The following is a 72,089-nucleotide window of genomic DNA, read 5'->3' on the forward strand; positions in this document are numbered from 1 at the left end:
TCCACGAATCATTCCAATTTACATTTGACTCTTCATTATTATTAGGTGAGTCAATGGGACTAGTTCTAGAGGTAGACATCTATCACATAATATCAAACGCGTTAAGAGATTAATATATCACATAATATTCACATGTTAAAAATATATAGTTTCCAACAAAATTTGTTAAGCAATCATTTTTCAAGTAAACACGATCGAAGTCCAGACTCACTAATGCATCCTAACAAACTCGATAAGACACACTAATGCAAAATTCTGGTTCTCTAAGACCAACGCTCTGATACTAACTGAAATGTCCCGTTCTTATTGATTAAAAACGTTCCATATTAATTGATTTCGTTGCGAGATTTTGACCTCTATATGAGACGTTTTTCAAAGACTTCATTCATTTTAAAACAAACCATAACCTTTATTTCATCAATAAAGGTTTAAAAAGCTTTACGTAGATTATCAAATAATGATAATCTAAAATATCCTGTTTACACACGACCATTACATAATGGTTTACAATACAAATATGTTACAACAAAATAAGTTTCTTGAATGCAGTTTTTACACAATATCATACAAGCATGGACTCCAAATCTCGTCCTTATTTAAGTATGCGACAGCGGAAGCTCTTAATAATCACCTGAGAATAAACATGCTTAAAACGTCAACAAAAATGTTGGTGAGTTATAGGTTTAACCTATATATATCAAATCATAATAATAGACCACAAGATTTCATATTTCAATACACATCCCATACATAGAGATAAAAATCATTCATATGGTGAACACCTGGTAACCGACATTAACAAGATGCATATATAAGAATATCCCCATCATTCCGGGACACCCTTCGGATATGATATAAATTTCGAAGTACTAAAGCATCCGGTACTTTGGATGGGGTTTGTTAGGCCCAATAGATCTATCTTTAGGATTCACGTCAATTAGGGTGTCTGTTCCCTAATTCTTAGATTACCAGACTTAATAAAAAGGGGCATATTCGATTTCGATAATTCAACCATAGAATGTAGTTTCACATACTTGTGTCTATTTTGTAAATCATTTATAAAACCTGCATGTATTCTCATCCCAAAAATATTAGATTTTAAAAGTGGGACTATAACTCACTTTCACAGATTTTTACTTCGTCGGGAAGTAAGACTTGGCCACTGGTTGATTCACGAACCTATAACAATATATACATATATATCAAAGTATGTCCAAAATATATTTGCAACACTTTTAATATATTTTGATGTTTTAAGTTTATTAAGTCAGCTGTCCTCGTTAGTAACCTACAACTAGTTGTCCACAGTTAGATATACAGAAATAAATCGATAAATATTATCTTGAATCAATCCACGACCCAGTGTATACGTATCTCAGTATTGATCACAACTCAAACTATATATATTTTGGAATCAACCTCAACCCTGTATAGCTAACTCCAACATTCACATATAGAGTGTCTATGGTTGTTCCGAAATATATATATATGTGTCGACATGATAGGTCGAAACATTGTATACGTGTCTATGGTATCTCAAGATTACATAATATACAATACAAGTTGATTAAGTTATGGTTGGAATAGATTTGTTACCAATTTTCACGTAGCTAAAATGAGAAAAATTATCCAATCTTGTTTTACCCATAACTTCTTCATTTTAAATCCGTTTTGAGTGAATCAAATTGCTATGGTTTCATATTGAACTCTATATTATGAATCTAAACAGAAAAAGTAAAGGTTTATGGTCGTAAAAATAAGTTACAAGTCGTTTTTGTAAAGGTAGTCATTTCAGTCGAAAGAACGACGTCTAGATGACCATTTTAGAAAACATACTTCCACTTTGAGTTTAACTATAATTTTTGGATATAGTTTCATGTTCATAATAAAAATCATTTTCTCAGAATAACAACTTTTAAATCAAAGTTTATCATAGTTTTTAATTAACTAACCCAAAACAGCCCGCGGTGTTACTACGACGGCGTAAATCCGGTTTTACGGTGTTTTTCGTGTTTCCAGGTTTTAAATCATTAAGTTAGCATATCATATAGATATAGAACATGTGTTTAGTTGATTTTAAAAGTCAAGTTAGAAGGATTAACTTTTGTTTGCGAACAAGTTTAGAATTAACTAAACTATATTCTAGTGATTACAAGTTTAAACCTTCGAATAAGATAGCTTTATATGTATGAATCGAATGATGTTATGAACATCATTACTACCTTAAGTTCCTTGGATAAACCTACTGGAAAAGAGAAAAATGGATCTAGCTTCAACGGATCCTTGGATGGCTCGAAGTTCTTGAAGCAGAATCATGACACGAAAACAAGTTCAAGTAAGATCATCACTTGAAATAAGATTGTTATAGTTATAGAAATTGAACCAAAGTTTGAATATGATTATTACCTTGTATTAGAATGATAACCTACTGTAAGAAACAAAGATTTCTTGAGGTTGGATGATCACCTTACAAGATTGGAAGTGAGCTAGCAAACTTGAAAGTATTCTTGATTTAATGTAACTAGAACTTGTAGAATATATGAAGAATACTTAGAACTTGAAGATAGAACTTAAGAGAGATCAATTAGATGAAGAAAATTGAAGAATGAAAGTGTTTGTAGGTGTTTTTGGTCGTTGGTGTATGGATTAGATATAAAGGATATGTAATTTTGTTTTCATGTAAATAAGTCATGAATGATTACTCATATTTTTGTAATTTTATGAGATATTTCATGCTAGTTGCCAAATGATGGTTTCCACATGTGTTAGGTGACTCACATGGACTGCTAAGAGCTGATCATTGGAGTGTATATACCAATAGTACATACATCTAAAAGCTGTGTATTGTACGAGTACGAATACGGGTGCATACGAGTAGAATTGTTGATGAAACTGAACGAGGATGTAATTGTAAGCATTTTTGTTAAGTAGAAGTATTTTGATAAGTGTATTGAAGTCTTTCAAAATTGTATAAATACATATTAAAACACTACATGTATATACATTTTAACTGAGTCGTTAAGTCATCGTTAGTCGTTACATGTAAGTGTTGTTTTGAAACCTTTAGGTTAACGATCTTGTTAAATGTTGTTAACCCAATGTTTATAATATCAAATGAGATTTTAAATTATTATATTATCATGATATTATCATGTATGAATATCTCTTAATATGATATATATACATTAAATGTCTTTACAACGATAATCGTTACATATATGTCTCGTTTAAAAATCATTAAGTTAGTAGTCTTGTTTTTACATATGTAGTTCATTATTAATATACTTAATGATATGTTTACTTATCATAGTATCATGTTAACTATATATATATATATATCCATATCTATGTCATCATATAGTTTTTACAAGTTTTAACGTTCGTGAATCACCGGTCAACTTGGGTGGTCAATTGTCTATATGAAACATATTTCAATTAATCAAGTCTTAACAAGTTTGATTGCTTAACATGTTGGAAACATTTAATCATGTAAATATCAATCTCAATTAATATATATAAACATGGAAAAGTTCGGGTCACTACATGCCTCTCGGCTACTGCCAACCTTCGTCAGGGATCGCAAGGAGTAAGAGCCAATGCTTCGTCACAGGTAACACTGTGAGAACCTCCTTTACGACTAACCCGCCACACATGGACGACGTTATACCAGCTCTGATGCCACATGTCATTACAATTTCCTTTTCAAACAATAAGAAAACCCCAACAGATGCCTTTGTAGATCATTCATCAAAGTACCCTAGTGAGAACGCAAACACCACCTTGGAATCTACCACCTTTTCAACTTTCTATTTTCTCGTTGGTACACTAACCTTCTCATAGCGCTATGAATTTCACAAACCCCATCTTCTCTCCAAGCACGCTCCCACTATACGAGTAAGAAATAAACCACAGATTCTTGAGAAGAAACTTGGTTCGTACCATCGGTTAGTAGCAAATTACGTTGTCATTGGAGAGTGAAACAAGTATTCGAAGCCCTAGTGCCACCAGTAATCATCACACTTGTTTGCAGAACAACGTCGCATAATCATCTCCACAATTCCACTAGTCCACTAACTCCCACTAGCTCGATAACTTCTGTCAGTTACCAAACTCACTCTGAGTTCCTGACACCCTCAACAATACTAGAAATCTCAAGTACCGGGACTTACAAGATTATCCACCCCTTCCATCACCTAATGATTCCTAATTTAACACCCTCGAAGAAAAAACCGCTCAATTTGTTGAACCCTCAACCAAACCCAAGCAACCATCGGATGAGTTCTATCCGACACCCTTCAAAAATAAATTTCTTAGTGATAAGGAACTCTAACCTGACCGAATATTCCATAAACCCTGGAATATCCGACCAATAACTTTGTTCATCCCGTTTCAAGACACGCAAGCACCAAACTTTCAAAATAACTCCCACTGTCGACTTTCAAACCGATGCACCCCATTCATTACAACACCTCCTAAGTCTGAGTTAAACTACCCTACTGAGCTCCTGTAACATACCAACATCCTCGAAAACACGGCTCGTATCACTCGAAGTATCACGAGAAAAAATCGTCTCGAACTTACGTCATCAAACCCGAAAATTTCATCCTTAAACTGACCAAATACTAAAATTCGTATCTAAAAATCCAACGGTCTAACCAGCCTCGAATTTTTACCACATGTAAATCTATATGTCTGCTACCTACAGCCCAAAATTAAGCCAATACAATGGTTAATGAACCCGCTATGAATTTTCTCCTGCAACTGTGCAAGAACATCCGAATTTTACTCGATTGTTCCTTCGCATGGGATAGTGAGGAACAAGAACTTAGACTCATCACCCGGATCTTACATAAAATCTCTCTGCAAAGAAACCATCGATCGGGCCCCTGACTCCGTAACCTTTCGCGAACCAGTTACCATCATAATGTAATCGCGCGCACTGTTACATCATAACTTGCGAAGATCGTCACCCAAATCTTGGTGTGATCAACTTCCCCAGATTCATAGACATATCCTAAGTATACCGTGACCAACTGAATCACTTTCTTTCAATAGATATTGCAAGATAAATCCTTAAGCCCATCGTTTTATAACCCGATGATATATCCCTAATTATCAACTTTATCAAAACCTTGCTCTTAAATCGCCATCGACTATCGTGCTCGATCCTCAAACCTTGATGCTCTGATGCCACTTATGAGGAATTATAGGATCTCAAACAAGACATGTGATTTTGGTATCGGTCAATCACATAACCCACATATTACAAACAAAATAACTAAAGCATACGAACTATAAATAAATGCATAAACGACGCAGGGATTTAACGTGGTTATATCTCAACTCCAAAATGTGAAGAAGGGTTTACTCCACGGGCGCAATCCAGGGTTATTACTTTATAATATTCGTCACACAATTACAGGTTACATGGGGATGCATTTATAGTGCTAAACTAAGACTAATTAAACACAAACAAGGACTCCAAATCCAAATCCAATTCCTGGCCGCCTGACTGATTTTTGTGCCCGCAATGTAGACCTCGTGGTCGCTAGGTGCTTAAAGTCATAATCCTTCTTGACTTTTGATCGCATCTTCGTTTCCTTGTTTAATTCGAACTTCACACTCAACACATTTTGTGACAGTTTGGATCATATCAGTGTAGCATAAATAGTCGATTTAGAACAACACACATCTCAATATTAACACGTTGTATATGATGCACATTCATGAATTGATTGACATCGTCTTAGTAAATTCGTCAGGGAGTACTAACATTCATGTTTGGCTGAAGGAGGTTAACAACCCGATTTGTATTAAAAACTACATGGTAATGGGTATTTGGTGGAATGGCTTGTAGAGTTTAACCGGGATGTTTAGAGGGTTATTGATATGGAGCATATGGATGTAGAAGATGATGTTACAGGTGTAGTAGAAGGAGTTGAAGATGTTGTTGGTGGTGATGTTTCTTCCGCTCCTGTATCGTCGAATGGGGGAGTAGCAATTTAAACCATTTCCAACTACTCGAACCTTTATGATACAGTTCAGAAGCGGTTGAATGGGCAAGGTTTTAAGGCTATGTGCGGGTTGGAGAATGGTGATGTTGTGCTTTCTAGTTCCATTATCAATGATGTGCTAAATGATCTGGAAGTTCCTAGTGTTTTGAATTTAGTCATTAGTCCTGCATCACATATACGGTTGTTGTTTGGTTCAATAGATGAATCTGTTTTGGGAGATTATGCTTCGGTCCATGTTGATGGCCTTACAGGTGATTTGATGGAGCATGGAAGTACCCAAAATGAAGGTTTTGTTCCTAAACCAAATTCTGTTCGTGACTTTAAGACTATTAAGAACTGCTTGCTTAAGAATAGTTGTGAGGTTATTTTGGATAAAATGGAGATGGCAGCAGTGGTTGTGGCAGTTAGGGTAAGTTTTAATATGTGAAGTTTGTGACGGTGACAAAGGTAGTACCATTGCTAATAATGTTCCTTTAATCCCTTCAAATTATGGACGCGGTGGTAGATTATTTTGCGATTGTAAAAAAGGATCGTGCAATGGATTTTGTTGGGAGTGGATATGTTTTAATAAAAGGACATTAAAGGGCGCGGGTTACAAAGAGTTCGTGGCTAAAGAGGGTAATACACGGGCGAGCAAAAGGAAGGCTAGAGAAGTCACAAGTTCTTTTAGTTTGGTTGACAATGACGATGATGAGTATATAGGAGATTCGATCCAACAATCAATCAAAGATGCTTGTGTGAACGAGCGTGGGGTTAGTTCTTCGGACCCGGGTCAACACATCATCGAAAAATGTTTTTTTCACGATCTTGAAGATCGCGGTATCATCGCTCCTTCTATGGCGGTTTTGGTAAACGTTTTGACCTATAAAATTGTTAATCGTAACGGTAAAAGAATCGATCGGGAGACCATTGACGCGATTACGAAGAAGGTTCCCCAATAGGTTGGTGGTGCGCCTTGTGTTTTGGTTTCATTGGTGTTTGGTGTTGGTTAGTGTTAGTTTTGATTTGCATTTCGTAGTATAGCGCGGGGTTTGTTTGGTCTCGATGTATACTTTTGCTTTTATAGTTTGATTTTGCTCGACCTTAGATAGTGGGAGGGTTGCGTTTTTTAGTTTCGAGCCTTGTCTTTTGTGTTGTATGTATTTTGTTCAGTTTTCTTATTTTTTAATGAGGTAACCTCTTAATAGTAATCGCTTTTTTAGTAAGAAAAAATTTTAGCCAAAAAAAAAAAAATTTTAAATCCATTAATCCATCATGTTGTTGAAAAGTTTTTTATTATATGTCATTGCAAACAGAGGCTAAGCGAATTAATTAATGGGAGCTTAAAAGTAATTTATGAATAATGAACTATTGTAAATACAATTTCAAGCATACCTTATAATTTAAGATACTTATTTTCTTTGATATGGAAACTCACACACATTTTACGAAAATATATACAATAATCCACGAAATATATTTACAACGAGACTTAACCCTTAACCTCTTGATTAAAAGGGTCACCATGACAACACTAGTCCAATGACCTTTTGATTTATAACTTAAAATAGTAATATTTCATTTATAGTATTTACAATTTTTGTATATCAGTTTAGTTTATACCATATTTTTATGTTAAACAAGTCGTTTTTTCATCTTGTAATCGGGTTCAAGGTGTGAAAATCATGTTGCATCTAGGGATGACAATAGATCGGATATGGATCAGGTGAGGCCGTATTCATATCCATATCCATTTATTTATTGAATCTATATTCATATCCATATCCATTTATAAAAATTTCATCCATCCATATCCATATCCGTCGAGTGAAGCGAGTTAATGGATAATCATCTATATCCATTTAAATTTATTTTATTTTTAGCAATTATAAGCGGTGATTAACTGTATACGATCAAAAGTAATTCTTAATAGTTTATGCGACCGAAGTTACATTTTTACTAATCTATATAACAAATAGTCAACAAATAGCCTATTAAACGTGTAAAGATATCGATTACCTGTAAGTTGCTTACTTTTTAGTTGCATGTAATAAAATTTAAACCACCAAAGTATGATAAATACATGTAATGATTTAAACAAAATAAAATATAAGAAAAATTTTGTATTTTTAAAGAGAATATTAAGAAAGATAAATATAATTAATGAAATATCACTACATAAATGATATTAATTCGAGTGATAAATTTATATATTTAGTTATTTCGGGTAAAAACGGGTTCATCTACGGATAAAACTTTTCATTCATATCTATATTCATTTTCATTTCGGTTCATCCATATCCGTATCCATATCCATTTAGATTGTCTATATCCACGAATAATCAGGTGAATCGGGTGAATATCCGGTGAATCGGTATCCATTATCTCATTCCAATTTACTTTCAAACAAGTTCATCTCTCGAAACACCATCACATGTAGGGTCGATAGACGGGGCCCAACCCTCCCAAGCTCCACTGCTGTCCATCAACTACTTTTTTTTGTTTATTTATACGAGTAGTTTTTTTTTTTAATTTTACACTTTCTAAAACACAAAATAACACCATCTTATTGTATCATCAATCTATAAACAAAACCATGCAAGCTAAAACCTTTATCCAAACCCAAATTTGGTTCTCCCCAAGTGACCCGTTCCGACTGGGACCCAATTCATCATCACCCATCAATGTTAAACCCCACCGCAGACTCACCGTAACAATGTCGGCAGTGGCAGCCCCGAAACGAGAAACGGACCCTAAAAAACGGGTTGTGATTACGGGTATGGGATTAGTTTCTGTATTTGGAAACGATGTTGAGACGTACTATGAGAAACTGTTAGCAGGGGAAAATGGGATTGGGTTGATTGATAGATTTGATACTTCAAAGTTTCCGACCCGAATTGGTGGACAGATTCATGGGTTTGAATCAGAAGGGTATATTGATAGAAAAAATGATAAAAGACTTGATGATAATATACGATATGGTATTGTTGCTGGTAAAAAAGCTCTTGAAAATGCTGATCTTGGTGGTGGTAAACACTCAAAGGTTGAAACTTTATATATTTTTGTTGATGTTTTAAAATTATAAAATAAATTGGTTTACTTAGACTACACGTTAAAGTGACTATGACGTAGAGACAAATTTGAAATTTTTGAGAGCTTTTGTGTGTTTTGACGGTGATGTGACAATGTCATCTTCTGATGGGTTATAATGGTGAATATCAAAATTTGAGTGTTAAATTTCTGTAAGAAGATTTGTCAAATTGTGATTGGGTGTCTAATATTAATTTCACCCCTCATTCTTGACTAATGCCCATGTACCGTCAATTTTGACGCCTCATTATAGGTGTTAAAATGGCCATGTAGGCCTTTGAAATTTCTACGTATTCGTAAAAAAAATACGCCCCGTAACTAAGTCTTATATAATTGTTGTACTGTGGATTCTATATTTTGTTGGAGTGTAAACCAAAGTCCCACTCGGTTTGAGGGATTTAGGTTCTAGGACTTATATTACAGGACATTTTGTTTGGGATATATCGATCCTAACATGCTTTTGGGGTTTCATCTTGCAACCATAGTAATGTGAAAGTTTTGGCCTTTTTTATATACATGTACATTATGATGACTAGTAAACATGGAAGCATAGTACAGAGAAATATAGTGGGTGTGAAATTTAGAGATAGTTTTTTTATATGTATTGTTTACAGATGAGATTGGAGACTGTTACTATTGACTATGTTGTGTGATAACTTATATACTCATATATGCATATATGATATGGGATTTTTGTTATTTATTTTGCAACTAGATTGTTGTTCTTATTGTTGAATGAACAGGACAGTTTGAAAAGTTTTCTAATTAAATCAATTATATATATATAATATATATAATTTTTACATGCAGATTAACAAATTGCGTGCTGGTGATTTTTACATGCAGATTAACAAATTGCGTGCTGGTGTGCTGCTCGGATCGGGTATCGGAGGTACTACTGTATTTTCTGATGGAGTCAAGAACCTAATCCAAAAGGGTTATAAACAAGTGACTCCTTTTTTCATTCCTTATTCGATAACAAACGCGCCTTCCGGCTTGCTAGCTATGGATCTTGGATTTATGGGACCAAATTACTCTATTTCAACCGCATGTGCAACTTCCAATTTTTGCTTTTTTGCTGCCGCTGAACATATTCGAACAGGGAAAGCTGATTTGATAGTTGCTGGTGGCACTGAAGCTCCCATTAATCCAGCTCTGTTGGCAGGTTTTATAGCGTGCAGAGCCCTCTCTACGAGAAACGATGATCCAAAAACGGCTTCTAGGCCTTGGGACCTAGATAGAGATGGTTTTGTCATAGGTGAAGGTGCTGGTGTTTTGGTATGTTCCATTTTTGTGAATTTACATCACCTTCCGGTTTTGACTTTTTCGGATGTAAAGAAATGTGTATTATTTGAAGGTGATGGAGAGCTTAGAACATGCAATAAAAAGGGATGCACCTATATTCGCCGAATATTTAGGAGGGGCTATAACCTGTGATGCTTATCATATGACAGACCCACGAACTGATGGGCTTGGTGTTTCTTCATGTATTTTAAGCACTTTTGAGGATGCTGGTGTATCTATGGAGGAGGTATATATATGATATAATTATGTGACATTCAAATTTGGTTACATAATTTATACATGATCATAAATTTAACCGGCGGAGACCGGAATGCATGTGGATGCTTCGTCACCACAAACTTCTCAAATAGGCCAATTATACTTTATTAAAGAAAGTGAATTAGTTGCCAACATCTCCTAATTATGTATGCTAGCATCCTTTAAATATGTGTGATGATTTGTACACTACCACTTTTTAGTCATAAACCATTAAACGAGTTTTAAAGTGTTGTGTTTTACAACATTTTAATGCACGTCTAATAGTGCACGGCTAAAAAAAAAATATCGTGTATGGATCACCTGCCTTTAAATATGAATAATAATTTGTATATGGAGTATATGAAATTTTTTATACTGATTTATTTTCTGTGAATTGTCTCCCTCATAAATTCTGGTTTCGCCTACCATATATATTTTCTAGGTTAATTACATAAACGCACATGGAACCTCAACACCGGCAGGTGATGTGGCCGAGATAAGAGCTATAAAGAAGGTAATTAAAAGTACACCAGAGATCAAAATGAACTCAACCAAGGTAAATCATCTTTATTGTCCTTCACTTTCTTATCAATTCCATATTTTCAGCATGATGAGTCACACGGTAATTTTACATTTCAGTCTATGATCGGACACTCCTTAGGTGCTGGTGGAGGTTTGGAAGCCATAGCTATTATCAAAGCTATTCAAACAGGATGGCTGCATCCAACCATAAATCAATTTGTATGTGCTACATTTTCAATAAATAACTTGTATATTTTTTTAAGGTGACAATTTGACATTTTGAATTATTTTTTGAGGTGACAATTTTCAATTTGTATGTGGTACATTTTCAATATATATTTTTGTGACCAATTTATGTGGATCATGGCTTGTTATGTTTTGTGTTTTTAGAACATAGATCCATCTGTTGACTTTGACACAGTTGCAAATCAAAAGCAGCAACACGAAATTAACGTTGGTGAGTTTCTTGTGATTTTACTACATCCATATCTATATAGTTTTCTTATTGCACTCACTTAATTTAATTTTATGTGCAGCCATATCTAATTCATTTGGTTTTGGTGGACACAATTCAGTGGTAGCATTCTCTGCGTTCAAACCTTGACCAATCTGTTAAAGCACTAGTTCTTGTTCTTCTTTATATGTTATGTTATCAAAATAACATTCGTTCTTCTTGTTTGATGTCATCACTTATTGAATTATCGTCGAAATTGACCGAGGAATATGCCGATGTACCGTTTCATGTATAAAAATATTTGGAAATTGGAATCTACCATTGTTTAATGATTTCTAAAAACTTGTAGCTTTGGATAAGTATAGTATTCTCTATTCATAATATTATACATTATACATAATGAACCCCTCATTTGAATGTAACAACATATTTCTTTATGTGTTCTTAGGTGCATATCATTACTTTCATAATTTTTCCTACTATTGTTGTATTAATGATGACAATAAGGCATCTAATGTATAAACCTTTTAGTTAAGGTAAAATGGGTTAAGTTATTTTGACCCACTTTTGGTTAATGTTTTATAAATTGCACACTTATATTTAAAAATATAATTAAATTGTTATGATTCAACTGTACCACTGATTCGGCCATTGTATCTTGAAAATGACGACGAATCTATTTAGAAGGAATTATATTAAATACGGGCCTCAGCTCAGTATGTGTTGATGATTACGTTTTTATTAAACTGGAACCATTTCCTATGATGAAGTCTTGTGTAGTTGTAAAGAGTGAATTTGTGCTAACGTTACAGTGTTGACGTGTGGATTTCAATGGTTGTATTGTGGAAGAGTGTCGTGGGATGCGGTAAAATGTGTGATTGGTAGTTGAGTGAAAAAAAAATTAAATTAAAACTCAACCAATAAAAAAAATTGCATACTACCACCCTCAAGTTTTTTTTAGGGTTTACACGCCCCATAAGGTGTAGTGACCCGAACTTTTCCATGTTTATATATATATTAAATGAAATTGTTATTTACATGATTAAGTGTTTCTAACATGTTAAGCAATCAAACTTGTTAAGACTTGATTAATTGAAATATGTTTCATATAGACAATTGACCACCCAAGTTGACCGGTGATTCACGAACGTTAAAACTTGTAAAAACTATATGATGACATATATATGGATATATATATAGTTAACATGATACTATAATAAGTAAACATATCATTAAGTATATTAACAATGAACTATACATGTAAAAACAAGACTACTAACTTAATGATTTTTAAACGAGACGTATATGTAACGATTATCGTTGTAAAGACATTTAATGTATATATATCATATTAAGAGATGTTCATACATGATAATATCATGATAATATAATAATTTAAAATCTCATTTGATATTATAAACATTGGGTTAACAACATTTAACAAGATCGTTAACCTAAAGGTTTCAAAACAACACTTACATGTAACGACTAACGATGACTTAACGACTCAGTTAAAATGTATATACATGTAGTGTTTTAATATGTATTTATAAACTTTTGTAAGACTTCAATACACTTATCAAAATACTTCTACTTAACAAAAATGCTTACAATTACATCCTCGTTCAGTTTCATCAACAATTCTACTCGTATGCACCCGTATTCGTACTCGTACAATACACAGCTTTTAGATGTATGTACTATTGGTATATACACTCTAATGATCAGCTCTTAGCAGCCCATGTGAGTCACCTAACACATGTGGGAACCATCATTTGGCAACTAGCATGAAATATCTTATAAAATTACAAAAATATGAGTAATCATTCATGACTTATTTACATGAAAACAAAATTACATATCCTTTATATCTAATCCATACACCAACGACCAAAAACACCTACAAACACTTTCATTCTTCAATTTTCTTCATCTAATTGATCTCTCTCAAGTTCTATCTTCAAGTTCTAAGTGTTCTTCATATATTCTACAAGTTCTAGTTACATAAAATCAAGAATACTTTCAAGTTTGCTAGCTCACTTCCAATCTTGTCAGGTGATCATCCAACCTCAAGAAATCTTTGTTTCTTACAGTAGGTTATCATTCTAATACAAGGTAATAATCATATTCAAACTTTGGTTCAATTTCTATAACTATAACAATCTTATTTCAAGTGATGATCTTACTTGAACTTGTTTTCGTGTCATGATTCTGCTTCAAGAACTTCGAGCCATCCAAGGATCCGTTGAAGCTAGATCCATTTTTCTATTTTCCAGTAGGTTTATCCAAGGAACTTAAGGTAGTAATGATGTTCATAACATCATTCGATTCATACATATAAAGCTATCTTATTCGAAGGTTTAAACTTGTAATCACTAGAACATAGTTTAGTTAATTCTAAACTTGTTCGCAAACAAAAGTTAATCCTTCTAACTTGACTTTTAAAATCAACTAAACACATGTTCTATATCTATATGATATGCTAACTTAATGATTTAAAACCTGGAAACACGAAAAACACCGTAAAACCGGATTTACGCCGTCGTAGTAACACCGCGGGCTGTTTTGGGTTAGTTAATTAAAAACTATGATAAACTTTGATTTAAAAGTTTTTATTCTGAGAAAATGATTTTTATTATGAACATGAAACTATATCCAAAAATTATGGTTAAACTCAAAGTGGAAGTATGTTTTCTAAAATGGTCATCTAGACGTCGTTCTTTCGACTGAAATGACTACCTTTACAAAAACGACTTGTAACTTATTGTTCCGACTATAAACCTATACTTTTTCTGTTTAGATTCATAAAATAGAGTTCAATATGAAACCATAGCAATTTGATTCACTCAAAACGGATTTAAAATGAAGAAGTTATGGATAAAACAAGATTGGATAATTTTTCTCATTTTAGCTACGTGAAAATTGGTAACAAATCTATTCCAACCATAACTTAATCAACTTGTATTGTATATTATGTAATCTTGAGATACCATAGATACGTATACAATGTTTCAGCCTATCATGTCGACACATCTATATATATTTCGGAACAACCATAGACACTCTATATGTGAATGTTGGAGTTAGCTATACAGGGTTGAGGTTGATTCCAAAATATATATAGTTTGAGTTGTGATCAATACTGAGATACGTATACACTGGGTCGTGGATTGATTCAAGATAATATTTATCGATTTATTTCTGTACATCTAACTGTGGACAACTAGTTGTAGGTTACTAACGAGGACAGCTGACTTAATAAACTTAAACCATCAAAATATATTAAAAGTGTTGTAAATATATTTTGAACATACTTTGATATATATGTATATATTGTTATAGGTTCGTGAATCAACCAGTGGCCAAGTCTTACTTCCTGACGAAGTAAAAATCTGTGAAAGTGAGTTATAGTCCCACTTTTAAAATCTAATATTTTTGAGATGAGAATACATGCAGGTTTTATAAATGATTTACAAAATAGACACAAGTACGTGAAACTACATTCTATGGTTGAATTATCGAAATCGAATATGCCCCTTTTTATTAAGTCTGGTAATCTAAGAATTAGGGAACAGACACCCTAATTGACGCGAATCCTAAAGATAGATCTATTGGGCCTAACAAACCCCATCCAAAGTACCGGATGCTTTAGTACTTCGAAATTTATATCATATCCGAAGGGTGTCCCAGAATGATGGGGATATTCTTATATATGCATCTTGTTAATGTCGGTTACCAGGTGTTCACCATATGAATGATTTTTATCTCTATGTATGGGATGTGTATTGAAATATGAAATCTTGTGGTCTATTATTATGATTTGATATATATAGGTTAAACCTATAACTCACCAACATTTTTGTTGACGTTTTAAGCATGTTTATTCTCAGTTGATTATTAAGAGCTTCCGCTGTCGCATACTTAAATAAGGACGAGATTTGGAGTCCATGCTTGTATGATATTGTGTAAAAACTGCATTCAAGAAACTTATTTTGTTGTAACATATTTGTATTTTAAACCATTATGTAATGGTCGTGTGTAAACAGGATATTTTAGATTATCATTATTTGATAATCTACGTAAAGCTTTTTAAACCTTTATTGATGAAATAAAGGTTATGGTTTGTTTTAAAATGAATGCAGTCTTTGAAAAACGTCTCATATAGAGGTCAAAACCTCGCAACGAAATCAATTAATATGGAACGTTTTTAATCAATAAGAACGGGACATTTCAGTTGGTATCCGAGCGTTGGTCTTAGAGAACCAGAATTTTGCATTAGTGTGTCTTATCGAGTTTGTTAGGATGCATTAGTGAGTCTGGACTTCGACCGTGTTTACTTGAAAAATGATTGCTTAACAAATTTTGTTGGAAACTATATATTTTTAACATGTGAATATTATGTGATATATTAATCTCTTAACGTGTTTGATATTATGTGATAGATTTCTACCTCTAGAACAAGTCCCATTGACTCACCTAATAATAATGAAGAGTCGAATGTAAATTGGAATGATTCGTGGACTGATTCACAAGTTCCCGAAGAGGAACCGGAAGAAGAGTCGGAACCGGAAGAAGAATCGGAACCGGAAGAAGAATCGGAACCGGAAGAAGAACCAGTGGAGGAAATAATAAAAGGGTTAAGTAGAAGAAAATCCTCAACCAACCGACCAAAGTTAATTATGGTCAACGGTGTTTCCGCCAAGGAAGCAAAATATTGGGAGGATTACCAATTCTCCGATGAATCGGATCCCGACGAGGATTCCGATGATGTTATAGAAATTACCCCAACTGAATTTAAAAAGGCAAAAGAGAACAATAAGGGAAAGGGCATAAAAATAGAGAAATCTAATTTCAACCCCGATGAACTTTATATGTATCGTCAACCCCCGAAGTCCTTAAGTTGTAACAATGACCCGGGAACCTCTAAACCACCAGGTTTTTCTAAACCAATGTGGAAAACGACGGCTCGTATTAGGGGAACATCATATATCCCTAGAAACTTGGCAAAACGAATCAAAACCGAAGAAGAAGAAACAAACGAGTCGGAATAAGATAGTTGTATTCGTGTGGTGTAATATATGTAATATAGTGTGCTTATGCTTTATGATATATTTAAAAATTGCTTGTATTAATAAGTATTTTTTTTTATGAATCTAACTCTTGTCAATTTTACAGTATAAAAACACAAAATGGATAGACAACCCAATATTTTAAGAGACCTACCCGGAGACATGATTGATGAAATCTTGTCTAGAGTCGGTCAGAATTCTTCGGCACAACTATTTAAGGCGAGATCAGTTTGTAAGACATTCGAAGAACGTTCCAAGAATGCCTTGGTTTATAAAAGGCTTTCGTTCGAAAGATGGGGGATATCACATTGGGAAATCCATAAGTTACGATGTGTTTACTTTGACGCATATATTGCGGGGAACCCAAATGCTATTTTACGCAATGGGTTAAGAAATTATTTTGACTTAATATATCCGAATATTGGACTTCGTGATTTAGAAAAAGCGGCTAACATGCAACATAAAGAAGCATGTTATGCTTACGGATTAGTAATATTCGCTTCTCACCAAAGTGAGAACAAGAACATCGGGCTACAACTATTAAACAAAACATTCCCACAAGTGACGGAGTCGGTAATTGGGGTAAGAAATGAGGTTTTTAGATTGTTACGGGACTGTTGGACATTACGTAACCCTCGTCCCTTTGACGACATTACAACACGCTGTCTTATCAACGGCCATAACGGTTATGTTCCACAAGACCAAGGATGGGAAGTAGTCCTAGTAAAACCAGAATGCATGACTTGTTTCTGGACGTATGAATTACGTGTCTTTATTGCCTTTGCTGAACGACTTGTGTACTAGCTAGAATTATCTTCACAACCATCTTGTATCAAATTTATTGTGTGCTATATTTCATGCTATATGTAAAATAAGCGGTATTGTAAGTTTGTAAAATATTGTGTAAAAGTTTGAACGCGAAATATTATTATAATCAGTTTTTCATATAGAATTGTAGTAGTTGAATTGTATATTAGCTACTAAGTATGAACTTAACGGGTAGGTACTACCCAAATTTAAACTTATAAAACGCTAATATGAAGAAAAAGCTTTTATAAATGAGTTCATATTATGCTACGAAATACTATTAACTACTCTTAATATTCTGTATGATTAACTTGTTCCATTTGACTATTTTGAAGGAAATGGCACCGACTACTCGACACACCGTGAATATGAATGAAGAGGAATTCCGTACTTTTCTAGCTTCAAACATAGCCGCAGTACAGGCTGCGCTACATACCAACAATAACCTTGGATCTAGCAGTACAGGAAATCGTGTAGGATGCACCTACAAAGAATTCACTGCCTGCAAACCTTTGGAATTTGATGGAACCGAAGGACCGATCGGATTGAAACGGTGGACCGAGAAGGTCGAATCGGTGTTTGCCATAAGTAAGTGTACTGAAGAGGACAAAGTGAAGTACGCTACGCATACCTTCACAGGTTCTGCTAACGCATGGTGGAATACCTATCTAGAGCAAATGGGACAAGACGATGCGTACGCACTACCGTGGTCAGCATTCAAGCACTTGATGAACGAGAAGTACCGTCCCAGAACCGAGGTCAATAAGCTCAAGACAGAACTTAGAGGGTTACGAACCCAAAGATTTGATATTACCACGTACGAAAGACGATTCACAGAATTGTGCCTATTGTGTCCGGGAGCATTCGAAGATGAGGAAGAGAAGATCGACGCGTTTGTGAAAGGATTACCGGAAAGAATCCAAGAAGATATAAGTTCACACGAGCCCGCCTCCATACAACAAGCATGTAGAATGGCTCACAAACTAGTGAACCAGATTGAAGAAAGAATTAAAGAACAGACTGCTGAAGAGGCCAATGTGAAGCAAGTCAAAAGAAAGTAGGAGGAAAACGGTGATAAGAATCACCAATACAACAACAACAGCAATTACAACAATAATCGCAACAATTATCCCAATAATCGCAACATCAATCGCAACTACAACAAATGGCCCAACAACAACAACAACAACAACAACAACAACAGCAACTACAACAATCATCCCAACAATAATAATAACCGCAACAACAACAACAATCAGAAGCAGCTATGCCAAAGGTGTGAAAAGTATCACTCGGGGTTCTGCACTAAATTTTGCAACAAGTGTAAAAGAAATGGTCATAGCGCGGCGAAGTGTGAGGTCTACGGACCAGGGGTTAATAGAACGAAAGGAACAAATGGTGTCGGAACGAGTAATGGCGGAGCAAGTAGTGTCGGAGCAAGTTATGCCAATGTAGTTTGTTATAAATGTGGAAAACCAGGCCACATTATTAGAAATTGCCCGAACCAGGAGAACACGAATGGACAAGGCCGCGGAAGAGTTTTCAATATTAATGCGGCAGAGGCACAGGAAGACCCGGAGCTTGTTACGGGTACGTTTCTTATTGACAATAAATCTGCTTACATTTTATTTGATTCGGGTGCAGATAGAAGCTATATGAGTAGAGATTTTTGTGCTAAATTAAGTTGTCCATTGACGCCTTTGGATAGTAAATTTTTACTCGAATTAGAAAATGGTAAATTAATTTCAGCAGATAATATATGTCGGAATCGAGAAATTAAACTGGTTAGCGAAACATTTAAGATTGATTTGATACCAGTAGAGTTAGGGAGTTTTGATGTGATAATCGGTATGGACTAGTTGAAAGAAGTGAAAGCAGAGATCGTTTGTTACGAAAATGCAATTCGCATTATACGAGAAAAAGGAAAACCCTTAATGGTGTACGGAGAAAAGGGCAACACGAAGCTACATCTTATTAGTAATTTGAAGGCACAAAAACTAATAAGAAAAGGTTGCTATGTTGTTCTAGCACACGTCGAGAAAGTACAAACTGAAGAAAAGAGCATCAATGATGTTCCCATTGCAAAAGAATTTCCCGATGTATTTCCGAAAGAATTACTGGGATTACCCCCACATCGATCCGTTGAATTTCAAATAGATCTTGTACCAGGAGCTGCACCAATAGCTCGTGCTCCCTACAGACTCGCACCCAGCGAGATGAAACAACTGCAAAGCCAATTACAAGAACTTTTAGAGCGTGGTTTCATTCGACCAAGCACATCACCGTGGGGAGCTCCTGTTTTGTTTGTCAAGAAGAAAGATGGTACATTCAGGTTGTGTATCGACTACCGAGAGTTGAACAAACTTACCATCAAGAACCGCTACCCACTACCGAGAATCGACGACTTATTTGATCAACTACAAGGCTCGTCTGTTTATTCAAAGATTGACTTACATTCCGGGCATCATCAAATGCGGGTGAAAGAAGATGATATTCCAAAGACTGCTTTTAGAACACGTTACGGTCATTACGAGTTTATGGTCATGCCGTTTGGTTTAACTAATGCACCAGCTGTGTTCATGGACCTTATGAACCGAGTGTGTGGACCATACCTTGACAAGTTTGTCATTGTTTTCATTGATGACATACTTATTTACTCAAAGAATGACCAAGAACACGGTGAACATTTGAGAAAGGTGTTAGAAGTATTGAGGAAGGAAGAATTGTACGCTAAGTTTTCAAAGTGTGCATTTTGGTTGGAAGAATTTCAATTCCTCGGTCACATAGTGAACAAAGAAGGTATTAAGGTGGATCCGGCAAAGATAGAAACTGTTGAAAAGTGGGAAACCCCGAAAACTCCGAAACACATACGCCAGTTTTTAGGACTAGCTGGTTACTACAGAAGGTTCATCCAAGACTTTTCCAGAATAGCAAAACCCTTGACTGCATTAACGCATAAAGGGAAGAAATTTGAATGGAATGATGAACACGAGAAAGCGTTTCAGTTATTGAAGAAAAAGCTAACTACGGCACCTATATTGTCATTGCCTGAAGGGAATGATGATTTTGTGATTTATTGTGACGCATCAAAGCAAGGTCTCGGTTGTGTATTAATGCAACGAACGAAGGTGATTGCTTATGCGTCTAGACAATTGAAGATTCACGAACAAAATTATATGACGCATGATTTGGAATTAGGCGCGGTTGTTTTTGCATTAAAGACTTTGAGGCACTACTTATATGGGGTCAAAAGTATTATATATACCGACCACAAAAGTCTTCAACACATATTTAATCAGAAACAACTGAATATGAGGCAGCGTAGGTGGATTGAATTATTGAATGATTACGGCTTTGAGATTCGTTATCACCCGGGGAAGGCAAATGTGGTAGCCGATGCCTTGAGCAGGAAGGATAGAGAACCCATTCGAGTAAAATCTATGAATATAATGATTCATAATAACCTTACTACTCAAATAAAGGAGGCGCAACAAGGAGTTTTAAAAGAGGGAAATTTAAAGGATGAAATACCTAAAGGATCGGAGAAGCATCTTAATATTCGGGAAGACGGAACCCGGTATAGGGCTGAAAGGATTTGGGTACCAAAATTTGGAGATATGAGAGAAATGGTACTTAGAGAAGCTCATAAAACCAGATACTCAATACATCCTGGAACGGGGAAGATGTACAAGGATCTCAAGAAACATTTTTGGTGGCCGGGTATGAAAGCCGATGTTGCTAAATACGTAGGAGAATGTTTGACGTGTTCTAAGGTCAAAGCTGAGCATCAGAAACCATCAGGTCTACTTCAACAACCCGAAATCCCGGAATGGAAATGGGAAAACATTACCATAGATTTCATCACTAAATTGCCAAGGACTGCAAGTGGTTTTGATACTATTTGGGTAATAGTTGATCGTCTCACCAAATCAGCACACTTCCTGCCAATAAGAGAAGATGACAAGATGGAGAAGTTAGCACGACTGTATTTGAAGGAAGTCGTCTCCAGACATGGAATACCAATCTCTATTATCTCTGATAGGGATGGCAGATTTATTTCAAGATTCTGGCAGACATTACAGCAAGCATTAGGAACTCGTCTAGACATGAGTACTGCCTATCATCCACAAACTGATGGGCAGAGCGAAAGGACGATACAAATGCTTGAAGACATGCTACGAGCATGTGTTATTGATTTCGGAAACAGTTGGGATCGACATCTACCATTAACAGAATTTTCCTACAACAACAGCTACCATTCAAGCATTGAGATGGCGCCGTTTGAAGCACTTTATGGTAGAAAGTGCAGGTCTCCAATTTGTTGGAGTGAAGTGGGGGATAGACAGATTACGGGTTCGGAGATAATACAAGAAACTACCGAGAAGATCATCCAAATTCAACAACGGTTGAAAACCGCCCAAAGTCGACAAAAGAGCTACGCTGACATTAAAAGAAAAGATATAGAATTTGAAATTGGAGAGATGGTCATGCTTAAAGTTGCACCTTGGAAAGGCGTTGTTCGATTTGGTAAACGAGGGAAATTAAATCCAAGGTATATTGGACCATTCAAGATTATTGATCGTGTCGGACCAGTAGCTTACCGACTTGAGTTACCTCAAAAACTCGCGGCTGTACATAACACTTTCCACGTCTCGAATTTGAAGAAATGTTTTGCTAAAGAAGATCTCACTATTCCGTTAGATGAAATCCAAATCAACAAAAAACTTCAATTTATCGAAGAACCCGTCGAAATAATGGATCGTGAGGTTAAAAGACTTAAGCAAAACAAGATACCAATTGTTAAGGTTCGATGGAATGCTCGTAGAGGACCCGAGTTCACCTGGGAACGAGAAGATCAGATGAAGAAGAAATACCCGCATTTATTTCCAGAAGATACGTCAACACCTCCAACTGCTTAAAATTTCGGGACGAAATTTATTTAACGGGTAGGTACTGTAATGACCCGAACTTTTCCATGTTTATATATATATATTAAATGAAATTGTTATTTACATGATTAAGTGTTTCCAATATTTTAAGCAATCAAACTTGTTAAGAGTTGATTAATTGAAATATGTTTCATATAGACAATTGACCACCCAAGTTGACCGGTGATTCACGAACGTTAAAACTTGTAAAAACTATATGATGACATATATATGGATATATATATATAGTTAACATGATACTATAATAAGTAAACATATCATTAAGTATATTAACAATGAACTATACATGTAAAAACAAGACTACTAACTTAATGATTTTTAAACGAGACGTATATGTAACGATTATCGTTGTAAAGACATTTAATGTATATATATCATATTAAGAGATGTTCATACATGATAATATCATGATAATATAATAATTTAAAATCTCATTTGATATTATAAACATTGGGTTAACAACATTTAACAAGATCGTTAACCTAAAGGTTTCAAAACAACACTTACATGTAACGACTAACGATGACTTAACGACTCAGTTAAAATGTATATACATGTAGTGTTTTAATATGTATTTATACACTTTTGTAAGACTTCAATACACTTATCAAAATACTTCTACTTAACAAAAATGCTTACAATTACATCCTCGTTCAGTTTCATCAACAATTCTACTCGTATGCACCCGTATTCGTACTCGTACAATACACAGCTTTTAGATGTATGTACCATTGGTATATACACTCCAATGATCAGCTCTTAGCAGCCCATGTGAGTCACCTAACACATGTGGGAACCATCATTTGGCAACTAGCATGAAATATCTCATAAAATTACAAAAATATGAGTAATCATTCATGACTTATTTACATGAAAACAAAATTACATATCCTTTATATCTAATCCATACACCAACGACCAAAAATACCTACAAACACTTTCATTCTTCAATTTTCTTCATATAATTGATCTCTCTCAAGTTCTATCTTCAAGTTCTAAGTGTTCTTCATATATTCTACAAGTTCTAGTTACATAAAATCAAGAATACTTTCAAGTTTGCTAGCTCACTTCCAATCTTGTAAGGTGATCATCCAACCTCAAGAAATCTTTGTTTATTACAGTAGGTTATCATTCTAATACAAGGTAATAATCATATTCAAACTTTGGTTCAATTTCTATAACTATAACAATCTTATTTCAAGTGATGATCTTACTTGAACTTGTTTTCGTGTCATGATTCTGCTTCAAGAACTTCGAGCCATCCAAGGATCCGTTGAAGCTAGATCCATTTTTCTCTTTTCCAGGAGGTTTATCTAAGAAACTTAAGGTAGTAATGATGTTCATAACATCATTCGATTCATACATATAAAGCTATCTTATTCGAAGGTTTAAACTTGTAATCACTAGAACATAGTTTAGTTAATTCTAAACTTGTTAGCAAACAAAAGTTAATCCTTCTAACTTGACTTTTAAAATCAACTAAACACATGTTCTATATCTATATGATATGCTAACTTAATGATTTAAAACCTGGAAACACGAAAAACACCGTAAAACCGGATTTACGCCGTCGTAGTAACACCGCGGGCTGTTTTGGGTTAGTTAATTAAAAACTATGATAAACTTTGATTTAAAAGTTGTTATTCTGAGAAAATGATTTTTATTATGAACATGAAACTATATCCAAAAATTATGGTTAAACTCAAAGTGGAAGTATGTTTTCTAAAATGGTCATCTAGACGTCGTTCTTTCGACTGAAATGACTACCTTTACAAAAATGACTTGTAACTTATTTTTCTGACTATAAACCTATACTTTTCTGTTTAGATTCATAAAATAGAGTTCAATATGAAACCATAGCAATTTGATTCACTCAAAACGGATTTAAAATGAAGAAGTTATGGGTAAAACAAGATTGGATAATTTTTCTCATTTTAGCTACGTGAAAATTGGTAACAAATCTATTCCAACCATAACTTAATCAACTTGTATTGTATATTATGTAATCTTGAGATACCATAGACACGTATACAATGTTTTGACCTATCATGTCGACACATCTATATATATTTCGGAACAACCATAGACACTCTATATGTGAATGTTGGAGTTAGCTATACAGGGTTGAGGTTGATTCCAAAATATATATAGTTTGAGTTGTGATCAATACTGAGATACGTATACACTGGGTCGTGGATTGATTCAAGATAATATTTATCGATTTATTTCTGTACATCTAACTGTGGACAACTAGTTGTAGGTTACTAACGAGGACAGCTGACTTAATAAACTTAAACCATCAAAATATATTAAAAGTGTTGTAAATATATTTTGAACATACTTTGATATATATGTATATATTGTTATAGGTTCGTGAATCAACCAGTTGCCAAGTCTTACTTCCCGACGAAGTAAAAATCTGTGAAAGTGAGTTATAGTCCCACTTTTAAAATCTAATATTTTTGGGATGAGAATACATGCAGGTTTTATAAATGATTTACAAAATAGACACAAGTACGTGAAACTACATTCTATGGTTGAATTATCGAAATCGAATATGCCCCTTTTTATTAAGTCTGGTAATCTAAGAATTAGGGAACAGACACCCTAATTGACGCGAATCCTAAAGATAGATCTATTGGGCCTAACAAACCCCATCCAAAGTACCGGATGCTTTAGTACTTTGAAATTTATATCATATTCGAAGGGTGTCCCGGAATGATGGGGATATTCTTATATATGCATCTTGTTAATGTCGGTTACCAGGTGTTCACCATATGAATGATTTTTATCTCTATGTATGGGATGTGTATTGAAATATGAAATCTTGTGGTCTATTATTATGATTTGATATATATAGGTTAAACCTATAACTCACCAACATTTTTGTTGATGTTTTAAGCATGTTTATTCTCAGTTGATTATTAAGAGCTTCCGCTGTCGCATACTTAAATAAGGACGAGATTTGGAGTCCATGCTTGTATGATATTGTGTAAAAACTGCATTCAAGAAACTTATTTTGTTGTAACATATTTGTATTGTAAACCATTATGTAATGGTCGTGTGTAAACAGGATATTTTAGATTATCATTATTTGATAATCTACGTAAAGCTTTTTAAACCTTTATTGATGAAATAAAGGTTATGGTTTGTTTTAAAAATGAATGCAGTCTTTGAAAAACGTCTCATATAGAGGTCAAAACCTCGCAACGAAATCAATTAATATGGAACGTTTTTAATCAATAAGAACGGGACATTTCATAAGGCATGTTTCCCACATGTCATACAACGGAAGGAGCCCAACAACCATATGATATCGTCTAAGATTTATGTTAGTTGGCCAAACTTTAATTGTGGATCTGGGTTTGTGAGGATTTCTATAATCGTCAATAATTAGGCTTGCGTTAACTTCGGCCAATGACTGACTGCTTCGTTTGGCATAGGCGCATGGCTGGTCTATCTATTGCTGCTCAAAAACAAAACTTGAAAAATGTTGTTGCGGCTGAAGAAAAGGTTAAAGGCAGTGGTTTAAACTCCGATGCCATTAATGGTGTAACGTGTAAGTAACTAGAGGGAGGTGAATAGTTACTTAATGGTTTTTTAAAACTTTTTTTGAAATATTTGAAAATCAAATCATAAGTTTCAAGTGTGGAAGCGTTTGTGTTTGTTAATGCAAGTATGTAAAGAATGTAAAGTGCACAAACACAAAGATTTATAGTAGTTCGGGTGGATGTTAACTAATCCACCTTAATCCACTCCCCGATTCACTAATCGGGAGTTAGCTTCACTAAGCATTTCTCCAAACCCGATGGAGATCCGTTTACACCAAATGATCTTCAATAAGCCACACCAACACTACTTCTAGATCACACTCGTCTTCACCTTGTACAAGCATCAATTTTCCAATGCAAATATGAACAACTCCCTAGTTCCCTTTAAGAAGGAAGAAGAATCACTAGAGAACATGATGTTCTACTAACTCAATCTCTCCTAGTTCTTCAATAGGTCACACCAACCTTACTTAGATCAAACTTGTCTTTACTATGAACGAGTATTAATTCCCAATGGAATTAATCAACTTCCTAGATCCCTTTAAGGAAGTTGAATCTCTAAGTAAGATGGTGTTTCCTATCACAAGAATTATTTAACTTCCTTGACCCCCTAAGGAAGTATCCCACAAAGTAAACTTAAAGATACAAATGATATGCATGAAGTTTACAATGTAATTTGATCAATCCATAATTAATGAGTTACTTAATTACGGATTGAGTGCAATGAGATTAGGATGGAGGATGGGATGTTTGATGATTATTTTGGTCCCCGATGATCGTCTTTCACTTTATCAATCAAGTGATCAACCACCCCGACCCAGTCTTGATTGTCAATTAGCATAATTCACCTTAGCACAATGTGGAAATTCCTTGGGCAAGGTCACAAGTGAAAATCACAAAAGGCTTGGGCAAATGGCAGAGAATCAACAACCCATAAATGAGAGGCCAAGCTCTCTATTTATAGTATTCGAATTATCCGTGGTCTGCGAATTGTTTATCTATTCGCAAAAACTTAGCGAAATATCCCGCAGTCTTTTATTAGCGCGGAAACTGATCCGCTATCTTTATTTTTAGCAAATATTCCAAGCCTTTCGACTATACTTCGCGTTACTTCTGCCTTTAACCTTTAGTAAATAAAATATACATATACAATGCTATGTATATGATCAAGTCCCCCCAGTTTATTATGATACATCTTGCGAAGTAAATATATCATGATAAACTCTTAAAAATTTGCAGTTATTCATGACCGCTATCGGCATTATAATATTTTCGCAATGCCTTTGTTACCGTTACAGCAAACAAAGTTACCGTTTGTATTCGTTAGCGAAAATATTACCGTTTAAACCAGCATAACGGACACTTAAACACAATTGATTAGCACTCTTACTTCCTCTATATATATCGGTGTCCATTATTACGAATTTCCCACTCGCTACTTCGAAACATATCGCAATTAAACAAATATTCATTCCACCTGTGCCACTACTTTCTTACTCGTAACTTCTATTCAATCAATAATGAAGATCGACGAAGTTGATAGCAAGGTTAACCCAAAAGCCTTGATCACGAAGTTATTAACAAGCCCGGAGGCTAAATCGACGGCGTTAAAAGAAAAGCAAACAATTCCGGTCGTCAACTTGACCTCTAAATCTCCTCTTATCAAGCCGAGCTCCACCAAAAGACCGTACCAGACACCGCCATCCTCACAGAGTAAAAAATTAAAGCAACCCGACACCACTCTTTACGATAATCTGATTATATCGGATTATGAAGGGGATCAGCAAACGGGTAAGTCCTGAACATTATCGCATAATTAATACTCATATTTTTATGCGTATCTTATAATTTTCATATTTTTGCAGGCGGTTCCACTGGTGACCCCATTTTTGCAAGCCCAAACACTCTTGACCAAATCACAGAGATGTTCCGCACTCTACCCGACTTTTATGGGGTGAGGATTGACGGTTTATTGGGATACACTTATGCCTCTTCTCTTGCAGCACTGGATCAGCGTCAACAAATGAATATGGCAATCCCAGGCGAGCTTCGCCGCGAATTTTCAAAACTTTCTGCGCTTGCTGTGCATAACTATTTTGTGCAGAATTTCTACATGTCCTTCAATTCTGCTTATGACATGATCTGCCGCCAAGAACAATTCTTTAATGTTCTTGAGGCTGAAAAAGCAAAGTATCACACCGAGAAGGCCAAAGCTGCGGACAGCGAAAAATGCTGCGTTGAGCTCTCTTACGAACTCACCGCAGCAAAAACCACCGGTGATGACTTAAAACAACAGGTTTCTACTGCGGCTGAGAAAGAAAACAATTTTCAGGCCACTATTAAAGCGCTGGCAGAGGATGTGGTGAAGCTAACGGCAGAGCGGGACAGCACTCTAGCTTCTAAAGCTTCTGCGGAGCTTGAGTTCACAAGCTCCGCCAACATCTCCCCGAATTGGCTAGGAAAATTCTCAACTCCAAGCCTGTTTCTGCGAATTTTTCAACGTTCACTGTTGCGTTAAAACTACACGAGAGGGTAGAGTTCATGGATCAGATTGCCATCAACTGCCCATTGCCAGAACCACTACCAACTGCAATAGCTGATTGCCTTTGTTCGTTAGAAGAGGCACAATCAGCATTTTCTGTCGCTCAAGAAGGCATAGTCGAAATTCCCCTCCCTAAGATAACAGCAATAAGCGAGCAGGAGGGTGTCACTGCAGATGAAATCATCAAGCTTGACTTATCCAAGGAATAGAATTTTGCTTTGTATAACAGCGCGCAGCTGCCTCTGCATCATTATTAATAAAAATTTTGCTGTTCTTATATTTGCAAGTACTTTTATTTATATAGCCCTTTCATCAATTAATATTCATAACATGGACTTGTCCTTTGCAATTTCCAATTTTTATTATCGTGCACATAATAAGTCTGTACTTTTATGAAACAATCTGTATGCATGTATATTTATACGTTATGAATCTTCTAAGTCCGCCGAAGCGATCCTTAGGCAATCAATTAGCATTGCGAAGCATCTAAGTATTGGCAAAATCAAATACTTAGGATTTTAAGTTCCTTTCGCAATAGTTATTTTCTGCGAAAGTGGGCAATTTCATCACTTCGCCATTTAAACGTCACGCAACACCTCAGCACTATGAAACAAAATACAAAACATTTCATAAACTTTTGGCATTTCTCAAACAAACTTTTTGCATATTCTTACAAGGGTCTACTTTTTATACTTTCACAAGTGTGATCAAGACTTGCAAAAATTAAAAATAAAAACACATAGAAAGAATATCAAGTATAGGCCTTGCAATAAATTTCGCACTTTATACATATACATTTTGGCTTTCATGTTATTTTCGCAGAATTGCGCATAGTATCGCTTTAATAAAGTGGCATGCCACGCATTAGGTAAAGTTCGCCCTTCCACATCTGCAAGCTTATATGAACCTGCTGCATTAATTGCCACAACTTGATAAGGACCCTCCCAGTTAGGTCCTGAATAGCCAAGTTTTTCTGCTCTACTTGCATCATATTTCGCAGTACCCATTCTCCTACATCGAAAGATAAAGCGGGCACTCTTTTGTTATAATACTTGGCAATTTGCTGTTTATTATTTGCCTCTCTGATAGCAGCCATTAACCTTCGCTCTTCAATAAAATTCAAATTCTCGCCCAATGCATCATCGTTTGCTTCTTCTTCAATGTTAGCGACTCTATGCGTTGGCACAAGAATTTCAGCGGGTATTACTGCCTCAGAGCCATACACCAAACTAAAGGGTGTTTCCCCAGTGCTCTTCTTGAAAGTAGTGCGATGTGCCCATAAAACATTGGGTAATTCATCCACCCAACCAGTTCGCTTTTCGCATAACCTCTTTTTAATACCGCTTACAATATCACGGTTGGTTACTTCGCATAAGCCATTAGCCTGTGGATGTGCCACTGATGTAAATTTTTAGATTATATTTAAATTAGTGCACCATGTTTTAAAAGGATCTTTTGCCATTTGAGCACCGTTATCGCTAACTAATTCACGCGGAATACCAAATCTGCAAACAATATACTCCCACACAAAATTTTGCACTTGCACACCAGTGAAAGTGTGAACCGCCTTAGCTTCAACCCATTTTGTAAAATAGTCAATTGCCACAATCAGGAATTTGACATTGCCAGGTCCTGCAGGAAATGGCCCTACAATGTCAATAGCCCACTTGTGAAATGGCCATGGCGAATTAACAGGGATTAATCATGCCTTGGCATCCGATTCTGCGGAGTATGCCTTTAGCAACTTTTACAGCACTTAACAATTTTTGCAACATCACGATATAAGGATGGCCAAAAGTAACTCATCCGCATAATTTTTGCCACGATAGTTTTATAGCCTGAATGCAATGCACAAGAACCGTTATGCACTTCATCAATTATCATTTCTGCTTCAATTGGGCCCACACATCGCATCATTGGACCACAGTATGACTTGCGATATAAAATGTCATTTTGAATGATATACATTGGTGCTCGCTCTCTTACTAAGCGAGCTTCAAGCTTATCACTTGGCAAAATATCACTGCGGATGTATTGCAAGATTGGTTCCATCCAATTTGGCTGTTCTTCTACAACAGACGCGACCATTAAGTCGTTATCTATTGACTTGCTTGGCAATTCCTCAACCCAAACTTGTTTTTGAAAGTGTGAAAACGTTAGAGCGGCCAACTTACTCAAAGCATCCGCCTTCTTATTTTGGCTTCTTGGCACTTGCGCGAGTTCAAAATGATCGAACCGCGCTGCCAATTCTTTCAACAACTGTAAATATTTCTGCATTGAGGAATCATATGCCTCAAAAGAGCCATTAAACTGATTTGCTACTAATTGCGAATCTGTAAATGCTCGAAACTTAGTGATATCCAGCAAGCAAGGCTTCATATTCCACTTCATTATTGGTCACATCAAAATTAAAACGTAACGCGTACGTATGTTCCTCACCACTTGGGCTTGCCAAAACCAAACCCGCACCTGCGCCTTCTGCACATGAAGCTCCATCAGTAAATAAATCCCATGTTTCGCCAACTACTGGTTTTAACTCTGTTCGCTCATTAATCACCTCCAACTCCCCAGTCATTTCAGCGAGATAATCCGCCAAAACTTAGCCCTTCACAGCACTGCGCGGAAGGTAAGAAAGTTGATAAGCACCTAACTCCACTGCCCACAATGCGAGTCTACCAGATATCTCTGGTTTTGTTAAGACTTGCTTGACCGGCACGTTAGTTAACACTTGCACCAGATGCCCTTGGAAATATCTTCTTAACCTTCGCAATGTTAATATGAGCTCATACACAAATTTCTCAATCGGTGCATAGTTTATTTCACTTCCTGTAAGAGCTTTACTGACAAAATACACAGGTTTTTGTATTTTATCCCTTTCCGCAACTAGAACTGAGCCAAAAGCTTTATTTACTACCGATATATAAAGGTAAAGAGTTTTGCCATCAATTGGCATTGTTAACGTAGGCAGAGTTTTTAATAACTTCTTCATTTCCTGAAACGGGGTTTCAGCTTCACTTGTCCAAACAAAGCTCTTTTGTTTCAAGCAGCCTTTTAAATTTTTGAAAAACAGTAATTGTCTTTCAGCGGCCTTAGACAAGAAACGCGTTAATGCGGCTAACTTTCTCGTCAAACTCTGCACTTCCTTGACCATCTTTGGTGCCGTCATATTTTCAATAGCCGCAATTTTCTTTGGATTAACTTGAATACTGATATCGGCTAAAAAGTCATGTTTTTACCCCCGATATTGAGTCCCAAAAGCATAAAGTTCATAACTTTGTCGAAAAAATAATCGCTTTTTCGATTAAACTTGTAGATAAAGTAATTACGAAGACGATGCAAGAAGAATCAAGAGAAACGGAGCTAAAACGAAGATTCTAAAGCGAAAACGGTGAAAGACGAGAAATCAAGTTACGATCCAGTGAATCAAGGCTGACCAGGCACCAAAAATGGTCTGCCATACGGCTTGCCAAATGGCTTGCCAGTATGCAAATGGCCTGCCAAACAGTCCAGCAAACGGGCTCAAGAAACGACCTGTCAAGCAAACGGCTTGCCAAATACGGCCTGCCAAACTGCTTGCCAGCCGTTTGCAGGCAATTTTCTAGTCTATTTAAAGGGCTTTTTGTCATCCAATTTCCACACACTTCTCTTCACTCTCTCACTACAATACACTTTCTCTCACTAGAGCTTTCAAGGCCTTCTCACCTCCGAGCGGGAAATTAAGTACCCGGAGGCGAACGCCGAAGATTGTAATAGGAGCGGTCTAGAGGATGTTAGCACTTGTAATGGTCCAGATCTCGTCTGTAAATGGTGAACGCTTTCCTTAATTTAATAAAGTTATTATCTTGAGTTGCTTTCATCTTGCATGATTATCTATCTGTTATAATTGTTTATTACATGTTGAATACTTTATCTGAGACTTATCATACTGTTATGCTGAAACCTTGACGGTTTAGAAGTTTAATTTACGGATCACCCTTTTCGCTTATTCACGTAGCTATAACCTAGTATTAGGACCTGATCAACCCTAGGATACAAGGTAAGTAGTTATGTGTGCTTAACGTCACAATAGGGATATAGTACCTACGTACGAGTAACCACTTATTCGTCATAGAAGAGCTGCCCATTTAGGTTGTGATTAGAGTTAGCAACAGAGAGTTCAGTGAACACTAGCTTACTCAAAATCATGATTCGGTCAGAAGCAATGTTCTTAAGATGTTGTAAGATGATCCGGGGTTGAATAAGTGATCGCAAAGGAGAGACTTCTATCCCAATTAGCAGTACCTTAGAATATCTAAGCTTGCACATCTGTTAATGTTAAGGCATAGCATAGTGATTAAGTGGTAGGATATTGCTTCAGTTAAACCAATTAGGATTAAGAAAAGCTGAGACTTTTCTTTATGGGTATACCACTTTGTTCATGTACCTAGGATTCAATTCATAAGGTCGTTTAAACCTTTTAGGTTAACGTTGGGAGTAGGGATATCCGTCTTAGCCAGAATCTTCAAGGCCTAAACTCTTAGTAAAAAATTAGTTAGGTTCATAGCCCAGTTGATTGAGGTTTAGTGTTTATCCTAGGAAGTTAAACTCTTGCAATAATTCCCCTTCAGAATCTTATTCTTCATACCTATCTATCTTCACTTTTACAGTCAAATTACTATTTCATTTAGTTAATCTTAATCTATCACCTCTTGTCACTAGGGTTAACTATATAGGCACTTTTGTCCCACATTACTGAGCAAATATACAAAAATACGTACCTGAGTTATATTTACCACTTACTCGTTAAAAGGAAGACAAGTAGGTGAGTTATAGCTAGGAACCCCAGCTAAATATAAATAATAAAACCACTACCCCCCCCCCCCTCTTGGTAGCTAACTCTGACGCGTTGCGACCTAACGACACCGCTCAATTAAAACCGTCCGTTTTGGCCATATCAAGAGGGAGGTAAGTTTTTTGCGCCGTTGCTGGGGACTTATTTTCTGTCTGTTAAGGTAATCGTGGTTCTGTCAAGATATCTGAGAATTCTTGAGTGGTGTCTAAGAAAGACAATTATACATGGACTTGGTTGTTGAATTTTCCGAACAGTCTCCAATTACATTGGAACCAAAAGGATCATGCCTCTCCGTTGTCTGCCTGGCCACTTATTTCAAAGATAAATTGATAAGAAACACACATGCTTAACAAGCAGAGAGTTTGTCGGTATAGGATTTAAAGTCGCCATTACAGTAAACCCTTTTCAAAATTATAAAAACAAAATATTAATTATGGTATAAATTTCTGTAGATTCCAGTTCAAACTTAACCGACTACGAAGAAAGTGCGAAAGGCAGTTGCTCTCCCACAACTTCGGAAACCGGCGAAGTTTTTCTTTTTAAACCTAAAACGAATCTAAACCCTGATGAATCTCATCAAGACTTAATTCTTGATCCTTGCAGTCCAAGAAGCCGGATAATTTCATCTGACTTAGAGATTTCATTGCTTTTGGATAAGTTTTACTCAAATGAACCAGGATTCGACCCTCTTCACGATCCAAAAGGGAGGCTCAGTCTTAACGAACTCCTGATTATGGAAGATGAAATACGGGACGAATATCCAACTATTTTCAACTATCCAGATTTGTTCGAATTTAATCCCAAAGAGATATGACACCCTGATAAAACAAAAGCTCCGTTTATTGGAAATCTGTTAAATCCTAGTAGAAGGTTAGACGTCTATAGAGCATTCATTAGGCACCTCTATTCCTCAGACTTTCCATTTTCAACATTTCAAATCAATCTGTTAAAAGAGCTGCGTTCTCAGATGCGTTCTCTTCACAAACTATTAAAAGAATGTGGGGATGACCTTTTCGTCAAGTATCGGGATGCAGAAATTGATTTCAAATTCGATTTAGAATCATTCGTCAGTTTTCTTCCTCACTTCACCAATAAGGAAATTTCTCCAGTTCATATAAACCGTTATGTCTCGGCAATGATCTCTGAATTAGATTTTTGGATTGAAAGCAAGAAACCTAACCCTATTTCAAAATATGAAAATCGAGATTTCTTCTACTTTGATCCTGCCTCATTTCTCATTAAACGATTAATTTAAGCTTTTCTAGATATTACCGAGAAAAGAATACATCAGAATTTCTTCACAAAAAGAAAGGAAATATATTCAGAACTCGTGCAAATCCTCACTATGTCAAAATTTCCATTTACAACCCCGTAAAGGAAGATCATTCGGGAAATATCTGCAAATTTTAAATTTACTATCGGTGATCCTGACTGCGCAGAAGATCTTTTATTTCAAGACACAGTGTCAAAACTTCTTTTCGAACTTAATTATAGAGATACTGGACCAAGGGATGGAATTTCAAACACTAAAAAAATAAAAAGGGCTTTGGTTAAACTTATGGACGATATCAGAGATTTACAGAGGCGCGAGCGTAAGATGTTAAGTGACTTTGAAATATTTTCAGTACACTCCGCTGATTTACTCTGGATAGTCAAAGAAGCTTTAAACTTGTCTTTCTTTCCATGTCATTTCTGGAATTTAGTTGTAGAACCTGTGTAATTTGTGTTTTTAATAAAATAAAATATTTTAAGTTTACTCCGTCTATTTGTCTTTTCTTTTCTTATTTTAGTTAGTTATATAAAATAACCGGATTAAAATCCGAAGTAAAATTTTATTCATCTTTTCCTAACCCCATTAAAATTTTAAAATTTTAAAAAAGAGAAAAATTTGCAAGTCGGGTAGGGGAAATAAGCCGTGAGCCGCACGGGCCCATTTTTCTTCCCTCTTTTCTTCTCTTCCTTTCCTTTTCTCCTTTCTTTTTCTTTCTTTTTTTGTGTTCTTCTTCTCCCTCCCTGTTTCCCTTCGGCTGACGCATCACCAACACCATCCCACCATCAAATCTTAACCAAAATCAACGATTCAAAGCTCAAATCTTATTCTCTCTTACCTTCTAAACTCGATTCCATCGTCAATTTGGTGTGAAAGGTACTCTTTCTTGGTTAAAATTCGAATTCTCTCCTAAAGTCAAATTTTTTACTTTTTAGAAAAAACTTTGTTTTTGCCCGATTTTGGATTCCTTTATGCTTAAATAGATAATGTGATTGTTGTGTGTTAATTTTTAGACTTGATTGAAGCATTTTGGATAGTTTTTGGCTCTCGATTCGCTAGTTGAGGTTTTAGGATAGAATTTGGTGAAATTCTTGGAACTTTGATGTTTTGCTAGCTTAGTTAGTCTTAGTGATTCATTAGGAGTGATTAGAAACTGATTTTGGAACAATGTATGCTTGTTTGCTTGAATTTGACATTTTGGTCAAACTACACGTAATTAGGATTAAGGTTTTTTCTATAGTTAAAACATTTTTGAAACTTAGGATTGCCTTAAAACTAGTTCAAATGATGATATCATTGATTTGCTTATGAAAATATGGCTTAAACTTTGATCTTCCTTATTTTGTACATTTTGAACAAAATGAATATTTTTCGGTCAAACGGATTTAATCTTTGACTTTAAGATGTTATAGCTCAAGTTTGGTGATTAAAAATATTTAAGGTAATCAAAAATGGTCATTAGAGCCATTGTATGCTTAAAAATCATCATATTTGGTTCAAACTGCTTATTACGACTAACTTGCTATAATTATTATTTTTAGCAATATTTATTGTAATCACGGGTACACTTTGAATTTTGCTTAAGAATAAGTTTATAGTACGTTTAGATATCGTTTGTGGTAATTTTGGCTATATTTGACTATAACAGGATTTTGGAAAATGCCATTTTTTAAGCCCTCATTTCGAATTCTTTTCGAAAAATATATGCATTTTTGGATTCTAAGTCTTAATTTTTGGAACATAACCTATGTTACTTGATTTTTGCAGATGGCTAATCATTTACCGAACGAGTATGAGTTGCCCCATTATCTTCTCAGGCAAGATGATCCGGCTGATAATGAGATGGTTATGAGAGTTTGGATCAACCGGCCAAAAGGGGGTAATAAGTATATCAATTAGACGATAATGGAACAATGTGGATGGGCCAATGAGCTTCGGGTAATCTTGACCTTCCAAGCTAAAGGTAGAACGCACCGGTCCTGGCAACAATTGTTTGAGTTAAATGAGACAACATACAATGAGCCGTATGCAGAATTTATGGCTACCTGGAGTTTTGATTTGGATATTGATCAAGAAGATTATAATGATCAAGAAGGTATCCATTTTCGCCATCAAAACCACACGTATCACCTAACTCTTGCACGGTTTGCAAGGTACTTGGAGTTGTATAAACCGTCGCAGCTCACCGGTTCAATATTCATGAGGGGATTCACCACCTTGAATAGCATAGATCACCAGGCTTTTTGGCGCGAGTACACCACTGATAATGAGCCGTGGAAATCAAGTAAAAAGGCATCAAATTTCACCAATCCCGTACACCGAATCCTCCACCACCTCATCACTAAAACCCTCCACCCTAAAGCCCAACATGGCGGCACTGTTACGATTAGCGATATGCGCCTAATGCACGCCATGATTCATAACCAAAATATGCAGGTAGCACATCTCATGGCCCAGGCTTTTACCAATGAGAAGAATTCGGCAAGAACAGTTGTGCCAGTTTTGGGGGGCGTCGTTACTAAACTCCTTCGTAGAATGCGTGTTTTGGGAAGTGTAGAACGGTTTAACTATAGGATCGGGGCTATGTCAGAAGAAATAGGGTATATGCTACTGAGCAACTGGGATTACATTCGTGTTGAGGGTGAGCAGTTGATCATTCAGGCTAATCCAGATATACCTGATTCTGAAGACCGGACAGTGCCAGGGGTGAGAGTACAGGGTTTTAGACCGGACACTAGGACGAGAGATGGCAGGAGACGGTGAGGTTCTCAGGAACCGAGGGATGAGGATGATCCCACAGCACGTGGAGGGCCCACTGACACCTGTCGACACTCATCATTTGGGGAGGGTGATAGGTCACTGTTTCCACCATACCACTACTACCTGGGGGATCTACCAGGATAATAGAGTTGGTTTTCCCAGCATTCGATCCTTCATAATCTGGATCATTTTACACACTATGCGGGAAGACAACTCAACGTCCCGCCTTACCCTCATGAGTACCCGGTACTAGTATCCCACAAGGACCGCAGAGGCGAAGGTCCGAGCCACCAGTTTTTGGGACCTCCACCTCCACCTCAGCATTAGTACACACAGCATACGGTTATCCCGAATCCACCTCCACAGAGCACAGGGGCTGCAGGATTTGTCGACAACCTGTTCGACACCTCCCATATGGATGTTAACGTAAACACATCTACCGATGCTCAGGAGTCGGTATGGGATCAGGCGTTGCACCGGCCGAGGGGATAGCACAGGGTATAGGGGGTATGGATGTCAACCAATAGTGGGGTAGGGGTATAGATTTACATGAAGGAATGGGTTGGCAGACAGGGACTATGGTTTACACGAGTACATCATCACTTACTGGGTTAATTGCACGATCGGACGAAATACAGTTTAGAATATCCTCGAGCGTGAACACAGCAGAATTGGCGGACCAATTCACCACGAACGAGGAGATGACCGATGAGGGTCAGTCCAGATTGAGAAACCCGGCAAGGCCAAGCACCAGCGTAATCTATTCCCCTCCGTACCCACCACCTCAGTCGTGACTATGTTTATTTTAGAACATTCAGATTATTACTTATGCTACACTATCTTATTTTTGTACGCCCGGTTTCGGGTATAACTATCTTTATGTTTTAGTATGTACGGTTTTTAGAATAAATATTGCATGAATAAAACGTCACAAAACTAACGACGATCAAGACCGTACGAGATGGAAGCACAACTTAGAGTAAGGACGCTTTGAACGAGGATGATGCCGGCACAAGAATTGAAGAATCCATAATTAACGCGCCATCCGACTACACGTCCTGAAACCATAGGTGTGACGCCCCGTACAAAATTAACGTGTACGGATCATCAACAACAGGATCATTACAAGGTCAAACACTATATGCTGTTTTAAAATAAGTTTGCATTCATAAAAAGGGGTAACATCTTTACCGACGTCAATTGTTTTACAAAAGATAGTGTGCTTCTACGAATAGAAAGCAATAACATAAGTACGAGACTCAAAGTTCATTACAAATTCATTGTTCAAAAGTAACATAGTTCATGAATGCAAAGTAATAGTTTCATGCAGAGACATCTCTAAACAAAAGCAGCGGGAGTCTACACAGCAGGTCTAACAGTGAGACTAATATAGCGGAAGCATAAAACGTCTAAGCACCTGAGAAATAACATGCTTAAAAATCAACACAAATGTTGGTGAGCTATAGTTTAATTGTAACAATAATGTAAGGTAGACCACGAGATTTCGTATTCAAAACAGTATGAAAAGTATATGCTTAACCGTGGGCACTTGGTAACTAACTTAACGTAAATATCACCCCCTAAAAGTACACTTGGCGAGTGCGTAAGTCTACGAAGTATTAAACACCTGTTAAATGCTAGCGCGACTAGCCCGAGTGGGGATGTCAAACCCTATGGATCCATATGTAAGATTCACGTTCACCGGTTCAAAAACCAATGACTAAATGTTACCGAGCTAAGGGGAAAGTTTATGCCATTATATAACCCACACATATAAAAGTTTAAGTACTCGTGTCTAGTAAGTAAAATATAAAAAACGCATGTATTCTCAGTCCCAAAAATAGTTGAAGTAAAAAGGGAAGCTATAACTCACAGTGAATAAGCGGTAAAAGTCGATACGAGATAAGTAAGAAAGTAGTTGGTCCGAAAGGTCCTCAACCTAAGTCAAAAGTTACTAAGTCAGTAAATCGTTCCCAAAAGTTTGAAAGTACGTAAATTAAGTCTTAAGTATCATCATCATTTATCATCAATCAAAAAGAGTAAAGTTGGTTTCAATCAAGAATATAGATCGAAACAAAGGCTGACTTCGTTCAGCTGCTACAACCTCTATACAAATTGAAAAGCCGCGTAGTCAGTGGCCATGGCTCCGTATGTGAGTCCTCCAACCACTGACCAATTTTCAGAACCAAACTCGTCTTCGTTTGACCGTGGTGACGCTTCAAGTGCGAGTAGGTCAGAAATTTCAGCACAATGTTACAAAGACATAGTGACTTTCGGAAGGCTATAAATCCTAAACCGTATATCGGATTAAGACGAGTCTTAAATGAAAAGTCATCTACTCGAACCGAACTATCTGGAAATCAACTTTTCCAGTAGGCCAGGTGAATGATCAGATCCAGAAAATAGTAAGCAAGGTGCTCCGGTGGGATTCTTGGTGCTTGATGCTCATCACGGTTCTCATCCTTGATGCTTATAGCTTAAAGTGTACAACTCGTTGATGTGTTTGCATCACTTTTGACCAAGGTTCTACCATCAACACACAATAATTAAGACTAATAATTAAAACACAACTTATGTGAGAGTTTGAGCAAGGTGATGAACCAAAGTTGCATCACTTTTCTTAGTTTCAACACAAATACAAGTCTTATAAACCTATAAACATTGAATCAAACTAAATAATCAAGACCTTAAGCTAGAGAGCTTAGATCTTAACTAGATATTAAAGATCTTAGACTAAAAAATCTATATCTCATGTTCTTGGTGAAACCCTAAGTCAAAACACTAAGACCTTCAACTTTACACAACCATAAGCTATGAAACTTAGATTTTGTAAAGTAAAGTGAACACAAATAAATGAATTCTTGTTTTAACAAGTTAGATGACCATAAGTTATATATCTTAGATCAATCTTACATGTGTGAAAGTTGTAAACTAGTAAGCTTAAACTTTCTTGTTCTTGAACTTTCAAAGTTAGACTTTGGTTACAAGGTTAATGAGATCAAAGTTTAACAAGTAATCTTTGACCATGTAACTTAAACAAATCGAATCTTATAACATAAAAGATAGATTTAAAGTCAAAAATAAACAAGTTCAAGTAAGGATCCTTTATATAAAAAGATATTAAGTCATAAACTTGAATCTTCGTGAAATGAACTTTAAAGTTCCAATACTTGAACATGAAGAAGATCATAAAGTAATTTGATCTTAAAAGTTGTTACAAGTTCATGTAGCACCAAAAGCTACAAAGCTTTGATCCTTGTTCTTGCTTCTTTATCATAAAAGAGATCAAAGATTTCAAGATAACATGAGGATTGAAGTTATAAAACCAAAATCCAAAAATAACAATGATGATGATGATGCTAGGTTTTGAGAAGAAAAATAAGAGAAAAAGAATCAAAACCTTCAAGTTTCTTCAAGAAAAGATGAGAGAAAAGTAGAGAGAAATTTGAGAGAATAAGTGTGTGTGTTTTTGAAATGAAATGAGTGAGTTAAAATGAGATAGTGATGGTAGGTGTGGCCCTTATGGCCGACGATCATGGTGGGGTGGGGTGGGGGGACCATTTGCTTGTTATTGGATGGTGGTACATGGTGGTGGTTGTACATGTTGGGTGGCATGGAGCAAAAGGCTAAAAAATGTAAGTATATGGTACCAAGCATGCTTAATCTTGTCTAATTAACTAATTGGGTTTTGTCTTATGCTTAATGGGCTAAATTAGTCCATTAACTAGTCCATTAAGTGAGCTCATCAAGTAAGTAGGGTGGGCCTTGGAAGTCCACTAAGGTAAAGTCCATTAAGGTGACTAGTAAGCCTTAGTAAACACTAAGCTTAATTAAGGGACCATAAAACCAAGTAATTGCCATTAATAAATAACAATTACGTTTACGCAGTCATAATATTCCAATTATGACGAAAGTTTAACGTGTACCAAGTACGTATCCCGTTTTAATCCTTAAGTGACACTAACGGTCGTAAATGCAATCAAGGATCATGTTAAGTAATTAAGTACTTAAAAGCACGTTGCAAGGCATTAACGAAAGTAATTAACATAATTAATGATCCCAAAATATAATCTATCACAGTACGCACAAATATGCAGTTTCGTGAAAGCAACAAGTAAAAACATAAGTCGAAAAAGGTCGGGTCGTTACAATAGGGGAGTACTACGTCTTCACCACTACTATACCACTTTAAAAAACTAAGTGTGGGATTGGCAACCCCACCAACATAAACTTTTAATAACACAACGCCACTTTTAAAAATCTAAAGTGTGGGATACTTCGTATCCTTAGCATTAAGGAAAATGTTATTTTAAAGTGTGGGATAGCAAATGTTGCACATAACGATTCTTGTAAAATCCTCAAGTTTTTCACAGAAATTTAAAACTTTTCGAATTATAAAACACTGAGGATGATAAATTCTACAAAAGATCAAAAGTTTTTGTTACATAATAGACAAAAAGAGTTAAACAAGGTTGAAATTTTTTTGCAAAAATCAAAATCAAATTTTCAAAAGAGCATTGCATAACGAAAGGCGCAATTCGACCTGCTATAATTGTTGTGAGGCACCCCCAAATAAGGCTTTATAAGCACTCATTTTTAGTGCTTCACTATATTTCCGTTGAGTGTGCCGATGTTAACATCTCGGAATCAGAACTTGCACTTGATCTACATTTCGAAATCACACATTTTGACGAGGATGACTAAGTTAAAAACCTCAGCTATTCGTGAAGACAAAAACAACCCCCGCTACACACCTTCGTTTCCATTTCTACAAATTCGCTTACCTTTCTTATCTACTCTATCCGCTTCATAAATAAAAGAAATAAATCCCGACAAAATCATTCTTTTTCAGGAAAATCCTCTTGAAAACCGCATCAGAAAAAAATGCGAGCATCCGAGCTAATTATCAAAGAAGACCGCCAACAAAAGGAGACTTCGAAGAGAAAAGCAAAAGAAGCTTCCACAAAAAAATTATTGATAAATAAAGGTTCTGAGAAATGGAGCAGAACCAGAAAAGATTCGAAAGAAACTCCTATCTATCAAAACCCTTCGCACTCTAGAAACTTCCAACCCCCATCCCTTCACAATCCAAGCTGAGTCAATAACTAAAAATACTCTCAAAATAAGTGATGGAGATTTGAGTCTTGATCAAGCCTATGACGAAGAATGTAAGCATGACTGGCTAAGAGTGACTTCATTTCTTAGAACTATAGGACACCCTAAACACTTTAGTGAAATGAGTGACCCGAGTAAGATAGCCTCAGTTATGTAACCTCCTCTCATGCTTGCGGGAAAAGTTTTTGAGAATAACAAAAAGAATAAAAAATAAGTTTCCGCTCTTCCGTCTTGCTGAACAAAAACAACTTGATCACTACGAATAAAAGTCCTCGCTGTTTTAAGTTCAGAAGTTTGCTTGAGGACAAGCAAAGTCTAAGTGTGAGATATTTAATATCGACTAAAAAGTCATGTTTTTACCCCCGATATTGAGTCCCAAAAGCATAAAGTTCAGAACTTTGTCGGCAAAATAATCATTTTTTCGGTTAAACTTGTAGATAAAGTAATTACGAAAACGATGCAAGAAGAATCAAGAGAAATGAGAAATCAAGTTACGATCCAGTGAATCAAGGCTGACCAGGCACCAAAAACGGCCTGCCATACGGCTTGCCAGACAGTTTGCCAGTATGGCAAACGGCCTGCCAAACGGTTCAGCAAACGGGCTCAAGAAACGGCCTGCCAAGCAAACGGCTTGCAAAATACGGCCTGCCAAACGGCTTGCCAGCCGTTTGCAGGCAATTTTCTAGTCTATTTAAATGGCTTTTTGTCATCCAATTTCCACACACCTCTCTTCACTCTCTTACTACAATACACTTTCTCTCACTAGAGCTTTCAAGGCCTTCTCACCTCCGAGCGGGAAATTAAGTACCCGGAGGCGAACGTCGAAGATTGTAATAGGAGCGGTCTAGAGGATGTCAGCACTAGTAATGGTCCAGATCTCGTCTGTAAACGGTGAACGCTTTCCTTAATTTAATAAAGTTATTATCTTGAGTTGCTTTCATCTTGCATGATTATCTATCTGGTACAATTGTTTATTACATGTTGAATACTTTATCTGAGACTTATCATACTGTTATGCTGAAACCTTAACGGTTTAGAAGTTTAATTTACGGATCACCCTTTCCGCTTATTCACGTGGCTATAACCTAGTATTAGGACCTGATCAACCCTAGGATACAAGGTAAGTAGTTATGTGTGCTTAACGTCACAATAGGGATATAGTACCTACGTACGAATAACCACTTATTCGTCATAGAAGAGCTGCCCATTTAGGTTGTGATTAGAGTTAGCAACGGAGAGTTCAGTGAACACTAGCTTACTCAAAAGCATGATTCGCGTCAGAAGTAATGTTCTTGAGATGTTGTAAGATGATCCGGGGTTGAATAAGTGATCACAAAGGAGCGACTTCTATCCCAATTAGTTGTACCTTAGATTATCTAAGCTTTCACATTTGTTAATGTTAAGACATAGCATAGTGATTAAGTGGAAGGATATTACTTCAGTTAAACCAACTAGGATTAAGAAAAGCTGAGACTTTCCTTTATGGGTATACCACTTTGTTCATGTACCTAGGATTCAATCCATAAGTTCATTTAAACCTTTTAGGTTAACGTTAGGAGTAGGGATATCCGTCTTAGCCAGAATCTTCAAGGCCTAAACTCTTAGTGAGAAATCAGTTGGTTTCATAGCCCAGTTGATTGAGGTTTAGTGTTTATCCTAGGAAGTTAAACTCTTGCAATAATTCCCCTTCAGAATCTTATTCTTCATACCTATATATCTTCACTTTTACAGCCAAATTACTGTTTCATTTAGTTAATCTTAATCTATCACCTCTTGTCATTAGGGTTAACTATATAGGCACTTTTGTCCCACATTACTGAGCAAACATACAAAAATACGTACCTGAGTTATATTTACTACTTACTCGTTAAAAGGAAGACAAGTAGGTGAGTTATAGCTAGGAACCCCAGCTAAATATAAATAATAAAACCACTACCCCCCCCCCCATTCTTGGTAGCTAACTCTGATGCGTTACGGCCTAATGACACCGCGCAATTAAAACCGTCCATTTTGGCCATATCAAATACCTTGCTCAGTAACAAGATATCCCAAAAACTTTCCTTCAGTTTTGCCAAAACTGCACTTTAGCGGATTAAGCTTCATGTTTATCCTGCGCAATGTATCAAATGTTTCCCGTATATCGTCAATAATTCGCTCTTGTGTTGTGATTTTAATTACTAAATCATCTACATAAGCCTCAAGATTTCGCCCAATTCGTTTTTTGAACGCGGTGTCAATTAAGCATTGATATGTCGTACCCGCATTGATTAGACCAAAAGGCATCATTATATAAGAGAATATGCCTTTTCCTGTATGAAAAGTGGTTTTATCTGCATCTTCTTTAGCCATTGGGATCTGATGATATCCCCTTGCCGCATCCAAAAAACATTTATATGGAAAAGCATGCAAAGATTTCACTTTCAAATCAATTTCTGGAAGTGGATAGTTATCCTTAGGGCACGCTTTATTTAAATCTTTGAAGTCAATACACATTCTCCACGAGCCATTAGGCTTTTTCACCAAAACTAGATTTGCAATCCATGATTGGTATTGAACTTCGCGCAAAATTCCATCTCTCACCAATTTCGTTACTTCCTTGCACAACCACTTGGCACGATCTGGGGCCATGCCTCTACGCTTCTGCACTACAGGTTTTAAAGCTGGATTTACATTAAGTCTGTGTTCCGCAATATGGCGCGGAATACCAGTCATATTATTTTCACACCAAGCAAAAATATCCATGTACTGCACAAGTAACTGCACAATTTATCTCTTGGTATCCGCACTAACATTGCATTCTACCTTAAATTTTTGATCAGGATATGCAGGATTAACCACTACCATGTTGTCCGCAGCATCGGCGGTTTCTTGAACTGCACTTTTTACATTAACAGCCGCACAAATAGGCATGATACTTGCTGAATTTATCGTTGCAACACCTTTAAGTGTTGCGAATTTAATCATGCCATGAATGGTGGATGGAACAATTCCGAATTTACTCAAGGCAGTTCTGCCTAACAACATGTTATAGCGAGAAGAAGTCCGCATAACATAGAAATCTAACCGCACTTGTTGCACTAAACTATTGTCATTTTCGTCAAAAAGCTCAACATCTAAAGGCAACATGCCCATAGGCAATGAAGATTCTCCCGCAAAACCAGTTAGCGATGCCGCGGTTGGTTGTAAACTTGCCCGAATACTCTCTGGCAGTTGAACAAAACATTGCTCATAAACAATGTTAATACTACTGCCATTATCAATATGAAACTTCATAATTGTAATTCCAGTTTGCGCGATCTTGCACGATACTACTATCGTCATTTCAGAGAAATCGTCGCTTTTCATTTTTGGAAAACTTATCAGCGCAGATTGCCAATTTTGATACAGTTTTGCTGAATTTTGCTTTCTTCCCCTTTTTTAGACATTTGCTTGCATAGCGACAGCAATACCACTATCAATTCCGATATCGCTCATTACTTCAATTAAACAAGCAATTTACCGCAAATTATTAACGTATTCCCCTGTGAATCATTAAAACAATGCACGATTAGAATTAAACAAGGTATTTGATTGTTTAACAGCACAAAACAAAAAATTTCAGGTTTAATTCTAAAAATGTGTCCCACGAATGGCGCCAATTGATCAATCCATAATTAATGAGTTACTTAATTATGGATTGAGTGCAATGAGATTAGGATGGAGGATGGGATGTTTGATGATTATTTTGGGCCCCGATGATCGTCTTTCACTTTATCAATCAAGTGATCAACCACCCCGACCCGGTCTTGATTGTCAATTAGCATGATTCACCTTAGCACAATGTGGAAATTCCTTGGGCAAGGTCACAAGTGAAAATCACAAAAGGCTTGGGCAAATGGCAGAGAATCAACAACCCATAAATGAGAGGCCAAGCTCTCTATTTATAGTATTCGAATTATCCGCTGTCTGCGAATTGTTTATCTATCCACAGAAACTTAGTGAAATGACCTGCAGTCTTTTATTAGCACGGAAAATGATCCGCTATCTTTATTTTTAGCGAATATTCCAAGCCTTTCGACTATACTTCGCGTTACTTCTGCCTTTAACCTTTAGTAAATAAAATATACATATACAATGCTATGTATATGATCATAATTCTACTTAGTGTAAGTAGAATCTCTCATTCTCTCTTATAATCTCTCCATAGATATTTGCTTGAGACTTGGGAGATTAGTTGATATGGGAGATTAGTTGATATGACTTTGAAAGTGTGTTGGAAAGAGGTGTTCTTCTAGTTTGGCAAAGTGGTGTATTTATATTCCAAGAAAATCTTGACAAACAAAACTGCGGTCGATCCACGGTCGACCTTGGAGTCAACCGCGGAGCCTCTGTCAGCTTTTCAATATATCCGTTGGAGCTCCTTAATACACCTGGAAGTCCTTGACCTTCATCTTATACTTTGGATGCATTCATTGAAGTAGACATGAGCTTGTAAAAGAGGAAAGTCACAAAGTTCTTTTTTTGTGTCATTGATTTCTCATTATGGCAAATGCAGATTTTTTATGCTTTGACAACCCACAACACTCCAAATATCATATTCCATGTCTTCAACAATTTGTCAATACTTTGATGGATGTATCTTGCGTCATTGGTTGCTTGTAACAAGACAAATGAGACTAATTTGAATCTTGTAAAGACTCTTTGGGAGTTGCATTTATTCTTTGACAAACCACAACAAGCCAAACACCATATCCCATGTCTTCAAACTATTTGTCAACACTTGATTGCAAGTATATGCATTCATTGGTTACTTGCAACCCTCCAAATAAGACGCATTTGTTTTACATGAAGACTTCTAGGGAATTACATTAATCATAAAGAGATAAACATACTTAAGCATGTAAGTAATGCTTAACGGTTAATCAAGTGGAGAGCATCTCTTTAGTTGGGAATTTAATGACCATCCTAATCATATCTATATTTGTTTTAGATTTAAAAGGATGACTTTGCAAAAGGACTTTTAGCAATACTTATGTGTTTAACATTAATCACATACTAAAGTGTCATTAAGAAGTCATTAAGTGTGATTAACCAGGATTGGTGTTTTAGTGACCAAAACTCATTTGGATATGAAGAAGGCAACTATTCTAAGCATGTTGAAATAAGTTTTGTAAATTATAGATACCCCGAAGTAGTCAAACATTATTTGGTCAAAAACTCGGACAGAGAAAACTGCGGTCGACCCACGGCTGACCGTGGAGTCGACTGTGTACCTTGTTCCTTTGAATCAATGTACATGGCATCCATGGTCTGACCTGCGATCGACCATGGACCCAACCGTGCTCCTCAAGTGTTTTTCAAATGACTCTCTTGACTTGTTTATTTCGTGTATTGGTTGTTTGCTAGAGATTGTGTAGGCTTGTGAACTTGTGTTGTTCTATACGTTGTTTAAGCACATAAGACTTGATGTCATCATTAAAACAAAGTGGTTAACATTTGAATATTATAATTGGATTACTAACTAACATAACGAATTTCTAAGAGAAAAGAAACTAAAGGATAAGAAAAAAGACAAGTAGGGTGCTTTTATAAAATATAATAGGTTCGCAGATATATAAGAGTTCTCATATGCTAGTTAGAAATATTATACCAGCAACTACAAAAAAAAAGATGAACAAGAGTTTTACGGAGCGGTATAGTGACAACATCTGATACCATGTAGAACAAAGAAATCCCCGTAGATTATTTATTATTTTTTTTAAAAGTAAGTAGTCGGCATCGAATACTCTCATTTGCCAGGCACGCACGCGCTTTCGGGAGGAAACTCTAATCACATTGCAGGAACCCGATCCTTAAACCATCCCGAGGGGCAGGAGGGCCGGGTTTAAATCCTGAATGGATCCGGGAGAAAGGCCCTCTGGAATCAATCTGGAGCTCCATCTTTCAAGCAAATTGATTAATAGAATGGGCAGAGCGATGCTCGAACCCATGACCTAAACTCCAAGCCCCACACACAAGATGTGAGGATACCATTGAGACAAGTCTGCAATGGTACGTAAATTATTATGTCTTATTGATACGCTATTGATAAACATTATTAGATTACAAGGTAACCTATGAACCATACAAAATCCTAAATGACTCAAGTTCAAAAGTAGATTTGGGCTAACCAACATAATTTCTTAGTTTAATATTTTTTCTACTCTATTCTTTTATTTATTTCTGTGTAAAGGCACAAGGCATACATTCATTCTTATAAATGTATTATTGTTATTTTTTAATTTTGTTTACATAATAATAGTAATAATTTATTATTATTATTATTATTATTATTATTATTATTATTATCCATATATACTAAAACACGCGCCCGATTTCGTCGTTTCAGTTCTATCGAATTGAGGTTTTGAGTTTGCATTCACACTACAAACGATCCCTCAACTTCGACTCAATTTACACAACTGCCCCTCAACTTTACACTTTTTCAGGGGTAGAAAGCGCAAATATATAATTTTATTAAAATAAAAAAAAAAACTAATCCCACCCAAAATTTTAACGGGACCTATCTTCTGGCTCGGTGCGGGTTACATTTTTTCGAGACCACCGTTCAACTCGAAAAAATCTAATGAACACAACGGGACTAACTACGCGCGAAACGGAAATCGTTAAAAAAACACTAGATAACGGGCCCTATATTCTCGCTCGGTGCAAGTTAAATTTTTCCGAGACCACCTTTTAACTCGAAATAATTTTATGAACACAACGCGACTAACTATAAGTGAAACGGACATCGTTAAAAAAACACTAAATATTTCGGGCTATATTACATATATATACATACACGTTCAACAAACAACCCAACCTACTAGATATATTAGGTACCAAACAACGTATATTCAAATTCGACCGCGCGTCGAATAGAACCGCAGCAACGCGCGGTCGAATTTTTTTCTAGTTATTATTATTATTGATATTATTATTATTATTATTATTATTATTATTATTATTATTATTTGTTATAATTCAGTAGCCTTATAACTACCTTTAGTGGCCTAGTTCTTGACTGTAGACTAATAAGTATATAGAGAGAATATGAGAGAATATGAGAGAATATATTTAGTGTGTATTTTATAAACTCATAACACACATATTTATACTCAAAAAATCTACTATACAATATCTATAATAATAATAAAATTAACATCCAATTTAACTTTTATAACACTCCCCCTTGGATGACAATTTTATTAGAGAATAACTAGTACTGCCTCGTTAAAAACCTTGCTAAAGAAAACCCATTGGGATAAAACTTTAGCTAAGGGAAAAAGAGTGCAGCATAGAGTTGACTCCCCCCCAAGTAGGCAACGCCTGAATTGTTACATCTTCTGAACATGCCTCATGTCAATATTATGAATATGTGTTCTGAAAATAGCAGTTGGAAGTGCTTTGGTGAAAAGGTCAGCAGAGTTTTTGCTGGACTGAACATATCTCATTTCAATCTGGTTGTCCTTAATGAGATTTTGAGTGTATGAGAAGAATCTAGGAGGTATGTGTTTTGTTCTGTCACTTTTGATATACCCTTCTTTCATCTGTGTTATGCAAGCTACATTATCTTCATAGATAGTTGTTGGACTTTTATCGCGTTCTAGTCTACAAGAATCAGTAATGAGTTGTGTCATTGATCTCAACCAAAAACATTCCCGAGTAGCTTCATGTAATGCAATCACTTCGGCATGATTTGATGATGTTGCAACAAGTGTTTGTTTTTGAGAACGCCAAGATATTGCGGTACCTCCATTTAGGAATACATATCCATTTTGAGATTTAGCTTTATGTGGATCAGATAAATAACATGCATCTGCATAACCAACCAAATCTTGTTTCGATTCGTTAGAATAAAATAATCCTAAATCAGTAGTTCCTCGAAGGTATCGAAATATGTGTTTGATCCCATTCCAGTGTCTTTTGGTAGGAGCTGAGCTGAACCTTGCCAACAAATCAACTGCAAAAGAAATGTCAGGTCTTGTACAATTTGTAAGATACATAAGAGCTCCAATTGCACTAAGATATGGTACTTTTGGTCCTAGGATATCTTCATGATCTTCACAGGGACGAAATGGATCAGTGTCAACATTAAGTGATCTAACAACCATAGGAGTACTTAATGGTTTTGCCTTGTCCATATTAAAACATTTTAAAATCTTTTCAGTATATGTTTTTTGATGTACAAGTAAACCATTAGGCATATGTTCAATTTGTAAACCAAGGCAATACTTGGTTTTTCCGAGATCTTTCATTTCAAATTCTTTCTTTAGAAGTTGAATGGCTTCATGGATCTCTTTATTTGTACCTATGATATTAAGATCATCAACATAAACAGCTATAATCACATATCCGGATATTGTTTTCTTAATGAAAACACATGGGCAAATAAGATTATTGGTATACCCTTTGCTTATCAAGTAATCACTTAATCGTTTATACCACATGCGACCCGATTGTTTCAACCCATATAAAGACCTTTGTAACTTGATTGAGTACATTTCTTTGGGTTTTGCATTGGTTGCTTCTGATACCTTAAATCCTTCAGGTATCTTCATATATATATCACTATCAAGTGATTCATAAAGATAAGCAGTCACAACATCTATGAGATGCATTTCTAAATTTTTAGAAACTGCCAGGCTGATTAAGTATCTAAAAGTAATTGCATCCATAACAGGAGAATAAGTTTCCTCATAATCAATTCCTGGTCTTTGAGAAAAACCTTGAGCTACAAGTCTAGCTTTATACCTTGTAACTTCATTTTTCTCATTTCTTTTTCGCACAAAAATCCATCTATATCCCACAGGTTTCACATCTTTAGGTGTGAGAATGATAGATCCGAAAACTTTTCTTTTATTGAGCGATTCAAATTCAGCTCGTATTGCTCCTTTCCAATGATCTCAATCATGTCTATTTTGACATTCTATGACAGATTTTGGTTCTGGATCATCATCATCATTCATGATGTCATATGCAACATTATATGAAAATATCTCATCAAGATTTTTCATTTCATTTCGGTTCCATAATATTTTTGAATGTGCATAATTGATTGAAAATTCTGTATTGACATCATCAATCTCCTCTACAGAAGGAGTATTGATTTGTAGTTCTTCTTGAACACTTTCTTTTACCTCATTATCAGCTGATTTTCTTTTTCGAGGATTTTTATCTTTGGAACCAATTGGTCTCCCACGTTTCTGGCGTGGCAAAGACTCAAGAATGACATTATTGCCAGTTTTTGGAATTTCAATTCGAGCTGGAGCATTTGCTGCTGGTATATATGATTTAGTCACTCTTTTTGTATCTGTAAATGCATCAGGCAATTTATTCGCAAGTTCTTGCATATGCATTATTTTTTGAACTTCGGTCTCGCATTCTTTTGTGCGAGGATCAAGATACATTAATTGAGGTTCACACCATGAAACATCAGTTTCTTTATTTTTTATTTCTCCCCCTAATCTAGGGAATAATATTTCATTAAAGTGACAATCAGCAAAACGTGCTGTAAAAACATCACCCGTCATGGGTTCAATATATCTTATTATTGAAGATGTTTCATATCCAACATATATTCTCATCCTTCTTTGAGGACCCATTTTAGTGCATTGTGGTGGTGCGATAGGGACATAAACCGCACAACCAAATGTTCTAAGGTGGGAAATATTTGGCTGATGGCCAAAAGCAAGTTGCAAGGGAGAATATGTATGACTTGCGCTTGGTCTAATGCGAATCAATGTTGCAGCATGCAAAATTGCATGACCCCATACAGATACTGGGAGTTTTGTTCTCATTATCAATGGTCTAGCTATTAGCTGCAATCGTTTAATTAATGATTCAGCTAAACCATTTTGTGTATGCACATGGGCAACAGGATGTTCAACAATAATCCCAATAGACATGCAAAAGTTATTAAATGCTTGAGACGTAAACTCACCGGCATTATCTAGTCTCACCCTTTTAATAGTATAATCAGGGAAATGTGCTCTCAATTTAATAATTTGAGCAAGAAATTTTGCAAATGCCATATTTCGACTTGATAACAGACAAACATGAGACCATCTACTAGATGCGTCTATTAGAACTATAAAATATCTAAATGGTCCACATGGTGGATGAATTGGTCCACATATATCACCTTGAATTCTTTCAAGAAACATTGGTGATTCTTTTTCAACCTTAAGAGGTGATGGTCTTATTATCAACTTTCCAAGTAAGCATGATGTACATGGGATAAGTGCATCATGAGGGATCCTTTGATCCGCCAATGGATGTCCATGTGTATTTTGTATTATTCTTTTCATCATTGTTGATCCTGGGTGGCCTAATCTCTCATGCCACAAACTGATCATTACAGGATCACATGATTTTTCTTTAACTACCACATTTACTTCAGGTACATTTATATGTGTATAATGTAAACCAGAATGAAGTCTTGGTAGTTTTTCAATTACATGATTCTTATCAGTGATACTTAAATATTTTTCATTTTCTGTTGTCACTGACTGATAATCATATCCATTTTGGTATATGTCAGAGAAACTTAACAAATTTCTCTTTGACATTGGAGAAAATAAGGCATTATTTATCAGAAAATTCGTACCATTTGGTAACATGAATTTTGCCTTTCCCATTCCTTTTATTAAGTCCACAGGACCTGATATAGTATGTATAGTTCCTTCCGTTGCTTTCAAGTCTGTGAAATATTTTTTAGATTTGAGTATGGTGTGAGTGGCACCACTGTCTGCAATACAAATATCTCCACCATTTAACTGATTTTTTACTCCAGCAGTATACATCATGAACTTCAAAAAAAATATGAGAAACAAATAATGAGTACATAATTCATCAATATATTACATTCAAAACATGTTACAAACGATAGCACATAATAAGGAAATATGTAGTAAACTAGATATGGTGTAGATTGAAAATCTACAACCATTTATTTAACGGGAACATATAATAGGATATATATATATATATATATATATATATATATATATATATATATATATATATATATATATATATATATATATATATATATATATATATATATATATATATATATATATATATATATATATATATTAGAAATTTTTCATTAAAGTAGTCACAAGTTGGCTCAGTGATTTTTGTATCAAGGTCATCCACAAGATTTGCTTCTTTTCGTTTTTCCTTTAGGGATTCTTGATACCGATTAACAGAATTCTGATTTGTTCGGCAGTTTTTAGACCAGTGGCCAATTGTACCACATCGGTAACAAAAATCTTCAACATTCTTTGAAGAGCCTTCTTCAACATTATGATTTGTGGGATTGTATGGTGTTTGAATTTTATAATTTTGTGGATTATTATTTCTTTGTCCACGACCACGACCACCACCACGACCATTACCATAAGGGTGATTTCGAACATAGTTATGATTTTTATTATTGTTATGGTAATTTCCATGATGATGGTTTTGGCCAATATGGCCACGACCTTGTCCACGCCCTCGTTCATGTGCATTTCTTCTTTTATTATTATTATTGTTAATAGCATTAGCTTCAGGAAATGCTAGCGCACCGGTAGGATGAGATTCTTGATTTTTCATCAGTAATTCTTTATTAACTTCTGCAACTAAGAGATAAGTTTGAAGTTTGGAAAAAGTTTTATAATTCTGCAATCTTAAATTTTCTTGCACAGTTATGTTTGCAGAATGCATTGTGGAGAAAGTTTTCTCCATCATATCAGCATCACTTATTTCTTGACCACAGAATTGAAGCTTTGAACGGATCTTGAACATGGTCGAGCTGTATTCACTTACCTTTTTGAAATCTTGGAACCTTAGATTTCTCCATTTTTCCCTCGCAGCTGGGAGTAATATTTCCTTTTGATTATCGAATCTACTCTTGATACTTTCCCATAAAACATGTGGATCTTTGATAGTGAGAAACATATGTTTTAAAGTGGTATCAATATGTTTGCGAATAAAAGCAATTGATTTTAATTTATCTTGATCGGAACAAGTATTATTTTCTTTTAAAGTTTCTAGAATACCCAATGATCCAAGATTTATTTCTACGTCCATAACCCATGATGTGTAGTTTGTTCCCGATACGTCTAAGGCATCAAACTCAAGCTTTGATAAGAATGACATTTTCTATTTTCAGAAAGATGAACAACATAAATCATAATCATAATCATAATCATAATCAATTTTTTTTTAAATAGACAAATAACAACATGAAATTAGAATTAGTTTAGATTCATAAGTAGCAAACAAAGGAATAATGGTATGATTACAAATAATAAAACCATAAGGGAAGGATAGAATATAGGTTCATATTATATTATTAATAATATTATTATAATATATATTATTATAATATATTTTTCTTATTTTAACTTTTAAGATTTACTTTTAATAAAATACAAACTACTTTTTCTTATTTTAACTTTTAAGATTTACTTTTAATAAAAATACAAACTACTTTTCTTATTTTAACTTTTAAGTTTTACTTTTAATAAAAATACAAACTACTTTTCTTATTTTAACTTTTAAAATTTACTTTTAATAAAAATACAAACTACTTTTTTTTTATTTTAACTTTTAAGATTATAAATTTAAGAATAAACATTAGTATGCATGAAATAAATAATGATTAATTGCATAAGTAATCATAAATGTTAGATAACATATAAAGACCTCATCGTATTCGTATTGATCGGAATTAATCTCGACCCATGGTACCGTGTTGTCAAATGACGTGTTGCGTACATAAAGTACCGTGTTGTCAAATGACGTGTTGCGTACAATCATGAGGTCTTATTAACATAAATATAAATGTTAGTGAAGTTAATAAGAGTTAGATTACAGAAAATATAATTCAGGCGGTATAACCGACCATATATAACTTAAATAACATAAATATAAATGTTAGTGAAGTTAATAAGAGTTAGATTACAGAAAATATAATTCAGGCGGTATAACCGACCATATATAACTTAAATAACATAAATATAAATGTTAGTGAAGTTAATAAAAATTAGATAATATCTTACCTTGATTAGTGACGTGTGCTTGCTTAGATAAACCTTGATTATACGGAGCACTTCGTGCTGATAACGTGTTATAATTCAGTAGGCTTATAACTACCTTTAGTGGCCTAGTTCTTGACTGTAGACTAATAAGTATATAGAGAGAATATGAGAGAATATATTTAGTGTGTATTTTATAAACTCATAACACACATATTTATACTCAAAAAATCTACTATACAATATCTATAATAATAATAATAATAAAATTAACATCCAATTTAACTTTTTTAACATTATTATTATTATTATTATTATTTAGAGAAAATGGCAAATACTCTATAATTGGTCTAAAATAGTCTTTTCACAGTTTTCTTTTTTTTCTTTTTTTTTATTTAAACAATTTTTTAGAGAGCTTAAGTAATTTGTATCACATATACATAATAACGAAATTAAAAGTAGAGTACTTATTAGTAATGTGATGTGTTCACAACGTTTACTCAGGATCGAGTCCTGATTGTTTATTTTTTATTTTTTATTTTTTAACCATACGATTTTTTTGAAAAATTTTTATTGTGTCCCCTTCTAATTTTTTTTTCCTAATTTTGATCTTTAACTTTCACACTCCATTTAATGTTTTGTTTTAAGCCCTCCAACTTTTTATATTTTTAGTTCTTCCATCAGTTTTTTTCACAACTTTTTTTTCGTTTCTTTACAATTTTTTTTCCTTTTCTCTACGATTACGAGTAGCTCTACCCTTCACCATCTTGTGAAAATAACTCGTGTTGCTATCACCCTCCTTCAACCAAGTAATCTTCGATTTTTGTTTCAGCTGCCGCTCCTCTTCTAATAAAGCCACATTAAATTCCTTAAACTTTAACATTGCATTATCACGAATCTGAGCAGAATTGGGGGTTTGAGTCCAGCGCAATCTCGGCAGGATCAAGCTCCTCTCTAAGGGTAACAACCTTTTGGTGAATGTTACCCTTACTCCACATAAGTTTACGCATTGGTTTTTTTAAGTTACTTAACTTTTCACCAAACGAAACATGTTGTATCCTTGAACCTCCATGGGCCAACCCTCCTTAACACACTTTCCGAAATCTTCATGATCAACAATGTAACTACTAAATCGAAAAATTTTAGGATGATTTACTTCACTACTCGGAATCTTAAGGACTACTAGATTATGATCCGATATACGGTATGGTTGAAATAACGCTTATGCATTCGTATCTTCATATAGAAAAGCATCATTTACCATAACTCGGTCAATCTTCTTTAACATACCATTATCAACGTTAGGGTTTTGATTCCAAGTAAACCGAAGGCCCATTTGGTTAATATCAACCACTTGAATGTTATTTATAGATTAAATTGAACTCCCGCATAGCGATTGTAACTCTAGAATCTAGATCCTCCAGTCAATGTATCATCAAGGAATAAAGATGCGTTAAAATCGCCCATCAAAACACACGGATGACTTCCAATAAACCCTTTATGCCTCTCCAAATCCTGCCATAATTCACGACGAGTGATGTAATAATTAAGCAAAAATTATGTTCAGACACAAACTTTTAAAAAAACAAAGTAGCCCAACCTATTCAAAAGAATAAATGCTCATCAATCATTCAATTATTGTATTTTGTATTTTTGTACTATTGTATTTGTATTATTGTATTATATTATAAAGAGGATAGATAGATTACAGATTATTATTTAGAAAGTAGCATACTGTGATGATCTATTTCACTTAAATTTTACTGGCTAGGGGGACCATCTGCTATTTCACCATCCGCTAAACGGCACTTGATACCAAATGATACCAGCCAATTTCTTCCATACCAAAAATCATTGTGATCATACATCAAACCATATTATAAAACCAAATGTATTGTAACATAACAATCACCATGAGTTGCTTATAGTCTATAATTCTCAAAGCAATAACACAAGTCTCCATTTAGAACAAGAGAACAATTAACAGATACAAATAGATACCAAAACCGTTCAAACAAACAGGTTAGGTCTTGAAGCCTTGTATGTGGTCTTGAGTTTTCTAGTTGGGGGTCTAACTTTCTTGAACACCAATGGGAACTTGATTTTGGAGTTGTGGAATTGTTTTGTAGACTCTCTCTTGCAAAGCTTTGCTGGAATGGTTGCAGTCTTGATGACCTGGATGCAATGGTGACGGACCCTGTGACGAGAAGCCATCTCGGTGTACATCTGCTCAATTGACCCGTTCAAAGTTGTATCTCTGTACTCCTTGTACATGTTGTGGTACCCGGTTCTAGATTGGTACCTCAACCAAATGCCGTAGTTCTTGATTGTTGTCGGGTTTTTCTCAAAAATCTACAAAACCAAAACAAGAAATGAGATTGTATCAAACATCAACCAAACAACTAATTAATAAGAACGCAATTATTGGCATCTTGGTAAACATTTTCAAATTTTTACAGTTAAAAACCCAAAGCCTAGTATTTGCATTGCTAGTGAACATACCTTTTTTAAACTAAATTTAGATGAGATTAAACAACGAAAGAAAAAAATCATATGCAACTTAACATCACGTTAATCATTTATTTCAGTTCGGAAAAAAGTGACAACAGTTAGTGGAGGGCGGATCTAGGAATCGAAGTAACGGGTGTCAATAGTTAAAAGCTCAAAAAAATGTGCACTTTCCAGATGGTGTCACAAAATAAAATGTACACTATCCAGTGGTGTCACTAGTAAAAAATCCAAAAAAATTTCCACTATATTGCGTATTTCAATAATAGCCCGTGCTACCACTGGTACTAATGTAAATCTGCCCCTGACAACAGTGACACACCAACCGTGATAACAATCATCATCTTAAAATTAACCATAAAAAATATTGCAATCCCGACAACTCAAACTAAACATAACAAATTACTAGCACAAAAACAACGGAAGATGTTAGTTCAAAACCAGACTAACAATATTATATTTCTGTTAAATTGTATATTTATTGTTGAAGTTAAACTTTATGTCCATGTACCTAACTATAAAACATCTCACAGAATGAGCATTTTAATACTAAGGTCAAAATTTTAAAATTTGAGGCATCTAAAAGCACATATAATAAGTAGGATTCTAGTTTATTAGATCAATTCTGATCATATTTAGCAATTTTATCTCAAAAGCAATTATACATTACATTTTACATTTATATAAATCTGCAATTCACATCTATAGCAGGAACAAATAATACGAATATATGCAAGCATTGTAAGTACAATTAACCTCATTAATAGCAAGCATCTGACCATTGCTCTTCTTGACCTTCTTTAACTTCCTCAAAAAATACCTAAAACAATTTCAAACAACATTAATTAATTACTCCATAAATCAAATAATCAAAATATCATACACATAAGTGACGTCAGCAATGAATAATACGTACCAGAATTTGCTTTTAGCACGGACTTCATTTGTGGCCCAAAGCTTCATACGATAAATCTTCGGATGCTCATCTGTTTCAGTTGGTAGAGCTCTTCCTACAACCTGAAACTGATGAAACTGCAAACACAAATATTTTACAATGCGATACAGAACAGTGTGATTTACTTAATTCGTGAATGATAAAATTGAAATTTCAATTGAAAAATCAAGATGCATGTGTAGGATAACGATACCTTGTAGCTCATTTTTGGAATCTGGTGGTGACCGATCTTCGCGCAAACTACTGTGTTTGAGGCGACGATGAATATGAATCTAGGGTTTATAGTTTGTTGTTGGATTACATGGCGTTAGAAATATCTGTGGGCTGGCCCATTTTAGAGAAAGCACTTTTTATGAACTGTTTTTGGGCTTGCAAAGCTAATGTAGCGCTTTACAAAATTAAGCAATTAAGTGGACACATATTATCTAAACATATAGCAACACAAACGAGAACAACACAAATATAAAACAAATCCATGAAATTAGAGAAGTATCGCTTTCCCATCTAAATGCATGCATAAATAATTTTAGTAGATATTGTCCGCTTTGACCTCCGGCTTACCTATCATTTAGCCATTCACAGTCTCACAGTTTTGCTTTTCAAAATGCGTCTACAAGTGGAGGTATCCACACCCTCCCTTATAAAGGGTGTTTCGTTTTCCTCCCCCACCGATGTGGGACAAGGATGTAGACTAAAGATAACAACAAAATAAGTGGGTCCCATGAAGGATCATTAATGTAACATTGTGTAACGTGTCATTGTAATTATTGTATGTAAATACGTGTGATTAGTGTGCTGGCCATGTGGGCCATAGGAACCAATAATGTAAGATAACGTGTATGGTTTACGTTTAAAGTTAAATAAGTGCGCGGGCCACAGCAATAATGTAAACGATCAATAATGTAAACGATCGTAGTGCGTGGGTCCCAGAGCATCTGTAAATAGTGTCATGGCTCGACTATAAAAGGAAGCCTTTGTTTTAGTTTGTACTCAGGTTAAGTTTGATAATAAACCTCACTGGTTTCTTTCTGTTGAATCTTTTAGATTCTGAATAGCAGAGCCCCCGTCGTTGAGTCCTAACCGATTCTGAATAGCGACACCTATCTAAGCATTATATATTCGTTGTTTAAAAGCACAGTTTAAATATAACCCATCAAACATATATTCATTGTTTAAAAGCACATTGAATATAAACCTTTATATATCAATCACTATAACAATCACTCATTCACGTATCAAGATTAACAAAGTTAGGCACATGCCAATAATAGAAGCAAAGTTAGGCAACCATCGTTTTCATTATTCATTCATGAATTCATACGCATCTTCCATATTTAAATCTAGTAAAATCTAATCGGATCCTCACGATCTAGATTAAACTAAACGTAATTCAATTCCGCACTAAGTTGAAACGTTGATTTGATCCGGGTATCAGAGCTAGCAGCACGATTCAAGAAAAGCTGTTGCACCTTCAGAATTCTGCATCAAAAGCAATCAAGAAAAAACACTCAGGTATGCTTACAAACTCAAAACTTGAAATATGAGTAATATTGAAGAACAAGTTGAAACTTTAACCAAACTAATGGCAGCTTTAGATATACCTGAAACAAACGAAGAAGCAGATATAATATTTGATTATAGTTTAGAAGAAGAAAATCCTTATACATAATATAATTTTGCTCAAAAACGGAAAAAATCTGATATTGAAGAAGAAAATTTAAGACAATTTGATTATAAGCCGCCTTCACCAACTGAAAATTATTTATATCAACAAAATATGATAAGAAGTAAAATGAATAAATGGGAACAAATACCACCACAGTACATACCTAAAGTACCTATAATAAATACTAGCGATGAAATTTTAAATATTGACTGTGAAACGAATATAGAAGAAAGAATACAAGATTGGTATAACCAAATGAGCGCACAAATTCAACTAACTAATGAACTAAAAGAACTCTCACCCATAGAATTGCTAAACTTTATAATTCATAAAACTTCAGGAAATGTCTTTAGATATTTAGAATCTTGGACTGTTGAAGAAAGAGCTATGGTAGCATCAATCGATGTTATAACAACATTTGAAAGTATCGTAGGAAAAATTGTCCAAGAATTTACGGGAAGGAATCCTAAAGTTGAGGTTTCTAATGAATTATTTAGAGAAATAGCTTTTTGGCATATAACTAATTTAAAAATATACAATATGTACTACCTAGAACCTTTCATATGTGAATTCTCTGAGCAATATTACAAATTAAGTGCCTCACAAAAGAAAATAGCACTAGATATGTTTTTTAACAAATTACCTGAATCAGTTGCCACAAGAATTAAAGATGACTACAACATTAGAGATAAGTCAAAAATTGAAGATAGTCTAGGAGCACGCATTACTGAAGTAAAAACCTGGATGAAAAGTGAATGTTTAATTAAAAGAAAAAGCCAGAAGAGAAGCGCATGTAAAACTCTATTGTAAAATTTAAAGTAACCAAGTTGGAAGATATGGCTGTGAGAAGCCTAAAAATGGAAAAAGAAACCATATAAATCTAGGTATAAGAAATCTTATAAAAATGATGAACAAGGGTATTTTAGAAATAAAAATCATCACAGACAAAAATATCCGAAACAAGAAGATTCTAAAGAGCAATATTGTCCATCTAAGAAAAAAGACTGCAGATGCTGGCTATGCCATGAAATAGGACATTACGCTAATAATTGTCCAAAAAGGGGAGAAAAAAGAGAAACAGAAATATTAAAAATCGCTTATGACCTAGGATACGAACCTTTAGAAGATTCTGAGATAGACTCTGATATAGAAATCTATGCATACACTAGTGACGATGAAAAGAAAAGAAATAAATCCAAATTGACAGGCATGCATACCATTTCATAATATCTACTATCCAACTATAATTAACTTAATAATAATCTTGATGAACTCAGTGACTCGAATGCAACGTCTTTCGAAATATGCCATGAATGACTCCAAGTAATATCTTTAAAATGAGCAAATGCACAGCGGAAGATTTCTTTAACACCTGAGAATAAACATGCTTTAAAGTGTCAACCAAAAGGTTGGTGAGTTCATTAGTTTATCGTAATCAATCTTTTTCATAATTTTAATAGACCACAAGATTTCAAATTTTTCGTATATATACATCTCATATCAGGCATTTCGCAAGCTGCATAGAGATAAAAATCATTCATATGGTGAACACCTGGTAACCGACCTTAACAAGATGCATATAGAATATCCCCATCATTCCGGGACACCCATCGGACATGATAAACTCGAAGTACTAAAGCATTCCAAATTCCAGAATGGGGGTTGTTAGTTCCCGTAGATCTACCTTTAGGATTCGCGTCAATTAGGGGCCAGTTCCCTAATTCTTAGGCTACCAAGCTAAAAGGGGCATATTCGATTTCGATCATTCAACCATAGAATGTAGTTTCAATTACTTGTGTCTATTTTGTCAAGCATTTATAAAAATTTCGTATGTATTCTCAGCCCAAAAATGTAAAGGGTAAAAAGGCAAATGAAACTCACCTATTGTATTTCGTAGTAAAAATACATATAGCGTCATTGAACAAGTGTAAGGTTGACCTCGGATTCACGAACCTATATTAATTATATATATTTATATGTTGGTCAATATTTGTCTAACAATTTAGGTTATGTCATAGTGTACCACAATCCTAATGCTCGAGACTAATATGCAGAAGTCAACAAAAGTCAATTTGACTCAAAATGATTTTCAAATTTTATACATGATTATCATATAGTTTAAATATCATCGTTTTATATTTTTAAATATTTTTAATAGATTTATTAGAGTAAATAATATAATTCATTTATTAATAAACAAAATTTTGTATTAAAATTATATAATAAAATATACTTTTATATATCTTAAATAATGAAATTTGTAAAGTTCATTTAATATCATAAAAATAATATGATATGTACTATTAATATAATTATATTACACGTAGTAAAATATCTTTGTATCACATATTTATTTGATAAAATAACATTGATAATAATAATAAGTAAAAGTTGTATTATTTTGTAATAATAATTATTATTATTCTATTAATAAAAATATCAATATTTATATTTACTAAAAATGACATTATGATAAAATGATAATTTTAATTATGATAACTTTAATATTTACGATACTTTTTAATATTAACTTTAAAATAATAATTCTATTTAAAATGATAATAATAATGATATTTTATAATAACAATGACATTTCTATTAAAATAATAATTTTTGTTAAAATGATAGTTTTAATACTAACGATACTTTAAATAATAATAGTAATGATAAAAATAATAAGAACGATAATTTTATCTAAATCAATATCTTACAATATTTTAATTTCATCATGATACTCATACTCATTATTTCCAAATCGATTCATTTAATAGCTTTTAAATTATCTTTTATATCGCGTTCGTGTTAATGATAATAATAGTAATTATAATAATTAGGTGTTACTAATATTAGTTTCTAATTATAATAATACTAATGGTAATAAATATTACGATAATATTAATGATAATACTAATTATAACTTTAACGATAATAACGATAGTAATAATAATAAAAATAACAATTTTATTGATAATACTTTTTATTGATAATGATAATAATAATAATAATAATAATAATAATAATAATAATAATAATAATAATAATAATAATAATAATAATAATAATAATAATAATAATAATAATAATAAGATAATAACGACGATAATAATAATCATTTTTAATAATATTACAAAGATTCAATTGACTATAACTTCTAATCCGTTCATCGAAACCATTCGATATCTAAATGAAAAGTTCTTAATTTTTCGTTAGCTTTCCAACGACATGCATATCTTATACCTTATCTCAACCACATATGTAACTAATTCAAAATTCAACATATCCTATCTAATGGCAATATCAAAAGTACAAGCATGTATAATCCTATATACTCGAGCACTAGTCAGGGATACACTATTAGTATGTAAAAATTAAATTATGAGTACTCACGTATCAATATTGAGATTCAATATTGCAGGAAAGGTACGTAGACGCAACGGAGATGATAAACACTAAATTGACCTCACGAGCATACCCCTGATCCATACCCATAACCTTCATAGCTATAACCCATAATTTTCTTAGCCTTATCCTACTCGCAAACTAGTTTTGAAAATTACTCGAACAGTACTCCGTCGTAGTATTTTATGTATAAATACTAATAATAACACTAGTAATAATAATAATAATAATAATAATAATAATATTAATCTTGATAATAATACTAATAATTATTATAATATAAATAATAATAATAATAATAATAATAAGAACAGGGGGAGTAATATATCGATGTATATGTATGTGTGTATACTGAAGCGAATTCGTTTGATTTAAAGACTTGGCCACCCATCTTCTGCCATGCGATCGCATGACTTGTGTGAGGGGCTTCCATGCAATCGCATGGCCCTTACATACAGCTCATATGCACTTAATCTCCTGCCGACACTCGGTTTAATATATATTAATATATATATATATATATATATATATATATATATATATATATATATATATATATATATATATATATATATATATATATATATATATATATATATATATATATTATATTTAATTTATATAATTACTTATATATTATATTATATTTACGTTCATGGTAAAAATGTAATTTTCGTTCAAATGACTCGTACGTTGTCATTCGACTCATGTACCACTTTCGGTTTTTCGAACGCATTTTCGTACATTTAGAAAACTAGCCTTTTACGTTTCGCGACGTGTACTCTTATTAATAATTTGACTTACTCATCAATAAATTATCTTATAAAAAAATGTAACTTATAAAATTGAGCGTTGTGGTCATTTGCTTCTATAAATCGGTGGCTCGTTGTTTATCAAAATATATTATTTTAAATCAAGACGTTTTATGACTAAGTTAAAATATATATATTTTTATATTTTCATTTCGAAATATAAATTTGGGACAATATATAATATATAGGTTTTCAAAACTAATAATATTCAGATTTATACATCTTGAAATCGTTTAAGTAATAAGAAATATTATTTCGTAACATTTGTATTTTTAAAGTTTAAAATTGATATACTTTATTTATAAAAAAAAATGTTTACAAAGACATTTTAATATTCCAATTACTTTATATTCCAAATCATTTTATCACAAAGGTTATAATAGTATAAGTTGTTATGTCATAAGACGTTCTTAAAAAGTCTATTATATCGAAATGACGTTTTCGTTTATGAACGTAAAATCATATATGAATCTTATCAGGTTTCAAGGTTTTAACTTCTAGTTTAATCATGACTCGTAGAATTAAGTCTAAAGGAAAAATCAAACGTAAGGAATCATCTTAATGTAAAATGTCGATCTATTTAACTTGTCAATATTTATTTTCTAATTTACCTATATTCCCTAATTTCACTTTCACAATACCTAATATGAAGGTTAATTAATTTATCTTATCAAAAGTCACGTGGCAATTATTGTAAGGCATGTATTGGAATTTAACAAAAATTTCCTCCAATCTGACTTGCTCTCGCTACTTGACACTTTGTCCTTACTCGAAGATCACTTTACCATTTATTCCGAATATCGTTAAAAAGGAAAGGTTTTTTAAATCAAAGTGGACCTCTCAATAGGGACTCGTAATCATCATTCAATGTATATGATAATTCAATCATTTAATATTATCTTCTAACTCCACTGATAAATATATTCTGAAACAAATACATTTATGTAAAGTATTATACGTCTAATACTTTGTTAATGTTTTCAAGTTATAATATATACACATATACATATATAATCATATCCGTCATATAATGGTTCGTGAATCGTTAGAATTTGGTCGAGGTTAAATAAATGTATGAACACCGTTTAAAATTCTTGAGATTTAAGTTAACAAACCTTGATTATCGTGTCGGAATAATATAAAGATAAAAGTTTAAATTTGGTCGGAAATTTCCGGGTCGTCACAGTACTTACCCGTTAAAGAAATTTCGTCCCCGAAATTTGATAGAGGTCGTCATGGTTAACAATGAGAATGTTATTATGACGATTATAGAGTTTTATCATGTTCAAGAAGTATGGATATAATAATTCGATTACTCGAAGCGTATGAGTGAAGTTATCGTAAATGAATGATATAAGATAATAGTGATTCGTCATATCTTTTGACGTCATCACAATCGATCTCCAGATTTAAGAAAATCTTTGTAATCTATATTGGATTTGATTTTTCAGTGATTAAGGAAATTATGATTCTCTTCGATTTAATGCGATAATCCATCTTGATTTCTCTGTCGGATATTTCACTATAAATCCACCTTCCTTTCATTTCTTTACGACTCACTCCTTCTATTCTTTCTTCCTCAACTCATATTTTAAAGTATTCATCAATATGCTTCATCCAGTTCTGATCCATGATATACTCCTATCTTTCATATCTGTCATTCTTCTTTTTCATCTACCACCGGAGGATTTTATTTACTTTTACTATTACCTTGGGGTTATAGTATTTTTAATTCTCCTGTGCCTTTACGTTGCAATACGTATTGATATGCACGGTTTGTAATTTACGTGTTGTTGTCGAACTTTATATTTTCTTTTATATTCAAGAGTTCCATACTTTTGTCTCCTCTTCCCGACTTCAAGTCAAGCGAATAACGATCCAAAATTCATAGGTATAGATCTCGAAATGAACATAGTTAATGTACTAAGAAGATAATTGTAATGGCATGACCTTGATTTGTCAAATTACCATAATACCCTGGAAAAGATCGAATCATCAAGAAATATTTCCTTGACATTTTTAGAGATTAAATATAATACCAGATTCGTGTATCATGGCACAAGATGACGTTATGATATGTGAATCGTCATGTCCCATTAGAAACTCAGCATGACTTACTGTAATATAATCACGTTGATCAAGTGTCATTATATTATACTAACTCATGCTTCAGTTCCCAACACTACTTCAAAAACATTCATATTTTAAACTCGGAGGTTTACAGAATATAGAAACTAAACAGTTTCCTTTTTGATGTATTACAGATAGCGCAAAGAGATAAATGATTTCGGATAAAAATATCTTCAGAAATATGGAGGATATTTATAATGGAAGATACGATGATATCTTCGAATTTTTAATATCAGAGGATGATGCAGAATATTATCCGCAGGGTTTCAGAGTTAGAAGTAAGGTATTCGTTAATGGCTTCAGCAGACACTGAATCATTTGGATTCTTTGAAGGCAGATTTAATCTTTGTGATTTGTACACAGCTTCCTTCATACTTTGCTCAATACGTTTTCCAGTACCAAATTTTTCGTTTGAGCTTTCCCAATCTACTACTCTTTATTATCAAACTTCTGACCGTAATTGCTGTCTACAGTCTTTATTACTTTATCAGTCTCTTTTCAAACTTCATAGTACTGATTCGTAGACTGGGGTGTTTTTCAGAAACTTCACATTCGAAATAGACATTATATGTATATATAACTGTCGTAGTAAAACCGCTGCGAGATTCGAGATTGATGATTGATGGTTTTCGACAGTTGATATGGCAATTATTGTTACAGGACGCAGGTGAGTAGATGATAAGGTTTCAATGAGTACATATAATGATTTTTCGGAGAGACTTACGCCAAAGGGGTAACGAGTTGCTGGTACATCTTCTGATAATGTCGTGGAATATAAAAGGTTCCCCGGTAACAAAATGGTAATCGTATACATCAGGGTTATAATAAGGTTACTCTGAATGAAAAAAAATCGGAGTTGACTTGCTGGAGCTGTGACAGAATTTGCTACTTTGAAAAGGATTCGCATGGTTATTTTTGCTAATAAATGCCAAAGGATTTGACGCAGATATGTGTTAAACTTTTACTTTGGTTTCGAGAGTTTCTCAGGTACATGACTGTGGGTAACATGTGGTTGCATCATCATTTCGATTGTTCATTTCTTGAAGTGTCTTTAGGAATTTTGATGGGTTTGAACACGGATTATAATTGTTAATATACATATGATGTTCTAACACAGTTTTGAAGTCAAAGTATAGCTTTGAAAGATGTAGAAATCTAAGAGTGATGTCTTCGGTTAGATCTTGACTTGAGTTTTTGATGGGTTAAAATTAGAATATGTAATTGAATTTGATTGAGAATGGTTGTTTTGATTTCTATGAAAGAATGTATATTGTTGTGAAAGTAGTGAGTATAGTTGATGATTTGTTGAATAGGAATCGAAGAATGTAACATATTAATTGTGAATTTATATATCTCTCGGGTATTACCTACCCGTTAAAAAAATTTTCACAATTAATATTTTGTACAATAGAATTTTATTACAGTCTTTATTAAAATATATATGTGTATATTTTCTTCTGATGTAACATAGATTTTAATGAGTTAAATTAAACTCATTTGATTTACAGTTGAAACTAGAATTGAGTAATCCCTAAAACTTTAGAAATTACATAAGTATTTCTCCAATGCTATTGAAATTATGAATCAATGCTTCGTTATTTGTTGATGCATAATGTTGGTGTTCATGGAATACTTGTGAACTTCGCAAGTTACGAATGATATTTCTTAAAAAGTCTCGAGTATATTGAAAATGTAAAATCAAACATGTAATTGAATAATACACTTGGATTATTATGAAACGGAATTCATTGAGTTGAAACAGAGATTGTGGTTAACGATAGTGAAGTTGTTGACGATGGATGTACATCATAGCATATTAATAATATGAATTAACCGAGTAGTTAAGATTCACACATAATAGCTTAGTACGGAAAGATTTATTTTGATCTTAAAATTTATATATACATATAATTTCTTTAGATGGAATGAGTTAATATATCATAACTCGTTGATACAATATACATGTTATTGATTCGTAATGATGTCTATAGTGATTCTTGAACTGATGGATTTTGTGATGTTACAGGTGCTGCTGATTCTGACGATGCTGACGGCACTGACTGTGCTGGTGATGTTAACGGTAATGTTGATGTTGTTGGTACAACAAGTCTGGCTTGTAAATCACGCACCATTCTTGTCAGGGTTTCTATTCTTCCTCCTATCATTCTGGTTCATTTATCTGATTTATGGTTAGGGCTAGAATAGATAATCTCTAAGACTTTAGAGATTTCATATTAGCCGTAGAAGGTTTCTTCAATGAAGTGATAGATTAATACTTCATCGGTTATTGTTGTTGGTACTCTATGGTGCATATGACGTTGAGACTTGAGGTACTAATCGTGATGTTGCGGTGTGGAATGCAGATGTTGTTGTTGGTGGTGGTGGTGATACTATTGGTGTTGCTGATGGTGGTACTGTTTATGCTGCTGGTGCTGCTGCTGGTGTTTGTAACATTTGCACCATATTCTCTAAAGCCACTACCCGAGCGTGAAGTTCGTTAACTTCTTCTATTACAACAGGGTGATTGTCGGTTCGGACGAGCGTATAAATAAAATCTAGAATTTGATGTAGTATGTAATCGTGTAGAGATACTCTGGAAATGAGAGAGAAAATGGTGTTTCGGACAGGTTCGCCGGTAAGTGCTTCAGGTTTATCGCTAAGAGGGCAATGTGGTGGATGGAAGGGATCACCTTCTTCTTGTCTCCAATTATTGAGGAGGCTACGAACCCATCCCCAATTCATTCAGAATAGATGATGGCTGATTGGTTGATCCATTCCGGTCACACTGCTTTCGGAGCTTGAGTGGGATTCCATTTCGGAATCCGAAGGACTTGAATTGATGACGAATTCCATTTCGTACGATTGAATAAATGATTTTTCGATATGAAATGATTTTTCAGCTATCGTGTGGTATTCTAATTACATAGAATATATATATATATATATATATATATATATATATATATATATATATATATATATATATATATATATATATATATATATATATAGAGCAAAAGATTTTCGTAGATTACGGAGGAATTTACGGAATATGTCAGGCAAAGTTTACAGTAACAGATAGGCTAAGTTATGAATTAGCAGATACGCTAAGATATGAATTTTGTCAATACACTATTCATGCAATCAATGCAGCAAGACGCTCTAGACTAAGAATGATAAGAAAGTAATTTTCCTAAGGATGATAAGTAGATGATTTTTGACACAAAATGATAAGCAAAACTTTTGACATGCATACACGGTCGAAGTCCAGACTCACTAATGCATCCTAACAACTTATCAGTTAGACACACTAATGCAGACCTGGTTCGCTAAGACCACCGCTCTGATACCAACTTTCATAAACCGTCCTAATCCATCTAGACAAAGTCTATATCGATTACAAACGATTCACAATAGTTGATTTCATCACGAGGTATTTGACCTCTATATGACACATTTTACAAACATTGCATTCGTTTTTAAAAGATAAACTTTCTTTACATCGAAAATTGACAGGCATGCATACCATTTCATAATATCCACTATCCAACTATAATTAACTTAATAATAATCTTGATGAACTCATTGACTCGAATGCAACGTCTTTCGAAATATGCCATGAATGACTCCAAGTAATATCTTTAAAATGAGCAAATGCACAGCGGAAGATTTCTTTAACACCTGAGAATAAACATGCTTTAAAGTGTCAACCAAAAGGTCGGTGAGTTCATTAGTTTATCGTAATCAATCGTTTCCAAAATTTTAATAGACCACAAGATTTCAATTTTTCCGTAAATATACATCTCATATCAGGCATTTCACAAACTGCATAGAGATAAAAATCATTCATATGGTGAACACCTGGTAACCGACCTTAACAAGATGCATATAGAATATCCTCATCATTCCGGGACACACATCGGACATGATAAACTCGAAGTACTAAAGCATTCCAAATTTCAGAATGGGAGTTGTTAGTTCCCGTAGATCTACCTTTAGGATTCGCGTCAATTAGGGGCCAATTCTCTAATTCTTAGGCTACCAAGCTAAAAGAGGCATATTCGATTTCGATCATTCAACCATAAAATGTAGTTTCAATTACTTGTGTCTATTTTGTCAAACATTTATAAAAATTTCGTATGTATTCTCAGCCCAAAAATGTAAAGGGTAAAAAGGTAAATGAAACTCACATATTGTATTTCGTAGTAAAAATACATATAACGTCATTGAACAAGTGTAAGGTTGGCCTCGGATTCACGAACCTATATTAATTATATATATTTATATGTTGGTCAATATTTGTCTAACAATTTAGGTTATGTCATAGTGTACCACAATCCTAATGCTAGAGACTAATATGCAGAAGTCAACAAAAGTCAATTTTACTCAAAATGATTTCCAAATTTTATACATGATTATCATATAGTTTAAATATCGTCGTTTTATATTTTTAAATATTTTTAATAGATTTATTGGAGTAAATAATATAATTCATTTATTAATAAACAAAATTTTATATTAAAATTATATAATAAAATATTCTTTTATATATCTTAAATAATGAAATTTGTAAAGTTCATTTAATATCATAAAAATAATATGATATGTACTATTAATGTAATTATATTACACGTAGTAAAATATCTTTGTATCACATATTTATTTGATAAAATAATATTGATAATAATAATAAGTAAAAGTTGTATTATTTTGTAATAATAATAATTATTATTCTATTAATAAAAATATCAATATTTATATTTACTAAAAATGACATTATGATAAAATGATAATTTTAATTATGATAACTTTAATATTTACGATACTTTTTAATATTAACTTTAAAATAATAATTCTATTTAAAATGATAATAATAATAATAATGATATTTTTACAATAACAATGACATTTCTATTAAAATAATAATATTTGTTAAAATGATAGTTTTAATACTAACGATACTTTAAATAATAATAGTAATGATAAAAATAATAAGAACGATAATTTTATCTAAATCAATATCTTACAATATTTTAATTTCATCATGATACTCATACTCATTATTTCCAAATCGA

General features: G+C 34.3%; 3 protein-coding genes across 3 annotated transcripts; 1 reads left to right on the forward strand and 2 right to left on the reverse strand.

Annotated features, from left to right (window-relative positions):
* The first annotated feature begins 8,565 nt into the window (after nt 1-8,565).
* On the forward strand, nt 8,566-11,902 carry LOC139861812 (3-oxoacyl-[acyl-carrier-protein] synthase I, chloroplastic-like). The gene is made up of 7 exons (XM_071850336.1): nt 8,566-9,036; nt 9,930-10,361; nt 10,441-10,614; nt 11,068-11,181; nt 11,265-11,366; nt 11,538-11,604; nt 11,684-11,902. The coding sequence occupies exons 1-7, from the start codon at nt 8,590-8,592 to the stop codon at nt 11,749-11,751; spliced, it is 1,404 nt and encodes a 467-aa protein (XP_071706437.1). The 5' UTR covers nt 8,566-8,589; the 3' UTR covers nt 11,752-11,902.
* Nucleotides 11,903-29,097: 17,195 nt separating this feature from the next.
* LOC139864177 (uncharacterized) lies at nt 29,098-31,094 on the reverse strand. Its single transcript, XM_071852763.1, has 7 exons — nt 30,959-31,094; nt 30,271-30,852; nt 30,020-30,166; nt 29,861-29,917; nt 29,572-29,725; nt 29,315-29,530; nt 29,098-29,122 (listed from the first exon to the last, which is right to left on the reverse strand). Exons 1-7 carry the CDS (start codon nt 31,092-31,094, stop codon nt 29,098-29,100), a joined length of 1,317 nt encoding a protein of 438 aa, XP_071708864.1.
* Nucleotides 31,095-57,338: 26,244 nt separating this feature from the next.
* LOC139862162 (large ribosomal subunit protein eL20y-like) lies at nt 57,339-59,336 on the reverse strand. The gene is made up of 4 exons (XM_071850722.1): nt 59,201-59,336; nt 58,969-59,084; nt 58,809-58,872; nt 57,339-57,896 (listed from the first exon to the last, which is right to left on the reverse strand). Exons 1-4 carry the CDS (start codon nt 59,210-59,212, stop codon nt 57,555-57,557), a joined length of 534 nt encoding a protein of 177 aa, XP_071706823.1. The 5' UTR covers nt 59,213-59,336; the 3' UTR covers nt 57,339-57,554.
* Between the last annotated feature and the right edge of the window lie 12,753 nt (nt 59,337-72,089).

This window comes from Rutidosis leptorrhynchoides, chromosome 8 (assembly GCF_046630445.1).
Source record: "Rutidosis leptorrhynchoides isolate AG116_Rl617_1_P2 chromosome 8, CSIRO_AGI_Rlap_v1, whole genome shotgun sequence".
Classification (NCBI taxonomy): Eukaryota; Viridiplantae; Streptophyta; class Magnoliopsida; order Asterales; family Asteraceae; genus Rutidosis; species Rutidosis leptorrhynchoides.

Bases quoted from the DNA above. Each gene is read 5' to 3' on its own strand.
- LOC139861812 (XM_071850336.1), top strand. From the start codon at position 8,590: ATGCAAGCTAAAACCTTTATCCAAACCCAAATTTGGTTCTCCCCAAGT. The intron at 10,615-11,067 runs GTATATATATGA...TATATTTTCTAG, and splicing joins CTGGTGTATCTATGGAGGAG to GTTAATTACATAAACGCACA. The intron at 11,367-11,537 runs GTATGTGCTACA...TTGTGTTTTTAG, and splicing joins ATCCAACCATAAATCAATTT to AACATAGATCCATCTGTTGA.
- LOC139864177 (XM_071852763.1), bottom strand. From the start codon at position 31,094: ATGACTGGGGAGTTGGAGGTGATTAATGAGCGAACAGAGTTAAAACCA. The intron at 30,167-30,270 runs GTAAAAGTTGCT...TTGACATTGTAG, and splicing joins TGCAAAAATTGTTAAGTGCT to GGCCATTTCCTGCAGGACCT. The intron at 29,123-29,314 runs GTATATGTATAA...TTTGTTTCATAG, and splicing joins AATAACATGAAAGCCAAAAT to TGCTGAGGTGTTGCGTGACG.
- LOC139862162 (XM_071850722.1), bottom strand. The intron at 58,873-58,968 runs GTACGTATTATT...AAATTGTTTTAG, and splicing joins CGTGCTAAAAGCAAATTCTG to GTATTTTTTGAGGAAGTTAA. The intron at 57,897-58,808 runs GTTAATTGTACT...TTGGTTTTGTAG, and splicing joins AGATGCTTGCTATTAATGAG to ATTTTTGAGAAAAACCCGAC.